At 42.2% G+C, this 60948-nt stretch overlaps 1 protein-coding gene across 1 annotated transcript; it reads right to left on the reverse strand.

Annotated features, from left to right (window-relative positions):
* Positions 1 to 9574: 9574 nt before the first annotated feature.
* LOC142292272 (17-beta-hydroxysteroid dehydrogenase 13-like) lies at positions 9575 to 59957 on the reverse strand. The gene is made up of 7 exons (XM_075337509.1): positions 59685 to 59957; positions 41811 to 41918; positions 28666 to 28797; positions 26287 to 26393; positions 21384 to 21521; positions 10184 to 10300; positions 9575 to 9934 (listed from the first exon to the last, which is right to left on the reverse strand). Exons 1-7 carry the CDS (start codon positions 59892 to 59894, stop codon positions 9844 to 9846), a joined length of 903 nt encoding a protein of 300 aa, XP_075193624.1. The 5' UTR covers positions 59895 to 59957; the 3' UTR covers positions 9575 to 9843.
* Between the last annotated feature and the right edge of the window lie 991 nt (positions 59958 to 60948).

A 60948-nucleotide genomic window follows, 5' to 3' on the forward strand; every position in this document is an offset into this window, starting at 1 on the left:
CACATGTCAATGGGCTCAGTATTTACTGGGTAACAAATTGTGGGTCCATTTTCCCTGGCTATTCATTGTGCAAATAAATAATTTGGGGCTACAGCAACATTTTAGAGGAAAAATTAAGTCTTCTTTTTTTCATTTCACTTTGTATTAATTCCTCTGTATCACCTGCAGGGTTAACCAATTTTTCCTATCAGCAGTTTTCAAGTTTTTTGAAGACTGCAGTTTTTAAAATAGTATCACTTTTGGGGAGTTTATAATATATAGGCCCCTCAAAGTCTCATTTAAATGTGAATGGGTCTCTAAAGAAACTTTGTTCCATAAATGAAAAATTGCTGCTAAACTTTTAACCCTTTTCATATGCTATCAAAACAAAATGAGTTTTAAAAAATGATGTAGACTTAAGGGTGCTTTACACGCTGCGACATCGCTAGCGATCTTGTTAGCGATGTTAAACACCAGATCGCACATACGATTTGCTGAGATCGCACATTTGTCCGGCGCTACAAAAAATGGCCTATGTGCGATCTCGGCAAATCTTGTCTGCGATCTGGCTTGTCACATCGCTAACGAGATCGCTAGCGATGTCGCAAGCGTGTAAAGCACCCTTTAAAGTAGACATATGTGAAATGTTATGTGAGATGACTCAGCATATGGCCACTGGTGTTTTGGGTGAACTGTTCTTGATTAGGCCAAACATATTGTTCCTTTGTTTGGTAAATCAAGAGAAGTTAGCAATTGTTTCATGTCAGACTGACCGGAGCCCTATTGTCACGTGGGCGAATGAGAGGACCAGGACACCTAAGGTGACCCTCAGACTGTGTACCTTGCACTGTCCCTCAGCTTGATGGTAGTGAGGTCTGCGTTACCAGCATGTCCATGACTCCTGTCCTAGCCCTGATGTACTTTCCTCACCTACCTCCCCCTGAGGGGTGAGCCAATCCGTAAACACAAACCCCAACACCAGACATGACAGGGAAAAATGACAACTCGTACACAAGGCAACCACACACAAAGGAGCCACTAAAAGTGCACAAGGGTAAACAATATAAAAGGGGGGGAAGTAAAAAGACTATTGGGAAAATTCCAAACCGTTCAACCAGCACACCAGTGGGATGAATCCTGGTCCAATCTGATAACAGCTTGTGCACAACCCCTAGAGTACGGCTGGGATGTAGCACGTTACTGGTGTAATATTAGAAATTAATTACATAGTGTTGTTTATTACTTATGGACACAATTTAGGAGAAACTATTGACAATAAGGCTAAATGCGCATGCTGCACTTTTTCCTGCACTTTTTCCTGCACACACAAATACAACCAAACTGCAACCAGAACTGCACCTTGTCAGAGAGAGCCTGGAAATGTAAAAAAAACAAACGCTTGTAATGTACGTGCGTTTTTGATCCATTTTTTGATCTGTTTTTGTTATTGCGTTTTTTGGAGGAGAAACAGAATATGATAGGATATGATAATGGATAGATAGTTAGAATAGATGATAGATAGAAAAAAATAGAAAGAATAGTTAGATGGATAGATAATAAGAACATATAGATTAAATAATAAGAACATACAGAATAGATATAAAGAAATAACAGAATAGCTTGATAGAGAACTAGTTTTTTTTTTAATTTTTTTTTGGGGGGGTAAAAAAAAATATTGTGGGGTCCCCCCCTTTTTCATATCCAGCACAGGAACAGCAGCAGCTGCAGTCTGCAACCCTCAGCTGTCTGCTGTACCCTGGCTGGTTATGAAAAATAGAGGGGATCCCACGTTTTGTTTTGTTTTTTAAACTATTTTTCTAATGCCAGCCAAGGTACAGCAGACCACTGGGGGCTAATATTATTAGGGTGGGAAGGGCCATTGTTATTTGGCACTTTTCAGCCTAACAATAGCAGCCCACAGTCGCCCCGGACGTGGCGCATCCATAAGATGCTCTTCCCGATTGCCCTGGTGCGGTGGCAATCGGGGTAATAAGGTGTTAATGGCAGCCGATAGCTGCCACTAAGCCCTAGGTTAGTGATGTTGGGAGTCTATGAGATACCTGCATCAATAATCTGTAAGTGAAAGAAAATAACCACAAACAGCCAAAAAATCCTTTATCTGAACTAAAATAAAAAGCCACCTCTTTCACCACTTTATTAAACCCGAAACACCCCTCCAGGACTGAAGAAATCCACACGAGGTCCCACGATGCTTCCAGCACTGCTACATCCCTGTCGTGTCACAGCCAGCGGCAATACAGCATGACTGCCAGCTGTGAGTGCAGACAGAGCTGCAGTGATCATAATGAACTAGTGTGAACCCCTGACGTCACCGCTACGGGTGCCGCAGTGCAGTGTCGCAGCAATGACGTCATGGGTTCACTGCTGTAAGGTTCAGGCCACTACTGAAGGGAACTGTGCGATCGGCAGTGCCGTCATGTGAGTCTTCCAGCTGTGGCTCACTTCAGTCGCGGCCTGATTTGCACTCATAGGTGGAGGACTCCAGCTGTGACCTCAAATCACCTGAGTGATGGCACCGCTGATCGTGCAGCTCACTTTAGTCACTCGGGGGATTTGCTGTCACAGGTGGAGGACTCCAGCTGTGACAGCGGCTAACCTGAGTGACCGCACAGCTGATAGAGCGACTCACTTCAGTAGTGCTGTACAATGTAGAAATGCCCACCTGCGGCTGTGATTGGTTGCAGTCAGAGAGCTGTCACTCAGCATGGGGGCACTTTTGACTGCAACCAATCATAGATGGGGGAGGAGTGAATATGTATGGGGCTAATGAGCGGGTCCAGAAGAAGATGAGAGGCAGCGGGAGCAGTGTGACAGCCGGTGATCGGTGAGTATGTAGTGCATGGAGAGAGAGCGAGAGCGCAAGAGAGACACCAACATGCCAAAATCAGTCCAGCATTGATTTTGTCTTACTTGAACTAAGTTGGTGAGCTGCATTTATGTTGACAAAACCACAGGTAAAACGCATGCCAAATGTACCAATTTGATAGCATGCATTTTTCCTTTCGTTTTTGATGCCCTCATTAATTTCATTGGGTGACAAATGTTGACAAAAACGCAAGAAAGAATGAACATGCTGCTTCTTTTTTGTCAACATTTGTAAAAAAAAAATGCTTACAAATAAACTGCAATGTGCGCACAGCAAATCTGACTTATTGTAGACTTTGCTGGGAAGTCAAGTCTCAGAAAGTTCTGACAACAGAACTGCACCAAAAAATGTGAGAAAAAAATGCAGCGTGCGCATGTAGCCTAAGTGAGCTAGAGCAATTTTGGAATGAACAATGGTCAAAAATTTCAGCCTCTAGATGTGCAAAGCTGGTAGAGACATATCCCAGAAGACATGAAGCAGTAACTGCAGTGAAAGGTGGTCCTACAGAGTATTGACTTAGGGTGCCTCTGTTCCGTTTATTATGTTATGGAATTATTCTTCCTCACCACTTGGTATATAATAAGTTTTTCTTCGGCCAGGCTCCTGTTTTAAACATTATTCAACGCAGTTCAGCACCATAATGGCATTTTTTCACCTTTTGTCCATGGTTACCGTATTTTTCGGACTATAAGACGCACCAGACCATGAGACGCACCCTGGTTTTAGAGAAGGAAAATAGGAAAATAAAATTTTAAGCAAAAAATGTGGTCATGACACACACTTATGGGGCGAGGATCTGCTGCTGACACTGTTATGTGGGTAATGTCCTCAAATTCTCTACTAAGGTACTCCATCTTGGTAATGATCCTCCTGCCTTGTGTATATATATGTCCCTCATCCTGGTATGTGCTCCCATCCTGCTATATACTGCCATCCTGGTATGTGCTCCCATCCTGCTATATACCTCATCCTGGTATATGGCCACATCCTGCTATATACCCCATCCTGGCATATGGCCGCATCCTGCTATATACCCCCATCCTGCTATATACCCCCATTCTGGTATGTGCTCCCATCCTGCTATATACCTCCATCCTGCTATATACCTCCATCCTGCTATATACCCCCATCCTGGTATATGCCATCATCCTGCTATATACCCCCATCCTGGTATATGCCATCATCCTGCTATATACCTCTATTCTGCTATATACCCCCATCCATCCTGCTATATACCCCCATCCATCCTGCTATATACCCCCATCCTGCTATATGTCCTGCATCCTGTGGCACACAAAATAAAACAAACATTTATACTCACCTTTCCTCGCTCCATGCAGCATCGCTCCTCCTCATGTCTTTGCCGGCAGCAGCGCCGCTGGAGTGTGGAGCCGGCCACGAGCCCTGCAGCACCGCGATGTCGTCCTGTCTGTGCCGGCCGCGGCTGTGTGTGGACACGTGCGCACAGCGATGAAGTCATCGCTATGAGCACCACTAGTCTCCACACAGCCGCGGCCGGCACAAACAGGAGGAGATCGCGATGCTGCAGGGGAATGGTGAGTATACTGATTCACTGCACCCCGCGCTGATGATGATGCACTGGGAGCAGTGAATATAGCCACACATGATCACTCCAGGCTGTAGTTGCCAGGGGTGATCATGCAGGCCGGGTCTTTACTATGCGCGTATCCCCCGCTCATCATCCCGCCCACCTGTCAGCGCCAGCTTCAGCGCTGAGAGATGGGCGGGAGGATGGGCGTGCATATGTAATGACCAGGACCACGTGGTCGCTGCTACAGCCTGCTCATGCCCCCGATGACCCGCGCCACTGCAGCACCCTCATTGCCCGCAGCCATGCCCTACATTCAGACTATAATACGCACCCCCCACTTTCCCCCACCATTTGGGGGGAAAAAAGTGCGTCTTATAGTCCGAAAAATACGGTATGCTGTTGTAACCCTTGTAGTTTTGCAATTGCCCTGCTACCTTGTCTCCATACACCTTTTTTGTTTTTGTTTGCGCCTCTGGTCCATTATTTTTGATATGGGACAATTTTTGCCTACTATTTGCTATAGATAAAAGAACTCTTTTGTGGGCCATGTTCATTACATAAACCATTTACAACAATCAGGTCGCTGAGCATTATATGTTTACCAGTGGTTTAAATGTGAACCCAATACCATCATCCCCACTTCCTATCCTCTTTTTGATATACTAAAGAGATTTTGTAAATGAATACATATTTATTGCACTGGCACTTTGACAAAAAAAAAGAAATTAAAAATATTCATAATTTAACTGGTCTATTTTCGTAGCAATTTTTGCTCATGTTCTCCTTGTATTGCGATAGTGTTGCTTTATATCAAATTAAAGCCCAATAAAATACATTTAGGTTTGCGGGTATAACTTGAAAAATTGTGGAAAAGTTCATGGGGTATGAATACTTTTTCAAGTCTCTGTATCTTTCTTTTGTAAAAGTAAAGTGGAAAGATGGAGCAACTAACATAAAGCAGCTGTTTCACAATCCCACCTTGGTCTCACGCTAGCCAACCTTAGGCTACATCACACTGTCCCTTTTTTTCTCAGACAGCACACTGACTTATAATTTCATTGACCTACCATCAATTTTAAAAACCTATCAGCGACTCTGATCGGGAAGACTAAGGGTACCGTCTCACTAAACGACGTACCAGCGATTCCGACCACGATTTGACCTGGTCAGGATCGCTGGTGCGTCGCTACATGGTGGCTGGTGAGCTGGCAAACAGGCAGATCTCACCAGCGACCAGCGACTCTGCGCTTGGTAACCAAGGTACACATGGGTTTACTAAGCAAAGTGCTTTGCTTAGTTACCTGATATTTACCCTGGTTACGTGTGCAGGGAGCCAGCGCTGGCAGCCTGTAAGCTTGTACACTGGTAACCAAGGTAAATATCTGGTTACTAAGCAAAGCGCTTTGCTTGGTTACCCGATATTTACCTTGATTACCAGCGTAGTGTACACCGCTTAGCGCTGTCTTTTCTGCACACATAGCCAGGGTAAATATCGGGTAACTAAGCAAAGCGCTTTGCCTAGTAACCCGATGTGTACCCTGGTTACGTGTGCAGGGAGCCAGCGCTAAGCGGTGTACGCCGGTAACCAAGGTAAATATCGGGTTACTAAGCAAAGCGCTTTGCTTAGTTACTCTAAATTTACCTTGGTCACCAGCGTACGCTGCTTAAGAGTCGGTGCTCGTTGGTATCCCGCCGTCAAACACATCGATGTGTGCTGTACAGCGGGAGACCAACGAGCAAAAAATGAACCGGAACAGTGTGTAACGATTAGCAATTTCACAGCAGGGGCCAGGTCGCTGCTTAGTGTCACACACAGCGAGATCGCTGATGAGGTCACTTGTACTTCACAAAACCTGTGACTCAGCAGCGATCTCGCTATGTGCGAAGTACCCCTAAGAGCATCTTTGATTTTCATCCATTATGTGAATCAGAGTTGGCCATTAAAGGGGTGGTTCACCCATTTTTTTTTATTTTCTCTATCAGTCTAAATTACTATTTCAGTTGTCTTCTTAATTGCTTTCTATTTTCAGTTCTGGCACTGAGCGGCGCTATTCCACTTGCTTCTGGGCTCTGAAATTTGACGTTACATCAGCAGCTGCAGCTGCCTCTCATCCTGAGTGACTGCGCTGTGGGCGATGATTACCACATGTCACAGCCCAGCATCAAGAGGAGAGGGGGTGGAAGGTTTACTTACCCATCCTGCAGCTGGGTGCGCGGCCTGCACCAGGAGTGAGAGGAGAGGGAGAGGAGGAGTAATGTCGGGTGAGTATGTTATCGCACGGGTGTGGGGGTGGGAGGATGAGTATAGCGCAGTGTGTATGTACAGAGCAGTAAGCAGTGTGTGTGTGGAGAGCAGTTTGTGTGTGTGCGGAGCAGTGTGTGCGGAGCGGTCTGTGTGTGTGCGGAGCAGTGTGTGCGGAGCAGTGCGCAGGAGCAATGTGCGGAGCAGTGCTACATAAGCACATAAACGTCTGTGAAATCAAACTGTCCACTTAGGAAGTAAATCTGATTGACAATCAATTTCACATGCTGTTTAAATGGAATAGACATCAGATGGAAATTATTGGCAATTTTCAAGACACACTCAATAAAGGATTGTTTCTGCAGGTGGGTACCACATACCATATCTCCGTACCAATACTTTCTGGCTGATGTTTTGGTCACTTTTGAATGTTGGTTGTGCTCTCACACTCGTGGTAGCATGAAACAGACTCTACAACCCACACAAGTGGCACAGGTAGTGCAGCTCATCCAGGATGGCACATCAATGCAAGCTGTGGCAAGAAGGTTTGCTGTGACTGTCAGCGTAGTGTCCAAAGGATGGAGGCACTACCAGGAGACAGACCAGTACACCAGGAGGGAGGGGGCCGTAGGAGGGCAACAACCCAGCAGCAGGACCACTACCTCCGCCTTGGTGCAAGGAGGAACAGGACGAGCACTGCCAGAGCCCGGCAAAGTGACCTCCAGTAGGCCACAAATGTTCATGTGTCTGCACAAACTGTTAGAATCCGACGCCATTGAGGTTGGCATGAGGGCCTGACGTCCACAGATGGGAGTCGTGCTCACTGCCCAACACCGTGCAGGACGCTTTGCATTTGCCATAGAACACCAAGATTGGCAAATTCGCCACTGGCGCCCTGTGCTCTTCACAGATGAAAGCAGGTTCACACTGAGCACATTTGACAGACGTGACAGAGTCTGGAGACGCTGTGGAGAGCGATCTGCTGCCTGCAACATTCGTCAGCATGATCGGTTTGGCAGTGGGTCAGTAATGGTGTATGGTGGCATTTATTTGTAGGGCTGCACAGCTCTCCATGTGCTCACTAGAGGTAGCCTGACTGCCATTAGGTACTGAGATGACATCCTCAGACACCTTGTGAAACCATATGCTGGTGCGGTTGGCTGTGGGTTCCTCCTAATGCAGGACAATTCCAGACCTCATGTGGCTGTAGTGTGTCAGCAGTTCCTGCAAGATGAAGGCAGTGAAGCTATGGACTGTCCCGTCCGTTCCCCAGACCTGAATCCGATAGAGCACATCTGGGACATCATGTCTTGCTCCATCCACCAACGTCACGTTGCACCACAGACTGTTGAGGAGTTGGCGGATGCTTTAGTCCAGGTCTGGAAGGAGATCTCTCAGGAGACCATCTGCAACCTCATCAGGTGCATGCCCAGGCGTTGTAGGGAGGTCACACAGGCACGTGGAGGCCACACACAGTACTAAGCCTCATTTTGACTTGTTTCCACTTTCATTTTGTGTGTGTCTTTAAATCTATGCCTCCATTGATTAAAACACTTGATTTCCATTGATGATTTTTGTGTGATTTTGTTGTCAGCACATTCAACTTTGTACAGAACAAAGTATTCAATGAGAATATTTAATTCATTCAGATCTAGGATGTGTTATTTGATGGGTCACTTAAATTTTTTGAGCAGTGTATATTCAGCTTTCTGAAATCTGGAAAAATGCAACCACATACAGTACATATTACAGTATGTCGACACTGTCACCACACTTTGCCTACCACTATACCGTGTGTGTAAGGGTATGTGCCCACGATCAGGACTCACTGTGTCCTGAACGCAGCGGATCCTGACCTGCGGGGCCGCGCATCTCCTCCGCAGGAGGACGCGTGCGAATCTGCAGAAAACAATTGACATGCCTCGGTCTGGAAAGACGCACCGCAGGTCAGTGTTTGCAGTGGAAAAAACAAGCACAGTGGGCACGGGAGTTCTAGAAATCCCATCCACTGTGCTTGTACTGTACAACGCATTGTTTTGGACGCAGCTGAAGCATGCTGCATCCAAAACGCTGCAAACACTGATCGTGGGCACGCACCCTTAAACTATCATTACAACAGACAGTTTTGGCAACAAACTTAGTAAAATCATAGATTTCCACACTGATGCAAATTAGCGTGAATCTGCTTATGAATTAATTACATTTTAAGTTTATAATCGCTGCAATCAACAAACCTGCAACAAGGTGTCCATGAGTGTTAACTACATGACGGGTTTGACATTGTGCTTGTGTTCACTTTTCGAAATGATATGGATATGGTGGTAGATATTTTAGAATTTATTTTATTTTTGTTTGTCACATGTCACAAGTGTGAAATTTGTCCTCCCTTCCAGAGATGAATAATGCCTAGAAACTTCTGTCAGCTAAAGGCTTAAATCATACCTGTCTTTTCAAAATAGCTGAAATAGCTGTCTTGTTAGTGTACGTGCTGAGTAACACTATTTCTGGTCATTACGTGACTTGTATCCAGCATTATTTCCCTCTGTTGAGTCTCTCTCTAACTTTCAGTCTTCTCTGAGCTGGTGGGTGGAGACTTGCAGTTGTGATGTCTCCCAGAAACTGCACACAGAACTAGAAGAATTTATGCTTTTTATTTTCTCTGTAAAAGTGTGTGAGACATTATATAGCACTAATGATCTGTGTGGCTGTGAATTCAAACACTAAAATGAAATACATTTACGATAACCTGCAGCACGATCTGTGTCTATCTCTCACTGTACTAAGTTCTCCTCACTCCTCATCCCCCCCACCCCCTCTCTCCTCTCTGTAGGGTCTAATAAGAGCTATAACATGATACCTCACCGTGTTTGCAGTCAGTCTTGGTCAATGCAAGTTTGGTCAAAGTATAGATTTGAGCTGGGGTTTTTTTTTGTTCAGGATGGACGGATTAAGGGGCTCATAAGTGGAGAAAGAAGTAGATTTCTTTGATAAAAGTATTTTATCAAGTTTATTTTTTATGCTTATGCTGTTAATTTATACAAAGTTTGTTGACATTTAAACAATAGGTAATTTTGTGGTCTTACATTGCCTTAATAGAAGATTTCAGTTCTTTAAATGTTATCACCTGATCCCTAATTATGTTACAAGTAAGTACATAGTGAAGAACTGTAGTAGTATCTGAGTCTACTTGTCCTTGTCAATGCTCTGTACTTTAGCATCAAACTTTACTCTTTGGAATGAATTCAAAGCCTTCAAGGCACGTTCTGGTAAGAACCTGTAAGAAAAAACAGCAGATAAGATATACTGTATTTATTTGAACACTACAAGAATCATATCCCTATATTCCATATTAGCTTATTATAAATGGCAGCTCCATGTACAGATCATTTTCTCATGCATCTCTTATTATACCACGAACTGCCGGGTCATAGATACCATCTTTTTTTGGTAAAAAAAAAAAATTGGTAATATTGTTTCAGTTTTGAATACAACTACTATTAATGCCATTTTATTTGATACTTACATTTCTATCACACCAATCAGCGATATAAATGATGGAACATAAATCATCTTCTTATTAATTAAAATACCATCCACCAATGTCTTCGCTACATCTTCAGGCACTAGCACTGGAGCAAATCTAAAAAAAAGGATGTTTTATTTGTGAGTGTTAAGAATGTCTGATAAAACAAGACTAGCACAAAATAGAAATGCATGCTTTCCTTTAAGGTGAGTCCAGACATGCCATAAGCAGTCCACAAAGGGTGTATATTAAGATACCAAAATTTGCTGCATGTCTTTTAAATCTGCGGCACATGGATGGGGGTGTGATAATCCCATTGTCATGTATTGTACTGTGCCAAAGATCGGCCACACATCCTGGTATCTACCAGTGGCCAAAGTCTCCATCATTACACTGAGGAGGGGCATTTTTTTTATATAATATAGTCTTTCTTTCATTGTCATTCATGGTTTGGTCAGTGAGCATGAATATAAAGCGCACACACCTACCTATCCTATATTGACTAATTGACTCATTTAATTCATGCTGCCCAAGCCACTGTCCAAGTCTCGCTGTACATATGCAGCCAGGTGTTTTTTTTTTTATCTGAAACACTGTCTCAAACACATCATTGCTTGAATATGGATGTCGACGTAGCCAGGTGAAATCTCACACCTGTGCATAAACATATCCAGCTTGAGCATGCACACTTATGTTTTATGCTCTACAGACTATGGGGAAGAGCAACATGCACATGCACAAGCCCACAATTTGTTTGCACCGGTGTGTGATTTCCCCAGCTATGTGGATGACACATCAGGCATCATCCACGTTACAGTCATAAGAAAAAGTTTGGGCACCCCTATTAATGTTAACCTTTTTTCTTTATAACAATTTGGGTTTTTGCAACAGCTATTTCAGTTTCATATATCTAATAACTGATGGACTGAGTAATATTTCTGGATTGAAATGAGGTTTATTGTACTAACAGAAAATGTGCAATCCGCATTTAAACAAAATTTGACCGTTGCAAAAGTATGGGCACCTCAACATAAAAGTGACATTAATATTTTGTAGATCCTCCTTTTGCAAAAATAACAGCCTCTAGTCGCTTCCTGTAGCTTTTAATGAGTTCCTGGATCCTGGATGAAGGTATATTTGACCATTCCTGTTTACAAAACAATTCCAGTTCAGTTAAGTTTGATGGTCGCCGAGCATGGACAGCACGCTTCAAATCATCCCACAGATTTTCAATAATATTCAGGTCTGGGGACTGGGATGGCCATTCCAGAACATTGTACTTGTTCCTCTGCATGAATGCCTGAGTAGATTTGGAGTGGTGTTTTGGATCATTGTCTTGCTGAAATATCCATCCCCTGCGTAACTTCAACTTCGTCACTGATTCTTGCACATTGTCAAGAATCTGCTGATACTGAGTTGAATCCATGCGACCCTCAACTTTAACACAATTCCCGATACCGGCATTGGCCACACAGCCCCAAAGAATGATGGATCCTCCACCAAATTGTACGTTGGGTAGTGTGATACCAATGTGATTAGATAGGAATCATAATCAAAAGATAGGAGTGATCCCAGATATTATTTGACCTATCAATAATTCAGTATCAAAGAGATGTCCTTTGGTATACCAATTTTACTATGATGACCAAGGAATACATGTCAAACAGGTTTTGAAGCAGTTTCAAGATAATGAGGAAGTCACATTTACAGTTCCACTTACCGGAAACTTGTGGTTGGCTTAAAGACAGGTTTAAGGAAGCTTGCATATGAAATTTACGGCTCATTGCAATATTTCACTAACACTATGGTCAACTGTGGTCGGTCAGTTGTCAACTGGCAGGATGTGCAGGAAATGTGCAGGAAGCTGCTGGTGCCCACAGCAGTTTGTGGTCAAGTTACATGAACATGACTCAGCTGTCACATGCTGGTGACCATTTAAACACAACCTACAAAGTTTTCCTATAAAAATACACCGGACTCGCTTAATGTTAGGGGAAACCTTCCAGGACATTGAAGTGTACGCACTGCTCCTGTGATGCAAGATGCCATGTTGGTTCCTTTATCATTAAATAGAGTTCCCTCCAATGTGAAAGGATTGCTACAAACGGTAATGTTGATGCATATTTCTGTTATTGTATAAGATTCTATGACTATAGTTCTAAATGCCTATGTACCATTAACTATTCATGTCCTATTAAAATAAATAGTATCTTGCTATAAAGAATATTAGTATTCGTGCCTGATTAGGATATCAGTGAGCGCTTCGTAAGTACGGGCTTTCAGCCCCCTTTTTAGTAGAATTTAGCAAGACATAAATTGGCGTAGTCGGCAGGATTACTTCTATAAGAAGTAATTAACGAATTTTTGCAATTTAGAAATTAAAAACATATATTTGGCAAAATTCAAGATATTTTTTCAATCTTTTTGCATAGTGTCAAAATGTTCAGAAAACGTAAGGATAATGTTAAGGAGGTTGTTGTGGAGATCCCGAGCTGGATTGAGGCTCCCTCCAATTTTATAGCACATGAATTGGTCAATTGTGGATTGGCAGAACAATGGCAGAATAAGCTCAAGGGTTGTGTACCTACTGATGTTGTGAATGTACTCAGTGGTGCCCCTGTGAAAACAGGTGATGTAGTGTCTTGTGGATTGGCAGAACAATGGCAGGACAAGCTTAAGGGTAGTGAAGCTACTGATGTTGTGAATGTACTCAGTGGTGCCCTGTGAAAGCAGGTGATGTAGTGTCTTTAGCACGGCACAAACAATGGCAGGATAAGCTTAAGGGTAGTGAAGCTACTGATGTTGTGAATGTACTCAGTGGTGCCCCTGTGAAAGCAGGTGATGTAGTGTCTTTAGCACGGCACAAACAATGGCAGGATAAGCTTAAGGGTAGTGAAGCTACTGATGTTGTGAATGTATTCGGTAGTGTCCCTGTGAAAGCAGGTGATGTAGTGTCTTTAGCACGGCAAAAACAATGGCAGAATAAGCTTAAGGGTAGTGAGCCTACTGATGTTGTGAATGTATTCGGTAGTGTCCCTGTGAAAGCAGGTGATGTAGTGTCTTTAGCACGGCGCAAACAATGGCAGAATAAGCTTAAGGGTAGTGAAGCTACTGATGTGAATGTATTCGGTAGTGTCCCTGTGAAAGCAGGTGATGTAGTGTCTTTAGGACGGCGCATCTGGATTTTGGCAAGTGCATATAGTGTAATACATGAGCGTAATCTAAAGATGCAGAAGAAAAGTTCCCAGATTGAACAAAAGATGATAGAATTAGGTTGCCTGAAAACAGTTCTGGAATGTAATACCAGACTGTTGAAGGATAAATTGGAACATTATCAGAATGTGGCAGAAAAAGCTGCCATAAAAATTGCTCAAAATAAGTACAAGAAAAGAAGGGGAAAGGTAAATAAAATAAAAGTACATAAAAGTATCGTCTCAGCTTCTATAAACTGGGATCCCGATACTTGGGATGGGGATGTGTGGGATTCATCTTCATCATCTGATGAGGAAGATTACCTTAAAGGGAAGATTCAGGCTAATCCAGTAAGGAGGCGCCTAGAGAGGACAGAGAATGAGATCATCCGGGAACATGTCCGGGATGGTCAGGGGAATCTGCAATATGACGAAGATGATAATGCCATCACAAATGAGAGAACGATTCCTCATGTAAAAAATCGAGTAACCATTGAAGATTACTCTCAGGGAGAAGTTGATCGCATTTTAACACAGTTTAGACAAAAACCAGGAGAAGGAGAAATTCCCTGGTTGGTAAGGGTGCACGATCTCGGAGGAGGTGGAGTGCACTTTGACGCCGGAGACGTGGCAAAATTTGTCACCATGTCTCGGGACCCAGTAATTCAGAGATCAATAAAAAATTATTTTGTTGATCGTAATGAGCATGGTACTCAAAACTTAATCATGATCTTAGCCCATGCTTTTCTGGACAAATATCCATCAGAAGCAGACTTTCCTATCAATGCTACCAAGACCACTGTATTTCATGTTGATGCTCATGTCCCTACTAACTCACTTGAACGTTTGTTTAATTCAAAAGCAGATAAAGCAGCAACCATCAGACAAGTCAGTCCAACAGTTGAAAAGACAAGGTACAGCTGTTTGGGCACACCAGAAAGAGCGACACCTTATTCAGCAGGTTTAGACCTCAGTACATTGGAAACTGTCGTGGTACCCCCAGGTAAGGTAAAACCAATTTCAACAGGATTGGGTTGCCAGATACCAAAGGATCATTATGGTCAAATAGCCACTCGTTCTAGTTTAGTGTTAAAAGGAGCCATAGTGGTGGGAGGGGTAATATAGGCAGATTATCAGGGAGAAATCAAGGTACTGATGCTAAATTTTGGAAATGAACCTTTGATCTTGATGAAACACCAGAAGGTGGCTCAGGTGTTGATAATTCCAATAAACTTGTCTGAGATAAGAGAAGGAACTGCCCCGGCAGAATTAACAATACGGGGTACTAAAGGTTTTGGATCCTCTAATATTAAAAATGTAGGAGCAAAAATATGGATTCAAAACCTCCAAGGACCGCCCTCAGACAGAGGTAATAGCGGTCGGAAAAGATCGTACTCTCCTGATAATGAGACCAGGAGTGGAGAAGTGGGAATATGTCCCACAAGAAAAATGTTATTTACGAGAATAATAGTGTATCTTTATTTGCAGATGGTGTTGTAAATAAGCGGAATCCATGGTATCGGTTACTGGGAAGAGCTCGATAGTGAGGAGATGGAGAAATTCCCGTGTTTGATGTTTGCCTCTCTGGTCGTTGGATGGACAAGTCTACATCAGGAGGATCCTGTGGCGAATGAATTTCTGATGCACCATCACATTTTTAACACACAGATTGCTGGATCTGTACACATTCTTCGGTTACAGCCACCAGTATCCCTTATCTGGATGTCCCGGTATCGATGGAGGAAATCTTAAAGTAGAAAAGTTGTTCTGATCATCTTGCTGATAAAGACACTCGAAGTGTTCGTCTATAGAATACTACAGTACCCATTTCCATAGTGGGATGGATCAATCTTCCATGGTGGCAAGGCAATTTGAATGCAACAGTCACCAATTTGCAATATCTGGCTTTTAAGGGAGGAATTTGGGTACCAAGAAATAAGACTGGACTGACCAACCTGGGATTCATCTCTATGGGGAATATAAAAATAAGTTTTGGGACAGCTATAAATACTGTAGATGCTTTTAAACCCAGCTTAGTGGAAAGGACAATTCATGATATGTTATGGCCTTATGCCAATATGTTCATAAATGGGACTAGTGAAACTTGTAGTAACATATCGGGAAATGTAATGTGTAATGATTCCTTTGAATATCGAGCAAATGCCAAAACACATGATGTTCAAGGGAGCTTTTCACATAATATTGCTTTTAGTTTTAATATACTGTACAAAGTAGTGAAAGTGATTATATTTGTGATTCAACGTTTATCTAAACAAACCAAGAAAACAAAATTTGTGGCAAACAATATTTCTTGGTCATGGTATGGTATATTCCGAGTGATCTTCCTCTAGTGGAATACTGATGATGGAAAATAATCCCTGGGATCAAGGACCGATTGTGATACCAATGTGATTAGATAGGAATCATAATCAAAAGATAGGAGTGATCCCAGATATTATTTGACCTATCAATAATTCAGTATCAAAGAGATGTCCTTTGGTATACCAATTTCACTATGATGGCCAAGGAATACATGTCAAACAGGTTTTGAAGCAGTTTCAAGATAATGAGGAAGTCACATTTACAGTTCCACTTACCGGAAACTTGTGGTTGGCTTAAAGACAGGTTTAAGGAAGCTTGCATATGAAATTTACGGCTCATTGCAATATTTCACTAACACTATGGTCAACTGTGGTCGGTCAGTTGTCAACTGGCAGGATGTGCAGGAAATGTGCAGGAAGCTGCTGGTGCCCACAGCAGTTTGTGGTCAAGTTACATGAACATGACTCAGCTGTCACATGCTGGTGACCATTTAAACACAACCTACAAAGTTTTCCTATAAAAATACACCGGACTCGCTTAATGTTAGGGGAAACCTTCCAGGACATTGAAGTGTACGCACTGCTCCTGTGATGCAAGATGCCATGTTGGTTCCTTTATCATTAAATAGAGTTCCCTCCGATGTGAAAGGATTGCTACAACAAACGGTAATGTTGATGCATATTTCTGTTATTGTATAAGATTCTATGACTATAGTTCTAAATGCCTATGTACCATTAACTATTCATGTCCTATTAAAATAAATAGTATCTTGCTATAAAGAATATTAGTATTCGTGCCTGATTAGGATATCAGTGAGCGCTTCGTAAGTACGGGCTTTCAGCCCCCTTTTTAGTAGAATTTAGCAAGACAGGTAGCAAGTGCTTTTCTTGGAATGCCGTGTTTTTTTGCCTCCATGCATAACGCCTTTTTGTATGACCAAACAACTCAACCTTTGTTTCATCAGTCCACAGGACCTTCTTCCAAAATGTAACTGGCTTGTCCAAATGTGCTTTTGCATACCTCAGGTGACTCTGTTTGTGGCGTGCTTGCAGAAATGGCTTCTTTCGCATCACTCTCCCATACAGCTTCTCCTTGTGCAACGTGCGCTGTATTGTTGACCGATGCACATTGACACCATCTGCAGCAAGATGATGCTGCAGGTCTTCGAAGGTGGTCTGTGGATTGTCCTTAACTGTTCTCACCATTCTTCTTCTCTGCCTTTCTGATATTTTTCTTGGCATGCCACTTCTGGGCTTAACAAGAACTGTACCTGTGTTCTTCCATTTAATTACTATGTTCCTCACAGTGGAAACTGACAGTTTAAATCTCTGAGACAACTTTTTGTATCCTTCCCCTGAACAATTATGTTGAATAATCTTTGTTTTCAGATCATTTGAGAGTTGTTTTGAGGAGCCCATGATGCCACTCTTCATAGGAGATTCAAATAGGAGAACAACTTGCAAGTGGCCACCTTAAATACCTTTTCTCATGATTGGATACACCTGCCTATGAAGTTCAAAGCTAAATGAGGTTACAAAACAAATTGAATGCTTTAGTAAGTCAGTAAAAAGTAGTTAGGAGTGTTCAAATCAAGAAATTGATAAGGGTGCCCATACTTTTGCACCGGTCAAATTTTGTTTAAATGCGGATTGCACATTTTCTGTTAGTATAATAAACCTCATTTCAATCCAGAAATATTACTCAGTCCATCAGTTATTAGATATATGAAACTGAAATAGCTGTTGCAAAAACCCAAATTGTTATAAAGAAAAAAGATTAACATTAATCAGGGTGCCCAAACTTTTTCATATGACTGTAATTAGAGGAAAAGGATGGCAATCAGTGGAGGAGATAAGGGACATATTCAGCAAGGACGCCCATCGGGCCGGACCGTACAGATTTCCATACAGCACATTAGAATATAAAAAGGTTTTTGTGGGATATATAGGGGGAGATCAGGGATTCTATACTGTACACCTTTATGGAATGCAGCACAGGCGCTGCTGAAGGTGGTAGTCTTACTTCACACATGAAAAATCTGGTGACAGGATCCCTTTAAAACATTATGAATAATGCAACCATGTATTTCAAGGATTACACAATTATAAGGACATTTCCCAATATACTGAGGACACACTCTTTTATTAGCATTTTGGAAGCAAGTCTATACGTAGCATATGATGTATTTAATGTATCTCAAGGATTACACAACCATGAGGACATTTTCCCAATATACTGAAGACACACTCTTTTTTTTTTTTAGCATGTTGTAAGCAAGTCGATACACTAATGTTATCATTTGACTCTGTAAAGCACTAATTTAATTACAAACCCATTTTACTGAGCAACTAATACAATAAAACATTAAAAAGTGGAAAGAAAATATGTCCCTTTTACAAGCCAAAATTAAATAACGAAAAAAAGATCTATGATTATGATTCTTGTCATAATTTTGATTGGAATAGCTACAGGCCCAAATGAAAGAGTGCCAAAAAAGAATGTGAGGGACTACTGGACCACTGATTCTGGCTCAAATTTAAATACGGCAATACTGTTGAAGAGAACAAATCACTGAGAACCTCTTTAGGCATCCCATCAGATGAGGCGAAGTCGAATAAATGAGTCCGGCAGAAGTCAAACAAGGAAGCACGTTTCATGTAGCAGATAAGTTTAACTAGTGTAGATGAACCAGTCACTGTTCTCAATCTAAGTGATAATGTATTTTAGGTTACACATTGGATGGCTGTTGGCTGAACGATTCTTCGGTTGATCATTCAGCCGACAGCCATCTCATCTTAGAACTCCTTAGATAAAATGTATTACAAAGTTTCCTATTTTCATGTGTGCTATTGATTTAAGAAATACAAATTAAACAATCGGTTACTTTCTAAGTATGGTTTTATACACTAACTATCATGTTATTCTATGTTTAAATTATTTCTGATTTCTATGTTTCTCTACATAGAAGTCAGAATGTTTTCAAAATGTGTCTTGCTACATCAGGATATTTATTGTTTCCGGCTTGTTGAAGCGTAATCTAATGTGAAATGGCCGTAGCCGGTTCTATGTTGCCTGATCGTGCCTCCTCGGCTAATTGCGGTTTTCAATTTCTTATAAAATAACAGAGGAATCTATAGTCTTCATTATTGCTTGACTTTAACCTCCCTTCTCTGCTTGCCCTGAATCTGCTTATCTGTCATCACAATCTGCCACCTCTGTTATTTTTGTTGTTTAGCTTTTAGGACAAAGCAGAACAAAAAAAAAAGAACTCCAATGTGGATAGAGCCTTATTACGCCACTTGAGTCATCTGGCATCTGTGGACCTTTTGTTAAAGGGGTTATCCGGCTTATTTTGCTTTTTTTATTATTTACACTATTGGGCTACATTGGGGCAGGTAAGTAGATAGTGAGCACTTACCTGCCCTGCTGTCAGCCCCTCTCCCCAGGCTCAAAGGGGTCATGTGACTGCTCCTGCTGTGATTTTGCTACTTCCGGTCATTTTATGTCAACATGGGCAGGACCATGTTGACATGCAAATCTGCCACTGCATGTTGCCGCCCTGCTGGGCAGGTACAGTGCGATGAGCCCTGCCCCCGTCCCTGTGCGCTGCTATCTCTGCACTGTATGTGCTGGACAAACACAGGGTTTCCCTCTCTGTCTAGGACACTGAGTGCTGTTTTCCCAACAGTGTCCTCAGCTAATTATGTTATATGGTGCCGAAAAACTGTGACCCCCCCTCCCCCATGTGCTGTCTCTGTGATGAATGCAGCCTCCCGTGCTCCTCGTTTCTAAATACAGTCAGAAGCAGGGATGTCACCTGACACCAGCGAACAACAGCACTGAGCTCTGTATAGGACACTGCAATCATCACAGCTTGTAGAAGAGACAGCATGCTGCATGGGTGAGAAGGGAGAGCGAGCAGGGGGTGAGGGGGCAGAGAAGAACGTGCACGGCTGACAGAGTGGGGGCTAGAGAAGATAGTTCATGGGTGACACAGCAGGGGGGCAGAGACGAGACTTCATGGGGGTGAGAGACAGGGGAGTGCTGGTATGGCAGAGGAGACAGTGCAGTGGGAGAGAAGAGAGTGCATGAGGGGGGATTATGTATATTATATAACTCTAGGTGTGTGTGTGTGTGTGTGTGTGTGTGTGTGTGTGTGTGTGTGTGTGTATCCTATAGACTCACATTAGGGGCTATATATAATGTTCATTACATAGTATTCATTTATCCACAGGTGCTGGAGCAGTATACTGACAGGAGGGAATGTGTGTGTGCAGAGGGCAGGCAGAGGGTGTGGCTGGACACTGAGGCCGGGGGCGGTGCCAGCTGTGACTGTGGGTTTGGCAGTCAAACATGTCATGTTAGGTTGTGCTGAATGTAAACAAGGAGCTGCAGAGAATAAAGTGAAAAATCAAGAGAAACAAAAGTTAGAAAACAAAAAAATAATGTAGGGGGTGTTTTATATGACAAGACAGCACAGATTAACTTAATTTTTTTTTTGGAGTTTATGTCGGACAACTCCTTTAAGGGAGGACATAATTTACAGTGATGCAATCCAAGTTGTACATCTACACCTTAAGGCTATGTGCGCACGTTGCGTAATTACATGCAGTTACGCTGCGCTTTGTAGCACAGCGTAGCTGCGTGCGTCCTGCGTCCCCTGCATAATCTATGAAGATTATGCATGAGCCGTGCGCACGTGGCGTATTAGAGCGCAGTGCTTCGGCTGCTGCCCGAAGCGCGCTTTCTAAGAAGTGACATGTCACTTCTTCCGTGCGCTTTGCCTGCAGCCCCTGCTCTGTCTATGGGAGGAGCTGCAGTCAGAGCGCATGGAATCGGCTTTTTTTTTTTTTTCACTACGGACATTTTCTGCAGTGATTTGAAGCACACGTGTGGTCTTCAGATCGCTGCAGAAATTTCTGCAGTGACTGTACGCAACGTGTGCACATAGCCTAACACCGTCTGCATCCAAATCATGAGTACTTTTGTCAGCAGCATGCTATTCATTCATACACAGACCAGTAAGAGATATACATTGATCTACGTTGAACATATGACTGGTTTAATTACGGACGTTCACATACATTTAAAGAAATCAGTTGGCTAGGAGCCAAGAATACGTAACACGTCTCCTATTGGGTAAACCGTAAAATATCTTATTCTGCTATTCATATAATATATATATATATATATATATATATATATATATAATTATATATATATATATATATATATATATATATATATATATAATTATATATATATATGTATGTATATATATATATATATATATATATATATATATATATGTATATATATATATATATATATATATGTATATATATATATATATATATATATGTATATATATATATATATATATATATATATAATATGTGTGTGTTTCATCAATTTATATTAAGCTAAGTCAGCATGATTCCCTTATCACATGAAAGTCCCAGAATGTCTGTTGAGTCTTATGATGTCTGCTGAATATAGTTGTGGTAGATATTTCAAGTGCCATCTTAAGTCTTGTTTTTGGATATCTTCATATAATTCTTAATACTCATATCAGTTCATAATCATGTCCATAACACTTATATCCTTCTGTTGACCATTGCCTTTTGTTATACCCACTGCATCATAATTATTACACATGTTGATGGGTAAGAACATTCAGGTTTTACCTTGTACTTGGATTTTTAACAAAGCCAGTATCCACAAAAACAGGACACAGACACGATGTTTTTATTCCTGTCTTCTGTAGCACTGTGAGCTCAGCGGTCAGTGCTTTATGGTATCCAACAGCAGCAAACTTAGTAGAGCTGAAATGGGATGATACATTTCACATTGTCAGTCATATTAATGAAGATCAAACATGCACATATGGCTAACAAAATGCAATACTTGTCAGTGGAGATTGATAACGGTAATGGGGTGGTGGACTCAAAGGTGGTGCAGATATGTGTGTGTTTGCACGCATGCAATTTCCTTCTTTGTAAAAAGTACCTTAACCCCTTCATGATTTTTTATGAATATGTACAGTACAGACCAAAAGTTTGGACACACCTTCTCATCTCTAGAACATCTGTGAAGAGGAGACTTTGTGCAGCAGGCCTTCATGGTAAAATAGCTGCTAGGAAACCACTGCTAAGGACAGGCAACAAGCAGAAGAGACTTGTTTGGGCTAAATAACACAAAGAATGGACATTAGACCAGTGGAAATCTGTGCTTTGGTCTGATGAGTCCAAATTTGAGATCTTTGGATCCAACCACCATGTCTTTGTAGAAAAGGTGAACGGATGGACTCTACATGGCTGGTTCCCACCGTGAAGCATGGAGGAGGAGATGTGATGGTGTGGGGGTGCTTTGCTGGCGACACTGTTGGGAATTTATTCAAAATTGAAGGCATACAGAACCAGCATCGCTACTACAGCATCTTGCAGCGGCATGCTATTCCATCCAGTTTGCGTTTAGTTGGACCATCATTTATTTTTCAACAGGACAATGACCCCAAACACACGTCCAGGCTGTGTAAGGGCTATTTGACTAAGAAGGAGAGTGATGGGGTGCTACGCCAGATGACCTGGTCTCCACAGTCAGCAGACCTGAACCCAATCAAGATGGTTTGGGGTGAACTGGACCGCAGAGTGAAGGCAAAAGGGCCAACAAGTGCTAAGCATCTCTGGGAACTCCTTCAAGACTGTTGGAAAACCATTTCTGGTGACTACCTCTTGAAACTCATCAAGAGAATGCCAAGAGTGTGCAAAGTAGTAATGAAAGCAAAAGGTGGCTACTTTGAAGAACCTAGAATATAAGACATATTTCAGTTGTTTCACACTTTTTTTAAAATATTTCATTACACATGTTTTAATTCATAGTTTCGATGCCTTCAATGTGAATCTACAATTTTCAGAGTCCTGAAAATAAAGAAAACTCTTTCAATGAGAAGGTGTGTCCAAACTTTTGGTCTGTACTGTACATCAAACGTTGTTTCTCTGCCTTTGATGCGGACTCACACGTTGAGCCCACATCTTTCCCTGCCCATGTTCACTAATTTAATCAACCATCATCTGCCACTAACAGCTGCTGATGGATTGGAAGTCTGTTCACGGCTGTTAACCAGTTAAATCCCACTTTCATTTTCTGACTGTGGGATTTAATGCGTGCTAATGGGGAGCGCATTATTCCCTGCTCCCATCGGCGGCCCTGTGACCTGATTTATAGGGTGCCGATCAGTAGTGAAAACAGCCAGGGGTCAGCTGATTATCCCTGTGTTATTCATGACACTTTCTGTGAATGCCGGCTGTTAACCAATATTCATAAGAGATATCGTGATTTCTGCTGTACCCAGCAGTGCTCATGCACTGCTCTGTATAGAACAAGCAATCTGATGATCGCAGCTTCAAGTCCCTTAAGGGGACTAGTAAGAACAGGAAAAAGTAAAAAAAAAAAAAAGTTTAAAAAAATATGAAAAAATAAAAAAAACACAAACGTTCAAATCACTCACCTTTTGCCCCATTAAAAAATAAGACATTTAAAAAAAAATACACACATTTGCCATCTATTCACTCAGAAATGTCGGATCCATCAAAATATAATGTAAATTAATCTGATCAGTAAATGGCATAATGGGAAAATTAATTAAAACGCCAGAATTATGTTTTGGTTTTTTTTGTTACCACAGCATTGCAATAAGGCGCAATAACAGGTGATCAAATCTTTCTCTCTTCCAAAAAATGTTGTCAGTAAAAACGTCAGCTCAGGACGCAAAGAAACCCCATCACACAGCCACAGATCCCGATATATGAAAATGTTGCGGGTCACAGAAGATGCAACACAATGACAATTTTTTTTATTCACAAATTTCCCTTAAAATTTTCACCACTTAAATGAAAAATACAAACTACACACTTGGTATCTGCGTACTTGTACTGCCAGGACAGTTTTATCATATAGTGAACATGGTACAGTGCCTTGCGAAATTATTCAGCTCCTTTGAATTTTTCAACCTTTTCCCACATTTCAGACTTCAAACATAAAGATAAAAAATGTAAATTTTATGGTGAAGAATCAACAAGTGGGACACAATTGTGAAGTTGAACAAAATTTATTGCTTATTTTAAACTTTTATAAAAAATAATAAACTGAAAATTGGGGCGTGCAATATTTTTTGGCCCCTTTAAGTTAACACTTTGCAGCTCCACCTTTTGCTGCGATACCCCAAGTGACTTGCAGCTGTTATGTCTCTATCAGTTTTGCACGTCAAGAGACTGAAATTTTTGCCCATTCTTCCGATGCAAATAGCTCGAGTGAGGTTGGATGGAGAGCATTTGTGAGCAGCAGTTTTCAGCACTTTCCACAGATTCTCGATTGGATTCAGGTCTGGACTTTGACTTGGCCATTCTAACACCTGGATATGTTTATTTGTGAACCATTCCAGCAGGCCCAAACCATGATGCTGCGACCACCATGTTTGACAGTGGGGATGGTGTGTTCAGGGTGATGAGCTGTATTGCTTTTACGCCAAACATATCGTTTGGAATTGTGCCCAAAAAGTTCGATTTTGGTTTCATCTGACCAGAGCCCCTCTTCCACATGTTTGGTGTCTCTCCCAGGTGGCTTGTGGCAAACTTTAAACTACACTTTTTATGGATATCTTTGAGAAATGGCTTTCTTCTTGCCACTCTTCCATAAAGGCCAGATTTGTCCAGTGTACGACTGATTGTTGTCCAATGGACAGACTCTTCCACTTCAGCTGTAGATCTCTGCAGTTATCCAGAGTGATCATGGGCCTCTTGGCTGCATCTCTGAACAGCCTTTTCCTTGTTTGAGATTAAATTTTTGATGGACGGCCAGGTCTTGGTTTATTTGCAGTGGTATGATACTCCTTCCATTTCAATATGATCGCTTGCACAGTGCTTCTTGGGATCTTTAATGTTGTGGAAATCATTTTGTAACAAAATCCAGCTTTAAACTTTTCCACAACAGTATCACGGACCTGCCTGTTCTGTTCTGAACCTGTGGTTCTTGGTCTTCATGATGCTCTCTCTGTTTTAAACAGAACACTGAGACTATCACAGAGCAGGTGCATTTATACGGAGACTAGATTACACACAGGTGGCTTATATTTATCATCATCAGTCATTTAGGACAACCTTGGCTCATTCAGAGATCCTCAATGAACGTCTGGAGTGAGTTTACTGCACTGAAAGTAAAAGGGCCGAATAATATTGCACGCCTCAATTTTTAGTTTATTCTTTTTTACAAAAGTTTAAAATAAGCAATACATTTCGTTCAACTTTACAATTGTGTCCCACTTGTTGTTGATTCCTCACCATAACATTAACATTTTTATCTTTGATTGAAGCCTGAAATATGGGAAAAGGTTGAAAAATTCAAGGGGGGCGAATTCTTTTGCAAGTCGAACAGAGGGACCCAGCGTCTCAAGGAGAATTTGGAAGCGTTAACAAGTAAAAAACTTTATTGTATCCATTAAAACATCCAAGAGTGGACACATAAGAGGCACATAGGAGCAGGACAGAGTATATTTCCTACGCATTTCAACCGATTATGATTAAGACCGTAATAGGTTCAAACGCGTAGGAAATATACTCTGTCCTGTTCCTATGTGCCTCTTATGTGTCCACTTTTGGATGTTTTAATGGATACAATAAAGTTTTTACTTTTTAACGCTTCCAAATTCTCCTTGAGACACTGGATCCCTCTGTTCGATTTGCTGTTTCCGCCCAGGTCAGGGCGTTTTCCGTGCGTCGGTGGTGGTTTCTGGAGTGAAGAAGGGTGAGCTGGAGTATTTCCTCACATTTTCCAATACTTTTGCAAGGCACTGTAAATAGAAAACCCTGACTATAGTCGGAATTGCACTTTTTTTGCAATTTCAACGCACTTAGAATTTTTTTTCGTATATTTCAGCAGCATATGTGGTAAAATAAATAAAATCATTCAAAAGTATATCTCGTCCCGCAAAAAATAAGCCCTCATATGGCTATATTGAGGTAAAAAGATAAACATTACGGCTCTTTTTAAAAAAAAAAATTGGCGTGAAGGGGCTAAAGGGATATTACAGGTTTAGGCTATGAGTGTGTAAAATCTTTCCTTTTTTTGGGTGCAGAAACAAGTTTTTAAGGAGTTTTGAGATTTCAATGTGGATTTTGAGTGTTTCTTTGAGTGTTTCAGCTCACTGTCCACTCATTTTCTTTTTGAAAACTACTCAAAAACTACATGTGCTCATAGGATTAAAAAAAGTCTTGTTTTTTCACTCCCAGAAACAGTGTCAATCTTGTCCCCAGGCTATATCTGGTATGGTATTGCATTGAATGCAATAAAGCACATACCAACCCGCACTCGGCAAAACCGCGGCAATACCGCGAACAATGCCGCGGTAAAACCGCGGCAACGGTTTTCGGGTGCGGTTTGCCGCGTTTTTTTACCGCGGGTGCGGTAATCTTTGAATACCTGCGGAATTTGCTTGAGAAAATTCCATTTTCCAGTGCGCACAGGGCCTTAATGGTGTTGTAGCACTGAACTTCCAAATATTGATAGTTGCGATAATACATTATAAAATCATACCAATAGTCCACCAAAAATGGAACCCCGAAAAGTCCAGCTGATGAAGCAATAGTCACAATGTGCCCATGATTCTTCCTCATCATTGATGGCAGGAATGCTCGTGTGGTCTAGTGTTACAAAAAGACAGTATGAAACATTAGCAAACATGTAACACTGAAAAGCCATGCCCTACATAGGTAGATACACTCTTGGTTACTTGCTGTTTGCATAAGTGTAATAACAAGATATCCTTGGCCCAATGCTTCTATCTCAAGCAGGCACTTCACAGTCGAGCACTGTGTGGTGCCAAGATTATATTAAGTTGTACCTTGCTATGGTACTTCGTCTTTGTCAATTGGTATTTTTTAAAATTAACCTGACAAAATATTTTTCTCTGAAATGCCATCGGGGGCCCGAGTCATGCTAGAGACTTGTTGGACAGGTGAGTTCCTGGGGCTTTTTCCCTACACACTGCCACTGACTGAGAGAAACTTGTCAATCCAGGGAAGTGGGCGAGGGGAAGCCACTGGGTATTCGCCTTTCTGACTTGTCTCCAGTGTGGCTTGGATCCCTGGCGGCTGTTAAAGTCTGTTTTTCACTGAAATGCCACAGTGTTTTAGAGTCAAACATACCTGGCTGAGATCATACAGCCGGGGTCTGATAAGGTGGCTTTACACACTGCAACATCGCAAACGACATCGCTGTAACGTCACCGGTTTTGTGACGTAATAGCGACCTCCCCAGCGACATTGCAGTGTGTAAAACACATCAGCGACCTGGCCCCTGCTGTGAAGTTGCTGATCGCTACAAATCGTTCAGGACCATTCTTTGGTCCTTTGTTTCCCGCTGTGCAGCATGATCGCTAGAAAGTCTCAGTGTGTAAAGGGGACTTTACAGCAACTTCGTTTGCGACTTCCCTTTCAAAAAGCTGCTTTGCAACGTCCCCAATGACTAGCTAGGTCGTTCTGCAGGTCCGGATCGCTGTTGCGTCGTTGGCCAGGTCTGCCTGTTTGACAGCTCACCAGAGACTCACCAGAGACTTTGTAGCGATCCCGGCCAGGTTGGGATCGCTAGAAAGTCTCAGTGTGTAAAGGGGCCTTTACATACTGCCCGTAGTTCAGGCATCATGTATCAGCTGTCAAGTTCACTTTAAAGGGCCACTAACAATGCATCATGTGTAATGTTAAAAATTGTGTCAACAAGGAAACAGTTTGCCAGTGGATGGTTGATTATAGCCTGTTAACATAGTCATGCTGCGCTTCAGACGTGCACTCAACTCTCTGTAGTTCATTGTACAGTGAGCATAGGCTGCTATTGGTCTTGGCAGCTCAGGTCCTGTTTACACAGGATAATGTCCTGTCAAGAACGAGGATCTTTTGTGGAAACCAAAACACTTGTTTGTCTGGTGGAAGGCAGCATGCTTAGGTTGCATGATCGTGAAACGAGTGTTCCTAAGAATTCTCTTCTCCATAAATTATGATATATAATTGGCCTTATACAGGATCTGACTGGCTCACAGGGGAACAGGTAGATCTCCTAGTGGGCGCCCATTTGGAAGTGGGCACTCACCTCTCTATTTGAGCAGTAATTGGTACAATACACTTGATGGGCAGCATCTGATTACACTGGGGAACGCAATTTTTTAGGAGTTAGGTCAGACAACTGTTCTTAATTTTTGGATGCTGAATCCAGAAATGTTCTCAGTTTTTCTCTATCACGTCAAGTTTTTGAACTATAGGATTTTTGTCTTCTCAAAAATATGTAAACTACTGTACCTAAAAAGTGTTTTTTTTTTTTAAATAGTACAAATATGAACATGGGAGCTGCACACACCTCTTACCACACTCTTAGTTGTGACTACTCTTACAAGTTGCCACGTAGCTCTATATGAGTCGAATTGTACTCAGATAAGTCTTATTACAGAAATCAGTGCAATTGTGCTTCCATGGCAGGTAAGTTGAGGAGGAAAAACTTGACGTTATAGAAAAAAACCTGACTACATTTTTGGAATCAGCATGCCAATTTTAGTGTAAATCAGCTCAAAAACCTAACTCAACAGAAATTTTTTTCAAATTGTTCCCCAGTGTTATTTATCTAACAAATTACCTAGTTTATTACTCTATAGAATCAGGAACATTTGTTACTGAGTGTAATGTAATATTTTCATGTGCTAGACAGCAGGCCCCCAGATTAAGTTATTTGTGGGCCCTTTGGCGAGCCAGTCTGATACTGCCCTTATACTGTAAGTATTGTGCATATTACTAGAAATTTTCACATGCAGGTTAATTGCTGGTTGGAATGTGATGTAAAACAATATAAATTGGTAATACTGTGCTTGCTTGAAAGGATAACTAAATATAGTATATAAACACTTAAATGACATGGTCCAATTATACTTACCCAAAAGTGAGCAAGCACGTTCACCTCAAATATTTTCTGAATCTGACTGTCCTCTAAAGACAGGAGGTCTGCACAGAACACGACGCCAGCATTATTTATGAGAATATTAACATCTCCCACTTCTTGTTTTACCTAGAAGAGAGTATAGGGCAATGTTCAGCAGGATGGATACATAGCAGACTTTTAGTCTTGATTTAGCAATGGAAATGTAATCTACAAACTGAAAGTCTACAGTGGAAACTGACCAATACTGAAGAATTGACAGTTTATGCTGAGTAATAACTGAATGAATCTCAGTTTTCATTCTTAAAGGCGTTATCCAATACTAGGACAACCCCTTCGGATTCCACGTTTCCCCCAGGTAAAATAATAAAGCCTGTACTTACCTCCCATACTGGCGCTGTGATCTATACGGAGTTCTTCTCCAGAGAAAATTCAGCTGGTTAGAAAAGGCGCTCTGGAACTAAAGGACCTTTTCAACAGAGACAAGGAGGACAAAACAAAGATGGCACCAGGAACAGTGAGTGTGGATTTATCTACTCTGAAATGCATAGCTAAACATAGTACATTCACCCCAGTACTTCCCACTAGCCCCAAAACTGCAGAATTGCTGTGGTCTGCACTGTTGGAGCAAGCATGTAACCATGATAGTTTGTGTATAGACAAACAATTAGTCTTGAATAAAACAAGCAAATGCTGCACATGCTTGATAAACTAGTTTGTGTGTATGAAGAATCATTGTGTACAGATTCCCCAAATTTCCACTGCCATTGCTGTGTAATAAATTGGCAGAGAGTTTGTACCTTACAGACACAACTGCTAGAGAAAGATCATCGTAATATTGATAGAGAGAAGCAGATGTTCAGTATATGCAGCGTCAGACTGGCTACTGGAGGAATCTCCAGTAATGCCAGGCCTGGAGTCAGGTACCTGCACTGAACTTTGGAGCTCTTACCTGAGCTCCGGAGTGCAGCCTAGACTGAACCGCGAGCGCTGAGGGATTCATTCCTCGGCGATTGCGGTTCAGTTCATGACAGCTGCAGACATCCAGGCTGATCTACGGTGCTCTCACCTGAACTCCGGAGATCAGCCCGGCCTGTCTGCAGCTGTCATGAACTGAACCGCAATCGCCAGGGAATCAAACACTCGGCGCTTGCGGTTCAGTCCTGCAAACTCTGAGATCAGTCCAGGCTGCAGCTGAGAGCTCCAGAGTGCAATGCAGGTAACTGAATCCAGGCCTGGCATTAGTGGAGATTCCTCCGGTAGCCAGTCCGACGCTGTGTATATGTATGGATCACAAGTGCTGGAGATGAAAAATCATAGTCTTGATATTGAGGAATAGCTGACTCAGTTTAGTGCTGAGATCAAAGATAAGAATGTGACAATTAATCAGTTGAATGTCGAACTTGTTGCTAATTCTAAACTGGTAACTAGTATGAAAAATATCACCAATGATTTTTCACACGTATTGCTGGCCTTCTCATTGTTTCAGAAACCAAGGACAGATTCCATACCAGTTTTGCCCCATGCAGGGCAAAAAAGGGGGGGGGGAGGAATACAATAGGTCACGGATTAAATATTTCACATTTTGATCCCATCCATAAATGTAAAGGCAAGCATGTGTTTTCTAAAATTAAGAACGAATTTCAAAAGGAAGATTGTTAAAAGTACTGTACATCCCTACAATTGAAACAGTTTAAAAGATCCAAAGAGAATGAATCATGAACTGTTAAGGCCACTTTACACGCTGCGATATCCGTACCGATATCGCTAGCGTGGGTTCCCGCCCCCATCGGTTGTGCGACACTGGCAAATCGCTGCCCGTGGCGCACAACATCGTCCGGACCCGTCACACTACTTACCTTCCCTGCGACGTCGCTGTGACCGGCGATCCGCCTCCTTTCTAAGGGGGCGGTCCGTGCGGCGTCACTAAGCAGCCGCCCAATCAAAGCGGAGGAGCGGAGATGAGCGGGACGTAACATCCCGCCCACCTCATTCCTTCCGCATTGCGGGCAGCGGCAGGTAAGGTGAGGTTCCTTGCTCCTGCGGCATCACGCGGAGCGATGTGTGCTGCCGCAGGAGTGACGAACTACATCGTACACGCTGCAGCAGCGATATTTGAGAAGTGACCCCCATGTCAACGAGGAGCGATTTTGGACGTTTTTGTAAGGATCCAAAATCGCTCCTAGGAGTCACACACAACGAGATCGCTACAGCGGCCGGATGTGTGTCACAAAATCCGTGACCCCAACGAGATCGCTGTAGCAATCTCGTATCGTGTAAAGCCTGCTTTAGGCTATGTGTGCACTTTGCGTTTTTACCTGCGTTTCCGCAGCGTTTTGAACTGCAGCGTTTTCATGCCAAAAGGCATGCGTTTTGATTATCAAGCAAAATCTATGGGAAATGGGTATTTCTTATGCGCACTTTGCTGTTCAAAACGCTGCGTTTAATTTGCATAAATTTGGGCAAAAACTCAGCGTTCAAAGAAGCAGCATGTCAATTGTTTTTGCCATTTGGACTGCGTTTTGCTAACATTGAAGTAAATGAGAAGTTGCAAAAAGCAAGAATCGTCAAAATTCCAGCGTTTTACATGCATTTTAGCTGCAGAAAACATGCGTTTTGGACTACATAAAAGCATGCGTTTATGACATCAAAATAATGGAATGATATGTCCCTTTACACACACACACACACACACACACACACACACACACACACACACACACACACACACATTCCGACAATTAAATTAATGAAAAATATTAATTTGTTATTTTAGCCATAAATAGTATAAAACCACTATAATTATATTAAATATAACTATTTTCGTTATGATTTAACTAATTATATTTGTTTTCATTTTTTTATAGTGTTTCTATGGTAAAACTTTATTTAGTAGTGCCTTTGTAATCAAAACGCATCTGACTTTAAGCAATGGAAAAGCAGGTAAAAAAGAGCTAAAAACACAGCTAAAACGCGGTAAATACGCATGCATATTTATCGCGTTTTTGTGGTCAATAACAACTTTGGCAAAAACCATTTCTGCTAAAGGATGCGTTTAGAACTGCAACGCAATGCAATAGCCTTAGGGTATGTTCCCACGATCAGGACTCGCTGCATTCAGAATGCAGCGACTGCTGACCGGATAAGGGGGGGGGTTCATGTCTCCTCAGCAGGAGACCGCAGCTCTCAGTACCCACGATCAGGGTTCAGTGCGCTGTGGTCTCTCGCTTGTGTTCTCCCTATGGAGGACGCATGTGATTCTGTAGCAAACAGTTGATATGCTGCGGTCTGGAAAGATGCACCACAGGTCAGTGTTTGCTGCGGAAAAAAGAAGCACAGTGGGCACGGGATTTCTGGAAATCCCATCCACTATGCTTGCACTGTACAACGCAGCTGAAACATGCTGCGTCCAAAACCCTGCAAACACTGATCGTGGGCACACACCTTAGAAACCCAAAATCAAGCTTAACATGTATTAGATGCTAAGCCTGTAATGACTTAGGTTACATTGCCAGGTACTGCAAATGGTCAAGGACTTAAATGGACAGGAACTATGGCTCTATTAAATGATTTAAATGTGATAATTTTGCTAGGAATTTTAAGTTTAGTAGTATTGTAAAGGAGAATAGACATTTACATAGACGGAATAGCCATAAGGGTAAGAACGCACTTTGCTTTTTACCTGCTTTTTACCTGCTTTTTCAACTGCAGCGTTTAATGCCAAAATGGTTGTGTTCTGCTTTTCAAGCAAAGTCTATGGGAATTTGGTTTTCTAGACCGCACTATGCAGTTCAAACTGCAGCCTTTTTGTTGCAGAACTTTGGTCAAAAACTCAGCTTTGCAGTGCAAAACCCAAATAGCAAAAACAATTGACATGCAGTTGAAAAAGCAGCAAAAAAGCAGGCAAAAAGCAACATGGACACATAGCCTTAGGCCCTGTGTCCACGGTACGTTTTTTCATGCTTTTCTGCAGAGTTTTCAACTGCACCTTTTTAGTGCCCAAATGGCTGTGTTTTGATTTCCCAGCAAAGTCTATGGAAAATAGGGTTTTCCTGTGCCCACCATGCAGTTCAAAATGCTTCGTTTAATTTGCATATTTTGTGGCAAAAACCATGCGTTTTAAAAAGCAGCATGTCAATTGTTTTTGCCATTTGAGGTGCGTTTAGATAACATAGAAGTCAATGAGAAGCAGGGAGTAACCAAGAAACATCAAAATTCCAGCGTTTTACCTGCTTTTTAGGTGCAGAAAACATGCGTTTTGGACTACTAAAACGCATGCTTTTTGCACATCAAAATAATGATTTCATATGTCCCTTTACACACACACAGTCCGACAATTTATGTAAAGAAAATCATCATTTTATTGCTATATTTCCATTTTTTATTAAATAACCGCTATAATTCTATTATATCTTGCTATTTTCTTTTTTTCATACAAATATTTATGTGCCCCTTTTTTTTCTCTTTTTTCATTTGGTTTGACCGTTGTAACTTTATTTATCAGTGTCTTGATGTTCAAAACGCATGTGTCAAAAAGTATTTGAAAAAGCATTCAAAAAGCGCTAAAAACGCATCAAATACGTGGCAAATACGCATGCGTTTTCAGCGCTAAAGTTCTGCAAAAGGCAACTTTGGCTAATTCAATTAAGGACAAAACGTGCATTTAGAACTGCAAGTAGGGAAAAGCAACGTGGACACATAGCCTTAGGCTATGTGCGCACTTTCCGTCGTCCTACATGCAGTTGTAAACGCACGTTTTAGCCTTAATTGATTTAGCCAAAGTTGCCTTTTTCAGAAATTTATCGCAGAAAATGCATGCGTATTTACCGCGTTTTAGATGCGTTTTTAGCGCTTTTTCCATGCGTTTCCACATGCGTTTTCACAGATGCGTTTTCAACATCAAAACACTGCTAAATAAAGATTAAATAATCAAACAGAATGAAAAAAGGGAAAAAAAAGGGACAAATCTATATTAATGGGAAAAATAATGGAAAAAGATATATTTAATAAAATTATAGCGTTACTATACATTTTATCGGTAAAATAGCAATAAATGCATATTATTCTTAGATTTAATTGTCGGATTATGTGTGTGTAAAGGGACATATCAAATCATTATTTTGATGTTCAAAAAGCATGCATTGTGGTAGTCCAAAACGCATGTTTTCTGCAATGAAAAAGCAGGTAAAACGCAGGAATTTTGATATTTCTTGCTTTTTGCTACTTCTCATTGACTTCAATGTTAACAAAACGCACCACAAATGGCAAAAACAATTGACAGGGTCCTTTTCTGAACGCATGGTTTTTGACCAAACTTATGCAAATTATGAGATGCGTTTGGAAACGCAAAGTGCGGACAAGAAATCATGAATTCTCATTGTCTTTAATGGAAAACCAAAACGCATGCATTTGGGCACAAAAACGCTGCAGTTCAAAACTGATCCTAAACGCACCTGAAACGCAGGTGAAAACGGAAAGTGCGCACATAGCCTAAAAGTGTTTTGTTTGTTTTTCTCAGATCCAGGTATTACAAGCAACATTTGCTGAAACGTCAAGATGTCCATGTGATAAACAGGGAGCAAATAGTGAGTTCAACTAGCCTTTTGTAAGCCGGTACTATTTCTTTATGTAGACAGTGTTGTGTGCATATGGTTGTTTGTTTTGCTTATTTTACTTTTGTTTCATTTACTAGGTTATAGTTGTTCTTTTGTACCTTAATCAGTTGTTAGATCTGTGAGGCTCCCTCTATGTGACAGATGTAAGAAAAGCTTAATCTGAGTTTATCTGAGTGCAGTTTAAACATTTGTTAATTCTTAAGGTACCGTCACACATAACGAGATCGCTAGCGAGATCGCAGCTGAGTCACCGTTTTGGTGACGCAGTAGCGATCCCGTTAGCGATCTTGTTATGTGTGACACCTACCAGCGATCAGGCCCCTGCTGTGAGATCTCTAGTCGTTGCAGAATGGTCCAGGTCATTTTCTTCAAAGGCGATGTCCTGCTGGCAGGACACATCGCTGTGTTTGACACTGTGTGACAGGGTCACAGTGACTGCTGAGATCGTTATACAGGTCGCTACTGCGACCTGTATTGTTTCTGCATCGCTGGTAAGATCTGACTGTGTGACATCTCACCTGCGACCTCCCAGCGACTTACCTGCGATCCCTATCAGGTCGCATCGTTTTCGGGATCGCTGGTAAGTCGTTGTGTGTGTGACTGGGCCTTTAGTTTTCTGGTTGTTTTCTGTGAAGTGAATGAAAAAACCCCATAGCCAATATCGAGGGGTTGCCATGGTCGCACAGGCAGAGAAAAAGTTCAGTGAGGTTTAAGTTGGTAAAGAAAGAGTTAACTTATTAGATAAGGGTGAAGTGAGGTGATGTAACGCGGACAGCTGAGGAAACTGGTTTGATCCAGCTGTTGCGCGCCTTTTTTACTGTAATATGATTGGTGGTTAGTGTCTTTGTGCGGGAGAATTTTGGTATATATATGAGTGACTAATCGGTCAGCTGGCAGTCCAGCTGATGAAGACTGAAGAAATACCTCATGGAAGACCTCCTGCAGCAGCTGTTGAGCAGAGCCGGAAAACGAGGCGGCGAGGAATGGCTGAGATCCTGCCTGAAAGCCGTTGAGCCGTCGGCATCGTTGGAGCCAGCTGAAGTGGAGCGGCCGGCGGAGTCGCCGCCGGTCATGAATCCTGAGTCGGCAGCGGAGGAGTCGGCGGAGAAGACGCAGCGGAGGAAAAGGAGAAGAAAAGAAGCATACTCACCGCCGACAGCGTCATCGCGGAGGAGTGCCGTGGAGCGGAAGAAGACGTCGGGTGTCAAGTCTCGCGGGGCGTCATCGCGAGAACAGCAGCGTCATCAATCCGGGACCAGCGCGGCCGCAACAGGAAGTCGCGGCGAGTCAGCTGACGCGGTCAACAGGAAGAAGATGGCGGCGCCCTGAGAACGGGGGCGCAGCAAAGGCCGGAGTGTTCAGCCGCTGCCCAAGCAAAAGAGCAGCTCTAGGGCAGCGGCGGCACTCGGGGCTTGGGTAGGCGGTACGCCTGCTCCAGCGGCGGGGCATGAAGAGGAGCCTGGTCGGTGTTGCCCTGAAGCGGATCGTTCGGCTTCTGGGACTGGGTCCAGCGACGACGGGTCGGATGCAAGCCTTCAGGAACAGGACGGCAGGAGGGGTGAGATGCCTTCTACCCCTTTCCCTGTGCAGAACATTTTCCCTAATAATTTAAAAGATGTGGTGTTTAAAACACTAGTGGACATTTTAAAGGGTAATAGTCAGGAGTTATCTTTAGTGAACTCCTTGAATAGTTCTAGAACTCAGGGCATTCCTGATTTTTTCCTTAAGGAAGCAATCACATGTGATTTATCGCCGCTTGGCTTCCATTTGAGCGCTTCTGTTAAGGAAAAAATCTGGAATGGGGAGTTTATTGATTTGTTTACATTATTACCAATAGGTAGGGAACAGCAGCATAGGTCGGATAAGAGGGATGATAAACAGGAGGCTGATGACAAGAAAAAGCCTTTTAAATCATTTAACAACTGGATCCAGGCTTTTTCGATTTATGCTGCTGTTCTAGGGGAGAAAAGGTCTGAATGGTGTAGTGGTTTATTTCAACATGTGGACATCATACTGGAAGCCTACCGCAATTTTGGTGGCACAGCATGGTTGATCTATGACGAATCGTTCAGACAAAAGATGGCGGTTCATTCACACATTAAATGGGGGGTAAAGGATGTAGGCCTATGGTTGAATCTGATGCTCCCACAAAGAAATAATCCGGTTAGACATAATTCTCAGGGTTTGAAAAAAGGGGTGTGTTTCGCGTATAATGAGACGACATGTAAATGGTTAAACAATTGTCGATTTCGACATGAGTGCTCATTTTGCGGGGGAACACATCCCATGGCTAAGTGCTTTAAAAAGATTGCCCAAACCAGTGCCCAAGGAACTTCACTTAAAGAGCAACTTAGTAAAAGCGTTGACGCCAGTGAGGGTGGAAAAAATGCGTCCATGGCTCGACCTTTTCCCAGACAAGGTGAAGCGTGATTTGGTGCTGAATGGTTTCACGGAGGGATTTTTTGTACCAGAATTTAAGGGTTTAGGTTGTTGTATGTTCGAAAATTTGGCTTCGGTAAAGGAGCTTCCTCATATTGCAAAAGAAAAAATTGAAAAGGAAGTGGAGGCCGGCAGAGTTGCTGGGCCGTTTAGTGTTCCTCCGTTTGATAATTTTAGAGTCTCCCCATTAGGATTAGTGCCCAAAAAAGAAAAAGGGAGTTTTAGACTTATTCATCACCTGTCATACCCGGCGGGTGGGTCTTTAAACGACGAGATTGATACTGCTAGTACGTCTGTAAAATACGCGTCTTTCGATATGGCGGTAGAATTGCTCAGACGTTTCGGTAGGAATGCATTATTGGCTAAAGCTGATATTAAAGCGGCATTTCGTTTGTTGCCAGTGAATCCTTCAGGTTTTAATTCTTTAGGTTTTTGTTTTGAAGGGAAGTTTTATTTTGATATGTGTTTACCGATGGGTTTTTCTTTATCTTGTTTGTATTTTGAAGCTTTTTCTTCGTTTTTGCAATGGGTGTTACAATATGAGATGTCAGTAGGGGGAGCTATTCATTATTTAGATGATTTTTTGTTCATTGGTTGTAGTCAGTCGTCAGGGTGTTTGGAGTTATTATTGAAGTTCATAGATATAGCTAAGTTGTTTGGTGTTCCACTTGCGGATGAGAAGACGGTGTTCCCGTGCCGCAGGTTGGAGTTTTTAGGTATCGTGATAGATTCTGAAAAAATGGAATGCAGGTTACCTGAAGAAAAGGTCACTAAGCTTAGAAGCTTGATCGGTGATATGTCAGTAAAAGAAAAGGTAATGCTAAAAGAATTACAGTCATTGCTTGGGTCATTGAACTTTGCCTTAAGGATCATCCCGATGGGCAGGGTGTTTTCTCGGAGCCTTTATGACGCTACAAAAGGGGTGAAATCCCCAAGGGCTCACATTCGGCTTACTAGGAACATGAAAGAGGATTTGGCTATTTGGTTGGATTTTCTTCAGGATTTTAACGGTGTAGCTTGTTGGCAGGAACAGTTTCAGTCATCCGAAGCTTTGTCTTTTTTTGTTGGGGTCAATAGTTCTCTGGGTTATGGGATTGTTCTTCATAACCACTGGTCGGTTGGTTGCTGGCCCGAGTCATGGGTTCAGAACAAGGTGATTCAGAATGATACGGTGTTGGAGCTGTTTTCGATTCTTGTAGCAGTAGTGATCTGGGGTAAAATTTTAGCGAATAAAAGGATTATTTTTCTCTCCGATAACCAAGGGTTAGTTTTCTGTATCAACACATTATCGTCAAAATGTGGTTGGGCGTCAAAGATATTGAGGCATCTCGTTTTAATTTGCTTAAAGTTTAATATTTGGTTAAAAGCAGCATTGGATATGAAGATGAATCGGAATACTGTGGCTGATTGTCTCTCTCACCAGCAGTTGGCGAAGTTTCGGCATCTGGTTCCCGATGCCGATCAAGACGGCACTCCTTGCCCTTGTCATCTGTGGGACATTCTATGAGTGGCATTAGTGGGGCAATTATGAATTCAGTGGCTAGTAGAACATGGGCTGGTTATTCAGTCGCATGGAAAAAATGGTGTGATTTTTGTGTTCTAAAAAAGGTGAAGGTTGATGCAGTAAATATGGACGCAGCTTTATTATTCATAAGTGGTTTATTAAATGAGAATATTAGTTATGCTTCACTTGCAAGGGTTATTGCTGGTGTTTCATTTTTTCTAAAACTACATGGCAGCCCCCCACTGAATAGTTTCTTTGCAGTTAAGCAGGTTTTAAAGGGTTTGAAAAGAGCAGGGTGTCACCCCGATACAAGATGTCCAATTTCGTTTGATTTACTCGGGAAGTTATGGGAAGTACTACCATTTGTGTGTTTTGACTCTTTTGAAACATGTTTATTCAGAACGGCCTTCGTCCTGATGTTTTTTGCAGCGTTAAGAATCAGTGAGTTGGTAGCTCGTAGTAAGAATCGGTTATCTGGTTTACTATTGAGCGATGTAGTATTATCAAATGAACGATTATTGATCACTCTTCGGAGTTCAAAAACGGATCAATTGGGTAAGGGTCGTATCATTTCATTAAATAAAGTGCTGGCGGAGGTATGTCCGGTAAGTAATGTTCGTGACTGGTTCCACTTTCGTTCTATGGTGCCTGGCTCTTTTTTGGTTCATGCCAATGGGGAGCCAGCTACCATATTTCAGTTTAATAGCGTGCTAAAGAAATGTCTTGCTAAACTGCACATTGGCTCTCAAAAAATTTCCTCGCATTCGTTTAGGATAGGAGCTGCCACTGAAGCGGCAATGCTCGGGCTAGGCGATGACACAATTAAGTGTATTGGCCGCTGGGAATCAAGGAGGTTTAAGGGGTACATTCGTCCTAATTTATTGTTTTAATCATTTTCAATTTTTTAGGACCTTTGACGGTATGGATTGTAGGACACTCTTACATTTTTTGGGCTCAGAAGAGAGCCAAGCACAGGAGCTACACCGAAAATGTATCATTCCAGCAGGAATCTATTCAAATTTTTTGGTTTGGATACAGGGGCCTCCGGTGATTAAACTTAGTTCATGTTTTGAATGATTTGATCTTGAAGGCCCCTCTTCCGGATTTAATCATTATTCATTTGGGAGGAAACGACATTGGTAAAATGAATACTCTTGAAATGTTATTTAGTATGCGTAGGGATTTAATGAGTATAAAAACTGTTTTTCCAGACACTACTTTGGTGTATTCGGAGATGATACCGCGGTTAGTGTGGAGTCAGGAGGGGTGTTCGTTCATGAATAAGATTAGAAAAAGGATTAATAGGGAGCTGGAAAAATTGTTTATGGTTTTGGGTGGTTTCTCTTATCGGCACATTGATTTAGAGGGCTTTACTTCAGGGTTATTTAGGCTTGATTGGGTTCATCTGTCCGAGATCGGTTTAGATATTTTTAATGTGGGTTTACAGTCTGTGGTTGAGAAGTGGCTGAGTGGTTTGGGGGGGGCCACGACTGTTTAGTCGTGTCCTTGTGGAAAAATCACCCAGCTCGCCTGGGTGGATTTGCTTGGTAATGGTTTATTTTGGTGGCATGATGGTGTAACATCATGCAATTTTGTTTAAAAGATATTTATAGGTTTGTTGGTATCTTTAATGTTTATTTGATTGTATTGGTTACTCTTAATAAACCATCACGGCCACTTTTCATCCACATTCTGTCTGTGTCTATTTATTTATTTATATAGTTATTTAAGTTATCAATTTAAATGGTTATTTGAATATGCCTTGTGCTACCATGATCATGTACTCTTTTGTTATATTAAAAACTGGTTTATCTTGGTTTTTCTGTATATTTAGGTTTAGATAAAGTGTGTTGTTATTGTTAAGCCCGTCACACACAGCGAGATCGCTAGCGAGATCGCTAAAACATCACAGTTAATTTATACAAGGGATAATAGGAGAAAATTGACCCCCATAAGGTGTTGTGCATTTCTTCCCGTACACAGTGATACCTCATATGTGGTCAAAAACTAATGTTTGGGCACATGGCAAAACTCGAAAAAAATAAAAAAGTGCTAATTGATTATTAACCCCTAGGCGATTTTCTGGTTTTCATTTTTTCCTCCCCTTCTTCCAAGAGCCATAACTTTTTTTTTATTGTTCCATCAATGTATACATATCAGAGCTTTTTTATACGGGACAAGTTGTAGTTTTCAATGACACCATTCATTATGCCCCATATTGTATTGGAAAACGGGAAGAAAATTCTAAGTGCATTGAAATTAAAAAAAAATTGCACAATTGTTTTGTTTGTATTTTTTTATTTACCATGTTCAATATTTTGAAAAACTGACCTGGCAGTATGATTCCCCAGGTAAGTATGAGTTCATAGATACCAAACATGTATAGTTTTACTTTTATCTAAGTGGTGAGTGGTGAAAAAAAATTCAAAAGTTTGGAAAAAAATAAAAAAAGAATTGTGCTTTTCTTGCCATTTTCCGAGACCCGTAGCATTCTCAGTTTTTGAGATCTGGGGCTCAGTGATGGCTTATCTTTTGCATCTTGAGCTAACGGTTTTAATTATACCGTTTTTGGATAGGTGCAGTGTTTTGATCGCCTGTTATTGCATTTGAATGCAATTTTGTGGTGACCAAAAAACGTAATTTTGACGTTTGGAATTTTTTTCTTGCTACGTTATGCTAAGTTTGCTACGTTATGTACCGATCAGATTAATTTATTTTATATTTTGATAGAAATTTCTGACAGAGGCAACACCAAATATGTGTATATTTTTTATTACTGTTTTATTTTCAATGGGGCAAAAGGGAAGTGACTTGAACTTTTAGGATTTTTTTCAGATTTTTTAAAACTATTTCTTTTTACAATTTTTAATGATTTTACTAGTCCCCCTAGCAGACTTCATGGCTGCACAGTCTGATCGCTTCTTCTGATCAGAGCTGTTTCTTTTCAGCTTTACCCAGTCCCTTTTTTTTAGGCATTACAATTTAAAAAGGATCTAGGATTTGTCACTGTCAAAATTTTTTTTTATTTTTTTGCCTTGTGTAAATGCCGCTGTTTTCCTTAATCTGTTGGGGTTTTTTGCTGTTGCTCTTGCGCCTTTGTGTCATGAAATATGGCCCCCTATTTCCTTTTTGTAACTAAATAATTGAAGGCTGTCAGTTTCAGGTGAACATCGACATATACACTAGGCGAAATATTGTATACTTATGAAAAATGGCAGCTCCTTCTTAGGCCATGTTCAGTATTCGGTGAGTTTTTCATCTCAGTATTTGTAAGGCCACGTGCACACGGTGAGTATTCGGTGATTTTTTTACCTCAGTATTTGTAAGGCCACGTGCACATGGTGAGTATTTGGTGAGTTTTTTACCTCAGGATTTGTGAGCTAAAACCAGGAGTGGGACAGTCAGAGGAAAAGTACAATACAAACACGGGCACCACTTCTGAATTATTACCCACTCCTGCTTTTGGCTTACAAATACTGAGGTAAAAAAGTCACTAAATACTCAATGTGTGCACGCGGCATTAAAGAAATAAAAATGCTTCAGTCAATGACCATGGTAAGTAAATAATATTTAGCTGCAGGCACCTTATCAGCAGCTTGACCGATCTCCTCACGTTTGCTGCAGTCCACCAGATATGTATATACTTTGGCTCCAAGTTTCCTGCATTGTGCAGCAGTTTCCTCAACACCATTCTGTCAAGAAAAGAAGCAAATTTCCATTACTCAATAGCAAATACTAACAATATGATTACACCATGTTCCAAATTATTATGCAAATTGGATTTAAGTGTCAGCGATTATTAATTTTTTTTTTCCAATGCAACTCATTGATGGTATTGTGTCTCAGGGTTCTTTGGATCACTGAAATCATTCTCAGATACCTGTGATAATTAGTTTGCCAGGTGAGCCCAATAAAAGGAAAATTGGATTTTCTACAATATTAAGCAGGCCATAGTTTTTGAAGTAACATGGGAAAGGAAAAGGATCTCTCTGCTGACGAAAAGCATCAAATAGTGCAATGCCTTGGACAAGGGATAAAAACATTAGATATTTCACGAAAACTTAAGCATGATCATCATACTGTGAAGAGATTTGTGGCTGATTCAGAGCACATACGTGTTTGTGCTGATAACGGCAGACGCAATGTCATCGCTAATGCGGCCGGATGTGCGTCACAAATTCCGTGACCCCAACGACTTCGCATTAACGATATCGCAGCGTGTAAAGCCCCCTTTAGTCCATGGGGTAGTGCCAATCAACGTATTTATTCTCATGCAGTTCCTCAAGAAAAAATTTGCAGTATGCTGCAATTGGCAACTTAAATTGGATGGCGTGCATTCATTCAAGTCAGCCACGTAAATCGGACAAGACTTACCAATGCAAGTCTATGGGTGCAAGAAAATAAACGGACAGCACAGAGACTATGCTGTCCATCTTTTTCCAGATACATTACCATTCTATGGCAAAAAACACAGTAAATGGTGCTGTAAATGATTGTAGAATAATAGCTGCTGAGAAAAAACACATTGCAAATGAATAGCATAAGCATTTCATATGGAGGCTAGTCTCACATAGCACTCACATGGCATATAGAATACAAAATGGATTTTACTTATCCCTCTTTTCTGTATGAGAATGGGAGCTACACTATGGAGAGGGGCACTGTGTGGGGGACATTATGGAGAGGGGCAGTGTGTGATACATTATGGAAAAGAACACTGTGTGGGAGACATTTTGGAGAGGGGCAGTGTGTGGGGTCATATATTATGGTGGAGGGCAGTGTGTGGGGAGATATTTTGTGCAAGAAGCACCGTGATGAGTCAATTTATTCAAGGACACAGCATAAGACATATTTATATTTCTGGGGCAGTATAATGATACTTTTATTTTTAAGGGCACCATGTCAGGATGTGCTTCTGAAGACTGAAAAGAGGGAAATCTGGAGAGAAACGTTTCTCAGTTTTTTTGTGTTCCAACACATACAAAGGAAATAAACGTGTATGACAAAACATGTGTAATTGCAATAATGTTGTGGGAGAAATGCTTCATTTCCTGGAACAATTTCAAAGGTGTTCAAAGTTTTGGAAATCTTTTTGTAACCAAATCCAGCTTTAAACTTCACAACAGTATCACGGGCCTGCCTGTTGTGTTCCTTGGTCTTCATGATGCTATCTGCACTTTAAACAGAACCCTGAGACTATCACAGTGCAGGTGCATTTATACGGAGACTTCATTACACACAAGTGGCTTATATTTATCATTATCAGTCATTTAGGACAACATTGGATCATTCAGAGATCCTCAATGAACCTCTGGAGTGAGTTTGCTGCACTGAAAGTAAAGGGGACGAATAATATTGCACGCCCCACTTTTTAGTTATTTATTTTTTCAAAAAGTTTAAAATAAGCAATAAATTTCGTTCAACTTCACAATTGTGTCCGACTTTTTGTTGATTCTTCACCATAGAATTAAAAATTTTATCTTTATGTTTGAAGCCTGAAATATGGGAAAAGGTTGAAAAATTCAAGGGAGCCAAATACTTTCACAACGCACTGTATGTGTGTATATATGTGCTGTGTGTATTGACTATAATTTAAAAATGTGTATTTGGCACAAGACCAATACTGTGCATAACCAAAGAAACATCATACCCACAGTAAAGCATGGTGGAGGTAGCATTCTACTTTTGGAATTGTTTTTCAGGAGCTGGAACTGTGGCTTTATTCAGTTATGAACAGTTCTAAATATCAGTCATTTTTGCAACAAAATCATCAGGTCTATGCTAAAAAGGTGAAGATGAACAAATTAATCTTCCATATTTGGAGTGCTACTACAAGGGAGAGTGGGCAAACATTGCCAATTCTAGATGTGCCATGGTGATAGATCCTACCCAAAAAGACTGAAAGCTGTCATAAATTCAGAGTTCTTAAGGTATTAGGGTATGTACATACAGTTAGGTCCAGAAATATTTGGACAGTGACACAATTTTCGCGAGTTGGGCTCTGCATGCCACCACATTGGATTTGAAATGAAACCTCTACAACAGAATTCAAGTGCAGATTGTAACGTTTAATTTGAAGGTTTGAACAAAAATATCTGATAGAAATTGTAGGAATTGTACACATTTCTTTACAAACACTCCACATTTTAGGAGGTCAAAAGTAATTGGACAAATAAACCAAACCCAAACAAAATATTTTTATTTTCAATATTTTGTTGCGAATCCTTTGGAGGCAATCACTGCCTTAAGTCTTGAACCCATGGACATCACCAAACGCTGGGTTTCCTCCTTCTTAATGCTTTGCCAGGCCTTTACAGCCGCAGCCTTCAGGTCTTGCTTGTTTGTGGGTCTTTCCGTCTTAAGTCTGGATTTGAGCAAGTGAAATGCATGCTCAATTGGGTTAAGATCTGGTGATTGACTTGGCCATTGCAGAATGTTCCACTTTTTTGCACTCATGAACTCCTGGGTAGCTTTGGCTGTATGCTTGGGGTCATTGTCCATCTGTACTATGAAGCGCCGTCCGATCAACTTTGCGGCATTTGGCTGAATCTGGGCTGAAAGTATATCCCGGTACACTTCAGAATTCATCCGGCTACTCTTGTCTGCTGTTATGTCATCAATAAACACAAGTGACCCAGTGCCATTGAAAGCCATACATGCCCATGCCATCACGTTGCCTCCACCATGTTTTACAGAGGATGTGGTGTGCCTTGGATCATGTGCCGTTCCCTTTCTTCTCCAAACTTTTTTCTTCCCATCATTCTGGTACACGTTGATCTTTGTCTCATCTGTCCATGGAATACTTTTCCAGAACTGAGCTGGCTTCATGAGGTGTTTTTCAGCAAATTTAACTCTGGCCTGTCTATTTTTGGAATTGATGAATGGTTTGCATCTAGATGTGAACCCTTTGTATTTACTTTCATGGAGTCTTCTCTTTACTGTTGACTTAGAGACAGATACACCTACTTCACTGAGAGTGTTCTGGACTTCAGTTGATGTTGTGAACGGGTTCTTCTTCACCAAAGAAAGTATGCGGCGATCATCCACCACTGTTGTCATCCGTGGACGCCCAGGCCTTTTTGAGTTCCCAAGCTCACCAGTCAATTCCTTTTTTCTCAGAATGTACCCGACTGTTGATTTTGCTACTCCAAGCATGTCTGCTATCTCTCTGATGGATTTTTTCTTTTTTTTCAGCCTCAGGATGTTCTGCTTCACCTCAATTGAGAGTTCCTTAGACCGCATGTTGTCTGGTCACAGCAACAGCTTCCAAATGCAAAACCACACACCTGTAATCAACCCCAGACCTTTTAACTACTTCATTGATTACAGGTTAACGAGGGAGACGCCTTCAGAGTTAATTGCAGCCCTTAGAGTCCCTTGTCCAATTACTTTTGGTCCCTTGAAAAAGAGGAGGCTATGCATTACAGAGCTATGATTCCTAAACCCTTTCTCCGATTTGGATGTGAAGACTCTCATATTGCAGCTGGGAGTGTGCACTTTCAGCCCATATTATATATATAATTGTATTTCTGAACATGTTTTTGTAAACAGCTAAAATAACAAAACTTGTGTCACTGTCCAAATATTTCTGGACCTAACTGTACGTTAAAACGAACCTGCCAGCAGACATTTCGCAATAAAACTAAAAGATTCCCCTTCTGCAGCTCCTGGGCTGCATTCTAGAAAGGTTCCTGTTGCTATTGTGCCCCCTTTGAGGCTTAAATAAATACTTTATAAATTCTTACCTTTTTGTGTGCAAATGTTTTTTTATGGTCACGGGGGCGGGCTGTCTTGCGTCCGTTTTCGCCCTCCTGCCGCTGAATGTCGTCCCCCATTGCTCATTTACATACACGAGGACGCCCTCCTCATGTAACTGTCCTCCCGAGGTCTCGCGCATGCCCAGTGCCACTCTCGCGGGACTGAGCACTGTGCAAAGTGTGAACGCTAATGAGGTGATTGTGCAGGCGCGAGATTACCAGTGCCTGCGGTAATAAGTGACGTGGGTGTGGGTTCATATGGCCAGCACTTGCGCATAACAGTGGAGGCAAAGGTAAAAGCGCGGGCACGAGATTATGGGCGGGTACTTGGATGACGCTGCTGATGACAATCCAACGCCACCCATAATCTCGCGCCTCTGCAATCACCTCATCAGCGTTCACACTTTCCACAGTGCTCAGTCCCGCGAGAGTGCGCGAGACCTCGGGAGGACAGTTACATGAGGAGGGCATCCTCGTGTATGTAAATGAGCAATGGGGGACAGCATACAGCGGCAGGAGGGCGAAAACGGACGCAAGACAGCCCGCCCCCGTGACCATAAAAAAACATTTGCATACAAAAAGGTAAGAATTTATAAAGACTTCCAGACTTCAGGCAGTCATTCTCTGCAAAGGTTCAGCCTATAAGAAGACAGTCCAGTCTGGACCAGACGAAGTGCCCGTGAGCGCGAAACGGCCACCATCATCTCTGATATCCCTCCCTGCTTTTTGATGTCTATTTTTAATCAATAAACGAAGATTTCTATATGATGAGTGCCATCTCCTTTCTTCTTCAATCTCTGATTCCCTGCAAAGGATTCTCTACAATGTATTATAAATGAACAGTTTATTTATGGTAAAGTACAGTTGTCGATATAATTTTGCTCCCGTGAAATGAGGAGTGTTAGTAGAAAAATGGCCCCAATTCCTAAACTTTTCATAGGATTTTTTTGTTCAACCTCTTTAAATTTAAACCTCAAAGTCTACACTTCAATTGCATCTCAGTTGTTTCATATTTTATATAAAAAATAGCGACGTCCAGAGGCCAAATCACAACATATGTATATATACATGTGTATATATATAAGCAATTCTTCTTAGTTTGATGGCTTGTGACCATCCATCTTCCTCTTGATTACATTCCAAAGGGTTTCAATAATATATATATATATATATATATATATATATATATATATATATATATATATATATATATATATATATACATATACATATACATATATATATATATATATATATACATATACATACACACACATACAGTACAGACCAAAAGTTTGGACACACCTTCTCATCTCTAGAACAACTGTTAAGCGGAGACTTTGGGCAGCAGGTCTACATGGTAAATTAGCTGCTAGGAAACCACTGCTAAGGATAGGACACAAGCAGAAGAGACTTGTTTGGGCTAAAGATAACAAGGAATGGACGTTAGACCAGTGGAAATCTGTGCTTTGGTCTGATGAGTCCAAATTTGAGATCTTTGGACCCAACCACCGTGTCTTTGTAGAAAAGGTGAACGGATGGACTTTATATGCCATCACACGGAACGCAAAACGTGTCACACGTAACACACACGGACCATACAGATGTGTTCCGTGTGACACGCACCGGAGAGAAGACATGTGTCTGTGAGGAAAAAAAAAAAAAAAACTTTACTCAACTTCTCCAGCCCACCTGTCTCTGCCACTGCTGTCACTTGCTTCTGACCACCGCTCATTATGCTCATTGAATATTCACTTCACTGCGGCCGGAAGCAGCAGCAGCGGGTAGTCAGCAGGACCGGAGACCGAAGATCAGCACCACAGACAGCGACGCCAGGGACAGGTGAGCAGAAAGTTCCCGTTCTCCGTGTGTTATCACGGAGAACACACGTAGCCCATAAACACGGCTCACGGAGGGCAAAACGCACCTCTGACATGTCTGTGAAAAACGTGCGTGGTTTTTCACGGACATGTGAAAGAGGCCTTAGAATGGCTGCATAATCTATTATAAAATTTTACTTCTCCGCTCAACCTCTTCTAATTCACAGTTCCTCAGTGTTGCTCCTCCCCGCTGAGATCTCACACAGCTCAATACAAGCTGCAGCTGTTAGTCAGGTCGTGACTGAATACACTTGGACTCATGAGCTATTTTATTCTGTAGCTGACCACTAAAAATGCTCATCTTAATAGTAGAATTATACAATCATTCTCACGTGTATTTTAAAAGTAAATGCATCAGCCTCATCTGGGTAAAGATATCTATTTAATAGTATGTGCAGTTTTTATTACGTTTCTGATGACCGATCCAATTTAGTGTTGAAAAGAAACCTTCCAAAATGACAGATCTAGTGTGTTTGGAACCCATATTTCATGATTTATTGTTCAGAGCATTTCCAACATATAAAGATTCCAAGTCTTATAAAAAGATTATCTCATTGGAAGATATTCAGTGCTATGGCTTTACCAAGTGATGCAGAACACTTTATTTGCATGCTTTATAAGCTTGACAATGTTTCTGATAACTAACAAGAACGTACATGATGTGTATCATTGTCTTATGTATGTCAATTACCCCATATACAAGCAATTGTGTTTGTATACTATTAAAGTTCATTATAGATATATGTCCCAAGAAAACACACACCCTTATTTGCAGTAGCTTTAGCCTTTTTTGTGCACCTGCATATTAAGAATCTTTCTTCTGTATAAGTTAACACAGTTGACCTATATAATATAATTATCAGCAGCACCCATAACTTGACAAACAGGAGTGTTTCGAGAATACAGCGAGGAAGATTCAGGAGTTCAAATTCCCATTGATTGACCTCTCATCTTATCTGTTATAATATAACAAACCCTGGGTGTTTTGCAATAATCTGCTGTCTAGAGTCCATTCATGGTCCAGAGACTGCCATAAACAGCAGCCTATTCAAGGATTTTCATGTACCTGTTGTGTATTTAATTACCTGCAGATTTTCAAAAGCACAGTTGCTCTTAAAAAATGATCTAGTATGGCCTAGTATGTGTTGTAATGGTCGTGTGTTGTGACTCTTATGTTGCTGAGACCTTGATATTATAGAGGCAAGAAGTCTATCAGCTTTAGGTATCTTGTGACTTATGTCACCAATTTATGGGTCACACACTCTTTTAATATGTTGAAATGTAGCTGTAATGTATGTTAGTCGCCATTAAGGATGCCTTAGACAGCATTGGTGCTAACAAATCTATCTGGATGATTCTAGAGAAACCCTGACCATCACACTTTAATCTCTATACATGGATCTGGCCTCTCAATAGTATCAATGGATTGCTTCCATGCGAGATGTATTGGCCTATCTAGCTGGACAGGGCTGGATTCACACATTTCTACGCCCTAGGCCAAAGCACATAAATCTGAGCCCCCCTCTCCCTGCTGTCACTCACTGCTACTAACTCTGCCCCCTTACAATGCCTTCTATCACAGTTAGAAGCTACAGCGGCTGTGGAGTTAGAAGAAGATTGCCGGCGCTGCACTCACATCTCCCACCCCCACAGTGTCTATCACCCAGTATCCAAGACATATTCAAAGGGGGCAGCAATGTAAGAAACTGTAGTAAGTAACTGCATCGCTGCTGCCTGTGACTGAGCTTGTGACAGCGCAAACTGTAGATATGGACAATGAAGATGTAACACTCAATTTATTTAATGTACAAGCTGGCCATGAAATAACCTAAGGTGTTTGAAGCCGTGTGCAGACTGACCTAGTTTACAGATTTGGCTGAAATTTGGTATGTATGTGTGGCGCCCCAGGACCTAGTCGCCACAACAGCATTGCCCCTCCAAAGGGTTAATGCTGAGCCTGGAGGTAATTGGGAGGTCTATTGGCCAGTAAGTTTAACATCCAACGCAGTTTCTCCCTCAGGCCAGCAGGGGGAGCTCTGAACCTGGAGTTCCAGGGAGCATTCCTTAAGTCTGACCTGAGGGAGGGGTTAGTGTTCAGTCTGTGGAAAGAAAGCAGAGAGAGCAGACGCAGAGTAGTGCTGTCCTGCGGACTGGGGCCTGGAGCTGGAATAGCTTGGCCCAGTGAAGCAGGAAGAGCAGAGAGGCACAGAAGAGACTCGGACATCGGACTCTGTGGCCACCAGGGCCTAAAATATTCCTTGGTAGCCGAATCCGAAGGGCAGGAGAGCTGCAAACACCTGGCCCATAAACAGCCCGAAGGTACAGCTGCATCACCAGGGCCCGGTGTGGACTCCAGCAGAGAAGCACCAGAGAGGGCCTGCGCAGCCTACCACACAGGGAGAGGGACGTACCACCGGTCCCAGCAGCAAGAGGGCCATTGCTAATCCAGAGAGCAGGGTCCTATAACAGTAAAGAAAGAACAGGAGTAGGCCTCATACTCATCTGGTCAAAAGATACCTCAGTTACTCCCAGGCCGGCCGGAGCCCTCAACCACCTGTAACGGTCTCCCAGGACTAACCGTTTGCAAAGTAAAAGAGGAGAAGGTAAAGAGACTGTTGTTTGTGTCCGGTCCTTTCACCGCCTGTCGGCCCTGCACTACACCTCAACTGCATAGACACATACAAGCACCAACTGTGCCCCGGGGTCCAGCTCCACCTGTGGGGAGCAGTACCACCATTGCTGCCATTCCATCACCCCGGAGGCCCTATACAGCAGTGGCGGCTTAATAGCCGCAAACCGCAGGTGGCGTCACGACAAATATGCACTTTAATTGACACCCACCAGGGTCACGGAGTCGGGCTCCGCCACCACTGACGACCCCCGGACTAGTCCGGCCCGGCACCGGGTGTCCCATAGCCCCGGGGTGGGCGAGTCAACTTTGGCGCTGTGAACAGGATTTCGTGCCCGGTCCCACCAGGTACTGTGCACCTGCAGAAACTGTGCTTAAAAGACTGTGTTACTGTTTGAAAACTGCCGCCGCCATTAGCCTAGCTGAGCGCAGGATGAAGGGGGGCGTGCCCGAAAAAGAGCGTGAAGAGAGCGCGCCATCAGAGCAGAGCGCCGTTAACCCCGCGCGACCCAGAAGGGAATTTGAAAAGAAAGCGGAGCCTGGTAAGGTCCACTAAGGGGGAGGAAGATGTCCGATTCAGAGGGAGAACAGGTGGCTGTGATAGCTCAAGACGCAGCAGCACCGGCCAATGTAATCCCAGTCGCTGTCGCCCCAGCCCCCGCTGTAGCGTCGGTAATGCCGATCACAATGCTGTACATTCCAGGAGCAGAATGGCTGCCGCAGTACTCCGGGGAGTCACATACCTTGAGCGACTTCAGAGAAAGGCTGCACAGCTTGTTTAGAGTGTATCCTCTGACTGAGAGCCAGAAGGTGGGCATACTAATGGGGCAGCTAGCCGGCGCGGCCCAGCGTGAAGTGAAGTCCTGGCCTGATACAGATAAAGGGACAGTAACCCAGATACTGGCCAAGTTAAAGAGTACTTTTGACACCCGCACCGCAGCAGAAATAAAAATGAGATTCTTTGGGTGCAAACAACGGGCCACAGACAGCATAAGGGACTATGCCTTAAACCTGCAGGAGGCCCTGAAAGCAATTAAACAGGTGGACCCAGAGAGTGTACGTGAAGAAGACAAACTCCTAACTGAGCAGTTCATAGAGGGGCTCCTGTCAGATGCCCAGAGGACACAGCTGCGTATCATGGTCCTGCAGAACCCTGCTCTGGACTTTGCAAAGTTTAAGGACCAGGCCATCCAGGTACTGAGAGAATCTACACCGAATGACACAGTACCCCTCCGGCCTTTTGCTATCACGTACCCAGGGGTGGTGCCTGCGACACGAGCCTCTGCAGGGGCTGAGGCGCAGACCCTGGATAAGGATCCCGCTGCAGAGCTCAGACAGCAGGTCCAGGAGCTGACCAAGACTGTAGCTGCACTTGCCAAGACCATGCAGTCTCTACAAGTGACCCATTGCCTGCAAGAATCGAGTTGGCCTCCAGCCCAGATGACGTCCCATGGATGCGACAGAGGAGGATTCTGCCGACCCGAGGAAAAGACACAGACCAGTATGATTCAACTGGACAACCGATCTGCCGCCACTGCAGCCAGGCGGGCCACATTGCAAGACACTGTCCTTTAAATGGGCCGAGCCTGGGGCCAGGAGCCAACCCCCAGGTGTAAGGAAGCCCGGCTCAACCCCCAGCCGCAGCAAGTATGTGGGAGGACAACCGGTCCTTCCTATTGTACTGGATGGGATCCCTTTGAATACCCTCCTGGATACGGGGTCCCAGGTAACAACCATCCCTTATAAATTGTACAAAAGATATTGGGCTGATTCAGACATTGACCATGGCCCAGATGATGATTTAACAATTGTGGCCAGTAATGGTCAGCCCTTGCCTCAAATTGGGTATAAGGAAGTAAACATTAAAGTGGGGCGGGTAGAATTGCCATGTCAGGGGATGATAATTGTAGATATTGATCGCAAAGAATCTAACCCACTGCTAACCATTGGTACAAATGTGATGGAAAATTGTCTTGCCAAAGTGATAATTTTGTTGCAGCAGGCGTCTGAAAGTGCCAGCTCCGGGCAGCAGCGTGCCCTACAGAGGGAGATCAGAGCCCTGATGAGGAGGCAGCAGGTAGAGCTGGCCGGAGTAGAAATTGGCAGTGTAAGGGTAAGTGACCCTCTCCCCATTGCAATTCCCCCAAAAAGGGAAATGTTGATATGGTGTCGGGTAGCAATAGAGCAATAGGCCTCAAGGGTCAAGATTACCAGGCCCTGGTGGAACCTGTGTATTCAGAAAGTAGGCCTGGAGTCCTGATAGCCAGAGGGGTAGCAGACGTCCGCAAGGGAAGAGTGCCAGTCCGCGTCATGAATTGTGGGGAGGAGGAAGCCAAATTGCCCTGGTACGCCACTGTAGCAAAACTGTACGCTGTCAGTTACAATACCATCAAAGCAGTGGAACCCTTGATCCCGTCCGGCCAGGCGGAAGACAATGGCTCCAAGGGACAGCTGGAAGACTGGTGCCAAAAATTACATGTGGGCACCGACTCCACCCCTCACACCAAAAGCATGGGGTTTACTAGGTGGTACAGGAGTACGAGCGGGTCTTCAGCAAACACCCCCTAGATTTTGGGCAGGTAAAAGGGGTTAAACATCAAATCCCCACGGGTGATCATCATCCCATTAAAGAGAGATACCGCCCTGTACCCCCAGCGCAGTATCAGCGTGCCAAAGAAATGTTATGGGAAATGAAGGAGGCTGGGGTTATCAGAGATAGTTGTAGCCCCTGGGCAGCTCCACTAGTGCTCGTAAAGAAAAAAGATGGTACAATGAGAATGTGCGTAGATTACAGACAAATTAACCGCATTACACATAAAGATGCTTATCCACTACCCAGAATAGAAGAGTCATTAACAGCCTTAAAATCAGCTAATTATTTCTCCACCCTGGATCTCACCAGTGGGTATTGGCAGGTTCCCATGGCAGAGGCGGACAAGGAGAAGACTGCATTCACGACACCAATGGGTCTCTGCGAGTTCAATTGTATGCCGTTCGGGCTCTGCAACGCCCCAGGGACATTTCAGAGATTGATGGAGTGCTGCTTGGGCCATCACAACTTTGAAACCGTGCTATTGTACCTGGATGACATCATAGTCTACTCCAAGACCTACGAAGACCACCTGAGGCACTTAGCAGAAGTGTTTGAGTCCTTGTCGGAGTATGGCCTGAAGATAAAGCTGTCCAAATGTCACCTCTTGAAGCCAAAGGTACAGTACCTGGGTCATGTGGTCAGCGCAGAAGGTGTGGCACCTGATCCGGATAAAGTCACCGTAATCAAGGACTGGCCAAGACCCGCCACGGTAAAGGAGGTGCGGCAGTTCCTTGGGCTGGTGGGCTACTACCGAAGATTCATTGATGGTTTCACCAAGATAGCAGCACCTCTTCAAGTTCTCCTGGTGGGCCAGCCAAAGAAGGCTAAGGAGCAAAGCCCTCCATTTGAATGGAACAGCCAAATAGAAACATCTTTTGTGCGGCTGAAAGGGGCTCTCACGGGAGAAGAAATTCTGGCCTACCCTGACTACAGCCAGCCGTTTGTACTGTACACAGACGCCAGCAACGTGGGACTGGGGGCAGTATATATATATATATGCACACACAGTATATACAATACAGACCAAAAGTTTGGACACACCTTCTCATCTCTAGAACAGTTTAAGAGGAGACTTTGGGCAGCAGGCCTTCATGGTAAAATAGCTGCTAGGAAACCACTGCTAAGGACAAACAACAAGCAAAAGAGACTTGTTTGGGCTAAAGAACACAAGGAATGGACATTAGACCAGTGGAAATCTGTGCTTTGGTCTGATGAGTCCAAATTTGAGATCTTTGGATCCAACCACTGTGTCTTTGTAGAAAAAGGTGAACGGATGGACTCTACATGCCTGGTTCCCACCGTGAAACATGGAGGAGGAGGTGTGACGGTGTGGGGGTGCTTTGCTGGTGACACTGTTGGGGATTTATTCAAAATTGAAGGCATACTGAACCAGCATGGCTACCACAGCATCTTGAGGCGACATGCTATTCCATCTGGTTTGTGCTTAGTTAGACCATTATTTATTTTTCAACAGGACAATGACCCCAAACACACCTCCAGGCTATGTAAGGGCTATTTGACTAAGAATGAGAGTGATGGGGTGCTACGCCAGATGACCTGGCCTCCACAGTCACCAGACCTGAACCCAATCGAGATGGTTTGGGGTGAGCTGGACCGCAGAGTGAAGGCAAAAGGGCCAACAAGTGCTAAGCATTTCTGGGAACTCCTTCAAGACTGTTGTAAAACCATTTCCGGTGACTACCTCTTGAAGCTCATCAAGAGAATGCCAAGAGTGTGCAAAGCAATAATCAAAGCAAAAGGTGGCTACTTTGAAGAACCTAGAATATAAGACCTATTGTCAGTTTCACACTTTAAGTATTTCATTCCACATGTTTTTCATTCATAGTTTTGATGCCTTCAATGTGAATCTACAATTTTTAGAGTCATGCAAATAAAGAAAACTCTTTGAATGAGAAGATGTGTCCAAACGTTTGGTCTGTACTGTAATAATATATATATATATATATATATATATATATATATATATATATATATATATATATATATATATATATATATACTATATGCAGCTCTGGCAAAAATGGAGAGGCCACTTCCAAATTGTCAGTTTTTCAGATTTTTCTCTTTATAGGTATATTTTTGAGTAAAGTATAACTTGTTCTTTTATTCTATAAGCTACTGAAAACATGTCTCCAAAATTCCGAGCAATAAATTTTATATTTATTTTCTGAAAATGAGAAATGGTCACAATTACAAAAAAAAATGTATTGCTTTCAGACCTCAAATATTGCAAAGAAAACTTCATAATCATTTATAAACAACAATACTAATAATGTTTTACCTCAGGAAGATTCAGAAATCAATATTTTGTGGTATAAATCATAATTTTTAATTACAGCTTTCATGCGTCTTGGCATGCTTTCCACCAGTCTTTCACACTGCTTTTGGGTGACCTTATGCCACTCCTGGTGCAAAAATGTAAGCAATTCTTCTTAGTTTGATGGCTTGTGACCATCCATCTTCCTCTTGATTACATTCCAAAGGGTTTCAATAATATATATATATATATATATTATATATATATATATATATATATATATATATATATATATATATATATATATATATATATATATATATATATATATATACATACATATATATATATATATATATATATATATATATATATATATATATATATATATATATATATATATATATATATATATATATATATATATACACACACACACACACAGTCATATGAAAAAGTTTGGGCACCCCTATTAATGTTAACCTTTTTTCTTTATAACAATTTGGGTTTTTGCAACAGCTATTTCAGTTTCATATATCTAATAACTGATGGACTCAGTAATATTTCTGGATTGAAATGAGGTTTATTGTACTAACAGAAAATGTGCAATCCGCATTTAAACAAAATTTGACCGGTGCAAAAGTATGCTCCTTTTGCAAAAATAACAGCCTCTAGTCGCTTCCTGTAGCTTTTAATGAGTTCCTGGATCCTGGATGAAGGTATATTTGACCATTCCTGTTTACAAAACAATTCCAGTTCAGTTAAGTTTGATGGTCGCCGAGCATGGACAGCACGCTTCAAATTATCCCACAGATTTTCAATGATATTCAGGTCTGGGGACTGGGATGGCCATTCCAGAACATTGTAATTGTTCCTCTGCATGAATGCCTGAGTAGATTTGGAGTGGTGTTTTGGATCATTGTCTTGCTGAAATATCCATCCCCTGCGTAACTTCAACTTCGTCACTGATTCTTGCACATTATTGTCAAGAATCTGCTGATACTGAGTTGAATCCATGCGACCCTCAACTTTAACAAGATTCCCGGTGCCAGCATTGGCCACACAGCCCCAAAGCATGATGGAACCTGCACCAAATTTTACTGTGGGTAGCAAGTGCTATTCTTGGAATGCCGTGTTTTTTTGCCTCCATGCATAACGCCTTTTTGTATGACCAAACAACTCAATCTTTGTTTCATCAGTCCACAGGACCTTCTTCCAAAATGTAACTGGCTTGTCTAAATGTGCTTTTGCATACCTCAGGCGACTCAGTTTGTGGCGTGCTTGCAGAAATGGCTTCTTTGGCATCACTCTCCCATACAGCTTCTCCTTGTGCAACGTGCGCTGTATTGTTGACCGATGCACATTGACACCATCTGCAGCAAGATGATGCTGCAGGTCTTTGGAGGTGGTCTGTGGATTGTCCTGGACTGTTCTCACCATTTTTCTCTGCCTTTCTGATATTTTTCTTGGCCTGCCACCTCTGGGCTTAACAAGAACTGTACCTGTGTTCTTCCATTTCCTTACTATGTTCCTCACAGTGGAAACTGACAGTTTAAATCTCTGAGACAACTTTTTGTATCCTTCCCCTGAACAACTATGTTGAATAATCTTTGTTTTCAGATCATTTGAGAGTTGTTTTGAGGAGCCCATGATGCCACTCTTCATAGGAGATTCAAATAGGAGAACAACTTGCAAGTGGCCACCTTAAATACCTTTTCTTATGATTGGATACACCTGCCTATGAAGTTCAAAGCTCAATGAGGTAACAAAACCAATTTAGTGCTTTAGTAAGTCAGTAAAAAGTAGTTAGGCATGTTCAAATCAAGAAATTGATAAGGGTGCCCATACTTTTGCACCGGTCAAATTTTGTTTAAATGCGGATTGCACATTTTCTGTTAGTACAATAAACCTCATTTCAATCCAGAAATATTACTCAGTCCATCAGTTATTAGATATATGAAACTGAAATAGCTGTTGCAAAAACCCAAGTTGTTATAAAGAAAAAAGGTTAACATTAATAGGGGTGCCCAAACTTTTTCATATGACTGTGTATTATATATACAGTTAGGTCCAGAAATATTTGAACAGTGACACAATTTTCGCGAGTTGGGCTCTGCATGCCACCACATTGGATTTGAAATGAAATCTCTACAACAGAATTCAAGTGCAGATTGTAACGTTTAATTTGAAGGTTTGAACAAAAATATCTGATAGAAATTGTAGGAATTGTACACATTTCTTTACAAACACTCCACATTTTAGGAGGTCAAAAGTAATTGGACAAATAAACCAAACCCAAACAAAATATTTTTATTTTCAATATTTTGTTGCGAATCCTTTGGAGGCAATCACTGCCTTAAGTCTGGAACCCATGGACATCACCAAACGCTGGGTTTTCTCCTTCTTAATGCTTTGCCAGGCCTTTACAGCCGCAGCCTTCAGGTCTTGCTTGTTTGTGGGTCTTTCCGTCTTAAGTCTGGATTTGAGCAAGTGAAATGCATGCTCAATTGGGTTAAGATCTGGTGATTGACTTGGCCATTGCAGAATGTTCCACTTTTTTGCACTCATGAACTCCTGGGTAGCTTTGGCTGTATGCTTGGGGTCATTGTCCATCTGTACTATGAAGCGCCGTCCGATCAACTTTGCGGCATTTGGCTGAATCTGGGCTGAAAGTATATCCCGGTACACTTCAGAATTCATCCGGCTACTCTTGTCTGCTGTTATGTCATCAATAAACACAAGTGACCCAGTGCCATTGAAAGCCATGCATGCCCATGCCATCACGTTGCCTCCACCATGTTTTACAGAGGATGTGGTGTGCCTTGGATCATGTGCCGTTCCCTTTCTTCTCCAAACTTTTTTCTTCCCATCATTCTGGTACAGTTTGATCTTTGTCTGTCCATAGATACACCTACTTCACTGAGAGTGTTCTGGACTTCAGTTGATGTTGTGAACGGGTTCTTCTTCACCAAAGAAAGTATGCGGCGATCATCCACCACTGTTGTCATCCGTGGACGCCCAGGCCTTTTTGAGTTCCCAAGCTCACCAGTCAATTCCTTTTTTCTCAGAATGTACCCGACTGTTGATTTTGCTACTCCAAGCATGTCTGCTATCTCTCTGATGGATTTTTTCTTTTTTTTCAGCCTCAGGATCTTCTGCTTCACCTCAATTGAGAGTTTCTTAGACCGCATGTTGTCTGGTCACAGCAACAGCTTCCAAATGCAAAACCACACACCTGTAATCAACCCCAGACCTTTTAACTACTTCATTGATTACAGGTTAACGAGGGAGACGCCTTCAGAGTTAATTGCAGCCCTTAGAGTCCCTTGTCCAATTACTTTTGGTCCCTTGAGAAAGAGGAGGCTATGCATTACAGAGCTATGATTCCTAAACCCTTTCTCCGATTTGGATGTGAAAACTCTCATATTGCAGCTGGGAGTGTGCACTTTCAGCCCATATTATATATATATATATAATTGTATTTCTGAACATGTTTTTGTAAACAGCTAAAATAACAAAACTTGTGTCACTGTCCAAATATTTCTGGACCTAACTGTATATATATAGTAATAAATGCTGGTATCATTTGTCCCTGATATAACAATATTTAAGCCGCAAGCTAGTGGGGAGGTAACCCTCTAAGTTCAAAAGTTACCCTGAGGCCTATAGGATGCTGATTATGCCCCATAGGCACTCTAGGCACATAGAAGCAATTAACAATTAAAATTATTTCTTTTGATTAGTTGAAATATTGTAAATTACTTTAAAACTGCTATTTACAGCCTTTTATAGTGTTTGGTGTGAAAATGATTCATGTGATAACTCCTTTACTCGGCTTTATCACTTTAGCTGTGTGCAGCCACACATACCCGCTGCTGAGTTACCAACTTTCAGTGTTGGATTGAGTTGCCAATGGCCCACCAGGAACACGGACTCTGGGGGCCCAACTGTTCAGCTACATGCAATTATTACATTAGCCTCATTCACATATTTATCTGCACTTCTATGTAATAATGCACTGGGTAGTTTGTTGAGTGATGAGATGCTGCTTTTTCGGTACATAGTGGATAATGTAATGGGGTCAAATACTGTTCATATTGGGGGGGTAAGTGGCTCACCCCAGCACAGGGGTCCACCGGGGGATTCCCCTGTACCCCTGGGGGGCCAGTCCAAGTCTACCCATATAATAATAGTGATGAAGGCACAGAACAATAATGACTCAATTATATGAAAACTTACATGGTCCCTGTATGGGTCCCTTAAAGCCTCCCTTCGCTTTAAAATGGTAGCATCACAAATGAAAGCTCTGCTGATAACTCACCTTATTAATATCCCATAACACCAGGACAGTGTGAAGTTTAGCAAACTCTGTAGCAGTTATCTTTCCTATGCCGTGACCAGCACCGGTGATCAGGACGATTTCTCCACTCACTGATTTTCTCTTTGAGGGAATGAATAACTTCACCAGAGCCTCCAGGTAGGAGAAGATGATGGTGAGCAGCAACAGAAGGATTTCCAAAATAATATTCATTGTCCTCTTCTGTAGAAAAAGCTGTTCTCTGTACTATGCAGAAGAGAAAACTCACCCAATGAACAGACGTCACAGTTCTGAGGCTTGCCTGTCCCAGTTAACTCATTCAAAGCCTGATTAAAGCTACAGATTAAGAATTCTTTACGGTTATAGGTATTGCATTGAGAATTCAATGATTTGTCAGTTGTCCCTTGAGGACTAGCCCAATTTTTAAATTATTTTTTCAGTTTTCTTTTAGATCCAATGTTTGGTTTTTTTTTTAAACTGTAGTTTTTATTAGAAGTTTTAAATGATTTACAAATCACAATCATAGAAAAAAAAAATAAATAAAACATTCACAAAGTTGATATGGCAATATGTGAAGCCCCGCAAGTATTGTGTCGGTGCATTACCTTCAGGGACTCCACGCAGCTGGATCCTGTCACAGGTAGGGAATCTTCTATCTAGGATTGTCGTGACGCCACTCTCAGAATTGCGGTCAGTGGGGACCGCCACTGCAGGTTAGGGGTGCCTGGGGCTGATGGTGGGTGCAGTCAGTTGTAATCGCCTCCTGAGAGTGAGGCAAGCCCCAAGGCCCTGTGTAAGTGTGTGGAACCACAAGGCGCAGAATAACTCAACACAAGCAGAATGTCTTTCAGGGGTTTTACTCACTGTTGATGGCAGGGTGAGTAACCCGGGCGTAGCTGGGATGAACTAGGCTGGAACCAGGTGTCCTTCAGGCTGACTGATGAGCGTGGCTACCGACTCGCCTTCCTTAGCCCTTTCCGTTTTGGGGTAACCCCTGCTTGAAGCCCTGCTGGGGTCGCCCAGGGAAGTTGCTGGTGCCTCTCTCCCCTTCTTTTTGGCCCGTTTGCTTGTAGCCTGGACCAGGACACTCCGGCTGCTTGCCTCCTGTGAACTATGGGCCCTAACTGTGGCTACGTGGCTGCGGACTCTGTAGTGTTGTCTTGGGGGTGTAAAGTGCCCCCTCATGCAGGTTTGGCAAAGGAAAGGTGAATCTATCCCTGCACTGGGACCTGCTACCCGTTTTGGCCTGGTTCTCCCTGACAGTCTC

Source organism: Anomaloglossus baeobatrachus, chromosome 1 (genome assembly GCF_048569485.1).
Source record: "Anomaloglossus baeobatrachus isolate aAnoBae1 chromosome 1, aAnoBae1.hap1, whole genome shotgun sequence".
In the NCBI taxonomy this organism is placed as follows: Eukaryota; Metazoa; Chordata; class Amphibia; order Anura; family Aromobatidae; genus Anomaloglossus; species Anomaloglossus baeobatrachus.

Coding starts and splice junctions, on each gene's coding strand:
- LOC142292272 (XM_075337509.1), bottom strand. CDS start 59,894: ATGAATATTATTTTGGAAATCCTTCTGTTGCTGCTCACCATCATCTTC. Junction 10,301..21,383: donor GTTAAAAATCCAAGTACAAG/GTAAAACCTGAA, acceptor CCTTTTTTTTAG/ATTTGCTCCAGTGCTAGTGC. Junction 9,935..10,183: donor CTGATTGGTGTGATAGAAAT/GTAAGTATCAAA, acceptor TTTTTCTTACAG/GTTCTTACCAGAACGTGCCT.